The 54,248-nt window shown below is 29.0% G+C and overlaps 5 protein-coding genes and 1 pseudogene across 5 annotated transcripts; 3 read left to right on the top strand and 3 right to left on the bottom strand.

The window, feature by feature from the left end:
- The first annotated feature begins 13,638 nt into the window (after nt 1-13,638).
- On the top strand, nt 13,639-36,018 carry LOC113373463. Its single transcript, XM_026613759.1, has 5 exons — nt 13,639-13,768; nt 30,213-30,327; nt 33,696-33,856; nt 34,175-34,320; nt 34,402-36,018. The coding sequence occupies exons 1-5, from the start codon at nt 13,639-13,641 to the stop codon at nt 35,905-35,907; spliced, it is 2,058 nt and encodes a 685-aa protein (XP_026469544.1). The 3' UTR covers nt 35,908-36,018.
- Nucleotides 36,019-37,469: 1,451 nt separating this feature from the next.
- LOC113373462 (sentrin-specific protease 1-like) lies at nt 37,470-39,201 on the bottom strand. The gene is made up of 5 exons (XM_026613758.1): nt 39,126-39,201; nt 38,540-38,957; nt 38,083-38,479; nt 37,706-38,011; nt 37,470-37,631 (listed from the first exon to the last, which is right to left on the bottom strand). The coding sequence occupies exons 1-5, from the start codon at nt 39,199-39,201 to the stop codon at nt 37,470-37,472; spliced, it is 1,359 nt and encodes a 452-aa protein (XP_026469543.1).
- A 985-nt stretch (nt 39,202-40,186) lies between these two features.
- LOC113372999 (protein phosphatase 1 regulatory subunit 21-like) lies at nt 40,187-42,079 on the top strand. The gene is made up of 7 exons (XM_026613338.1): nt 40,187-40,349; nt 40,550-40,858; nt 40,921-41,106; nt 41,174-41,466; nt 41,535-41,673; nt 41,738-41,845; nt 41,927-42,079. Exons 1-7 carry the CDS (start codon nt 40,287-40,289, stop codon nt 42,014-42,016), a joined length of 1,188 nt encoding a protein of 395 aa, XP_026469123.1. The 5' UTR covers nt 40,187-40,286; the 3' UTR covers nt 42,017-42,079.
- Nucleotides 42,080-42,313: 234 nt separating this feature from the next.
- LOC113372420 (iron-sulfur cluster assembly 2 homolog, mitochondrial-like) lies at nt 42,314-42,998 on the bottom strand. Its single transcript, XM_026612745.1, has 3 exons — nt 42,884-42,998; nt 42,596-42,802; nt 42,314-42,491 (listed from the first exon to the last, which is right to left on the bottom strand). The coding sequence occupies exons 1-3, from the start codon at nt 42,934-42,936 to the stop codon at nt 42,314-42,316; spliced, it is 438 nt and encodes a 145-aa protein (XP_026468530.1). The 5' UTR covers nt 42,937-42,998.
- Nucleotides 42,999-43,046: 48 nt separating this feature from the next.
- Nucleotides 43,047-43,913, top strand: LOC113372419 (annotated as a pseudogene).
- A 4,085-nt stretch (nt 43,914-47,998) lies between these two features.
- On the bottom strand, nt 47,999-53,818 carry LOC113372131 (protein kinase C-like). Its single transcript, XM_026612453.1, has 12 exons — nt 53,799-53,818; nt 52,393-52,463; nt 52,042-52,189; nt 51,840-51,976; nt 51,660-51,771; nt 51,421-51,581; nt 50,358-50,498; nt 50,049-50,276; nt 49,725-49,977; nt 49,526-49,665; nt 49,290-49,450; nt 47,999-48,125 (listed from the first exon to the last, which is right to left on the bottom strand). Exons 2-11 carry the CDS (start codon nt 52,402-52,404, stop codon nt 49,292-49,294), a joined length of 1,491 nt encoding a protein of 496 aa, XP_026468238.1. The 5' UTR covers nt 52,405-52,463; nt 53,799-53,818; the 3' UTR covers nt 47,999-48,125; nt 49,290-49,291.
- Between the last annotated feature and the right edge of the window lie 430 nt (nt 53,819-54,248).

The following is a 54,248-nucleotide window of genomic DNA, read 5'->3' as shown; positions in this document are numbered from 1 at the left end:
TTTAAAAATTTATATTCAGATTTTGCTTTGTAATTCAAAAAACTAAACTGGGTGCATGGCATCGTACCTTAAGCAAATTGCTGGAACTTCCCGTACCGTAACGAAATGATCGAGGAATACTGAATGTTTTCAAATAGATTATTATTAATATTGTAACATTGTCTAATATTTATAAGAATTATATAAATTGAATAGCAAAGTTGAAATTATTTGTTCAAAGTATATTAGAACTTTATTCAGAAATAAAAATGAAATCTGAATTATTTTCGATATACAAAAAAATTTTTTTGAAAAAAAAAGTTGAAACAATTTTTTTTTTCCAAAATCAATTATTTTTTGTTAAGACAAAACAGAAAGTTCTTTGAATCATTAAATCAGACGCTTTGTTCTCTCAAAAACTGCAATTTTTAGCACATTTAGCTCCATATCTTCGAAATGGCTGGACCTGCTTTGCCAAAAACTAATAAACAGTTCTCCCAATCATTTCTAATTGAATGTTTTTTAGATCATTCAAATCGGATACTCCGTTCTCTCAGAAACTCGATTTCTATTTTTTGCACTCTTTACTCCGTATCTCCGAAACGGCTAGACCTGCCTTTGCCAAAAACTAATCAGCTCTTCTCCTTATCAATAAGAATCGAATGTTTCTTGAATCATTCAAATCGGTTGATCCGTGCGCCCGAAAACGTGAATGGAAATTTGTATCCATACATACATAGACACATACATACACACACACATACACACACTCATCCATTTTTTCTGAGGTATGCCAAAATGTTCAGAAACTTTCAAAACGTCAAGAAATGTAAAAATTTTCAATTTCGATTTTCGGCCCATTACAATAACTTACCCTACGGGAAGTTAAAAATTAATGAAAATTGCGTTAACAAAATACCTAAACTTTGAATCTCCAAATATTTAAAAATCAATTGAAATGATATCAGTTTCAGATCAGAAAGATTTTCCAGGAATATTTATATAAGGCATGCGTTGCTGTGGGTGAACCATACAAATAATTTATGTTAGCTGCCTCTTACTACTTATATAACACATACATCCACATTCACAATGGTTATGTTCTATACTAAAATTATTTTAGAAATAATTGGTAAATAACATTTGACGGATCAGCTAGTATATATATATATATATATATATATATTAGGGTGGTTCTTAATATGGAATTTTTTGGTTCTTTGCTTTCAGAGACTCAAATGTTTTCAAAATGATAAAAAAAAAATTCTGGAAGTTTTAGCTCTTAATATTGACATTAACCTACCGTCGGTCGGCGTAGTCTGGCCCGACTTTTTTCGACTTCAATTTTAAAAAAAATACTTCTAGTAATCCTATCGACTTGAAATTTCTTGACTGAATTTGGGAAATGGAATTTCCGTACTTCAGCAAAATTATTGCCTATAAACTATATAATACAGCTTTCAAATTTATACAGAAAATGTATTAAATCAATGTAATAGTCTTTAATGGACATGTTCCGTAACACGTGTCGCTAAATTTTCAATCATTTACCATTTGACCCAATTTATGATCGGTTCATAAATTTCGATCTGAATATGCATATGTCCATTTTACGAGTTATTGATTCAAATTCGCTGCAACTCAATTACCGTAAGCTGAAAGCTTTAAAATTCATCTTGATTATACATGATCTCGGGGAAAATGCACCTCATATCGCTGTAAAATTTGCCATAAATCTGTATTCTGAGCACTTAATACATTATGGAGGGGCTTGTTCATCACGTATTTCATATCATGTAGATGTATGCACATCAATTTATATGTTTAAACGCTTCCATGCTCTAGTTTCCTTGTTCCAGTGGAAAGTGGAAGCCAACTGGAGGTCTATAGAAGTGAAAAAGTTTAGATTTATGTTTATTTTGAACTGCATGTACTGTAAATTTTTACGTATTTTGAACACCGGTTTTTGCTGTAGACAACTTGATATAAATACTTAAAAATTATTTTAAAAATTTCATAAATATTTTTAAACAAATGTTTTGCATCTTGATGGCTATAATTAGCATCATGAACATGTTAAAAAATTCTTTGAAAATATTATTGCTAAAGTTTTTCAAAATTTCAATGTCCAAGTGTATACAACAGTTTTTAGTATATTATTAATTTACTATACTATTAATTAATTACTATATTATTAATTTATTTTTCTGCAGACTACTTGGTTCATATAAACAAAAAAATATTACAAGAATAAATTTTATAGGTGTTTCTATGTTGTTATATAATTAGATCTCGAAATGGGACCAAAAAATCTTTAAAAATGTTAATGCTTAAGTTTTTCAAAATTTCAATGTCGAAGTGTATATATAATTTTTTAGTAAATTTTATCTAGAAAAAAATTTTATTGTTCCGAAGGAAAATTTAAAGCTATTTAAAAAAATGTAAAAAATGTAAAATCCATATACTGCAAATTATGTAAATACCAAAGTCTGCATTTCAACAACAAATTATTCAAAATTTTAATTTCCAAGTTTACTAGATTTTAGTAAATTTTATCCAATTTTTACTAAAGTAAAAAAATTATAATGTCTCGAATAAAAATTAAAGGTATTCGCAAAAATGTAAAAAAATGTTCTAAATCCATATATTGCAATTATGGAAATATTAAAGTCCACAATTTAAATACAAATTATTCAATATTTTAATATCCAAGTGTATATAACAGTTTTTACTACATTTTCGTCAATTTTATCTAGTTTTCAATGATGCAAACAAATTTTAATGTTCAGAATGAAAATTTTAGGTCATAAATGTAACAAAATATCTTCAATCTACGTGTTCGCGCCAATTAAAGCATGCAGTTATATTCCTTATTGATATAAAACAAAAAATCATCAATCCAAAATTATACAAAAAATCAAATCAATCAATACGTTATCAAAAAACATATAGAAATTATTGTAAATACACTTATAACTTGTAATTGACATCAAATAAATATATGCAGTATAATTTTATAATTGGTCCTTCAAAAAAGTAAAATTCAATCAAACAATCATTGAAAAAACACTACGTATACTACTTATCAAAATACTAAATATATCAATTACTAATATACTAAAATAAACGACAGAAAAAACTAAATCTACTGAATCTAAACAAAAACTACAAGCTAAATTATTCAATATGATATGTAAACAGATATTGAAGGTATTAACGACTTCAGCTGCTACATGAGTCAAAATACCAGGGCCGCTCACAAGCACTAGTCCTCGAAGATGGTATTTTTACCCGACCTACCTATAGTATGTAAATCAAAATTTTTATTCCATTTTTTTTTCAAATGTGGCCCCCAGTTTAACCTAATTCCGACATCCCTGATTTGCGGTGCCGACTTGGATGTGATAATGTGCCTTCGCAACGTGTACTCGGGCACTGTCGGCAGAATGTATGAATAATTCATGCACAATGAACGCTATTTAAATAGCCTATGCTTATTACCATGTACCTAGGCACCTCAGGAATAGTAAAGAATTTGTTCATACAAATCGACTGTGAATATCATTTTGATTGATATAAATAAAATTTATTGCAATCTGTCTCCAAATATAAAAACTATTTGGTATTGGTATTTTGCCTTGAGACAAGCTACATGAACTTCCTGATGTGTAAATAATCGACTTAATCGATAAAAAACTAATTAATTTATGATTGATTATAGGTATTGCGAGTGGATTCATCACACATCATTGAAAACGAACGAACACGTTAACTCGGAAAGCAAATTTTCACAAATCAACAATTTTTATAATAGGACCAGTTTCCGTAGAACTTTAATGATTTAGTATGTTCATTAAGACCAAGTACTCTATCGTTATACCAAGTAAATCGTCTAATTTTAATTTTAACAAATGTCAAAAAACTACTCATTCCCTCAAACTTTGATGAATTTTTAAAGTTAAACTGCTTGTTGTAAGACCGTAATATTTCAGTAAGTTCTATAAGATCGTGATATATTTTGCCAAAAAAAAGTTCTATAAAAATCGGCTCTGTAGATTTTCACCTAAAACTAATCAGTCAATTTACGGCAAAAAGAATTTTTCACACTCACACTCACACACACTTTTTCCAAATTTGGTCTCATTTGCTTCAGAATGGAAAGCATAAAATTTGCGAATCGGATTTTTTGATGAAAACAAACTTCTCCTTTGAAAAGTTTATTATGGATAAATCAAGAATTGATAGAAATTCTGTGTTATAAATTTGTGATTTTATTTCATTATCAATTATACATATAATGTTTATAATAAATATGCATGCTGTGAAAAAAGTTTGAACATATTTTTTATAATGATTTTTATGAGCTGGTCTCGTTATTGGCAATCACTGATTTCGGGTTTGCCTTTCGGGAAATTGCTGTAACATACATTTAAATCACTATTAGAAATGTATTTAATATTATTACATCATGCAGAGAAATGTCAACCACAGGGTTGACTTCTACAAGAGGCTCAATTTTATAATTGCTATTACAAAATTCGATGAGTAACTCAACAATCTTCTCAGGAGTATTTGTAATTTTAAATTTCTATGATATATTAATAGAAATATTTTCAAATTCAATCAAAGATTTTTAACATGTCGATGCATCAAATTAAATGTAATTATTATTACTCTGAGACTACTTGCAAAAACCCTGTTATTTGAAATGAAAACAATTATATTATATATTGAAAAGACCCATTTTCATCATCAACAAAGTAATCATCACTTCATAAGTAGACACAAAACCTGCAAAAAAGTACTAATTAATCATTCCTGTAAGGTTATTCTAAAATAAGATGTTAATTTAAATTAACAACAATTGCATTTTATATTAAAAATATATATATATATATAAAAATATTATAATACTGTAAATAAGTAACATCATATTCATTATAAGAAACCAATAAAAAATAAAATTTTAAACTCAAGATATTTACCACAAAATTTATACTAAAATTTATACAAATATTTATGCAATTATTTTTTATTGCAGAAGTATATTATAGAAAGTCAACTACTAAATTATAAAATACTTAAATTATTCCTTTATATAGCTACCTGAAAATCCACATGTTAATTCAAATTCAGAATAATTGGAATGAAAATATATTATATAATGGTATTAAAATACCATGAATAAATATGATATCATGATAAGATAAGAAACCAGTTAAAGGTAAATTTTTAGAATTAATGATATTCGAATGCTTGCCACAACATTTTATTTAAAACTGCTGCTATATACAAAAATACTGCAGTAATTTTTACAATCTGAAAAACACACTTTATATTATAATATATGTAATTTACACAAAAACAAATTGCCGAACCACAAAATATTTATATGCATATATTTAATATTATAGCCACTTATCACAATAATCACTAATTTAGAGTGAAATAAAATTAAATTACTATTTCGATTTGGTTTGTACAGATGTAACTAACTCATTGTATTTTTAATACAATTACCTGTCGAGCTGATTTAGATAATGCATTTCATGCAAATTTTCAATAATATACATGCATAAATAATTTTCGGTAATACATGCATAAATAATTTACAATAATGCACGAACAAATAATTTATTCAATATGATAAATGGAAAATTTACGTAATATACCTGTTTTGATAAACCTTATCAAAGAAATTGTAATTATTACCTGTAAAAGAAATGTTAATTAAAATAAATTGTACGTGAAATTGCATTGCTTGAAATAATTCGAGTAATAACAATGAAACAAAAATATGCGCTGTAAGGGAATGCAATTAATTATTATATATTTTTCAGAATAAAATATAATTAATTTAAAATGTTGCTACACTATATTTGTTTATACATTATTGTAAATTACATTTGTATTACAAAATATTTTAGTTACACTACAATTGTTGAATAAGTATTAATTATTATCACTCACGTGTTATTGAATCCAACAACGAAGTATGCACAAACTGATACTTTTAATCACTGACTTAAAAAAACATTTTACAAATTCGACTGCGTTTTCACACCCCAGCAGAACAACACGACGACCCGGTACATTTTGGTGCCGGGTCGTCGCACCATTCCTTTGCCTGCGAAACGCAGAAACCGAATGACGAGGTTCTTAGAATATTTCCAAGATATTAATAAACATAGATATGCTATATTTTATTGTAAAGATAAGAAACTCAAGCAAATGGTATGAAATGAAATTGTCAGGTACTAAAATATCGATATTACAAATTCAACTTTTCTACAATACATTGTTATACATAGTGTTTATGTATGTACGAAACTGTACTGATTGTTTGAATTTGCCAAAGATTCTCAAAACTAAGAACTTTTATTAAAAATGTCTAAATATAATGAACTTTCAAACACATTCTAAATATAAAAAATATATTTTATAAAATACATTTTACAGCAACGTTTTAACCATAAAATAAAAATTTAATTTGCCACTTTATATTTCATTTTTCTAAATTAACTTCTAGAAATTACAACATATTTAATATTTTCATTATTAGTTATAGTCACATTATTAATTTAGCGTAATATTATGCTTGAAATTAAATTTTTATGGAATTTAAAAACACAAATGTACTATGTATACTAATTATGTATACAAAACAATATTATATTTTTTTTATACAATTATGTGTCAGCATAACTTTCAATATAACATATGATAAAAATATTGATGTATCAATCAATAAAAACACTGAGATCTACAAATTTAGAATTATTAAAATTTATAAAACTTATATATCTATCATTCCGTGGAACCTCCTTAAAATTGAATATAAAACTAGTAGTGCTTGGCATCGTGGCTAAAAGCAAATTGCTGGAACTTCCCGTACCAAAAATTTATTTTTTTATTAAGATTAAAACTTTTAAATAAATTTTCATTTGGAAAAAATATATTTCTTATAATTTTAAATTTTTGACAAAAATTGCCTTTTTTGTAAAAAAAGAGTTTTTGAAAAAAAATGTTTGTTTTGAAATATTTTGGAAATCTTAAAAATCAGTTTTTCATTTTGTCAATACAAGTAAAATGTTTTTAGAATTCTCTTGAAAACTGAATTACAGTTTTTGGCATTTTTTGTCCCGTATCTTTAAAACGTCTAGACCTGCCTTTACCAAAAACTAATCAGCACGTCTCCTTATCAATAGGAATCAAATGTTTTTTGAAGAATTGAAATCGGTTGAACCGTGTTCCCGAAATCGTCGACGAAAACTTGTATCCGCACACACACACGTACATGCATTTTTTAAGGTATGTCAAATTGTTCAGAAACCTCTGAAACGTAAAGATATGCAAAAATTTTTATTTTCGATTTTTTTTGCGATGACTATAACTTACCCTACTGGAAGTTAAAAATAGTGGATCATTTTATTCCTTCTAAGATAAAAAAGGCCAGATAACAAATTGTTAATTACCAAAGAAAAATGTGCAATAATTAATTAAACGGTATATTCACTCAACATAGTTAAAAAGCTATTGGTTTGTATTCATTATGATGTAGTCGATTCGGTTTTTACAGTATAATTAGTAAAAGTCGAATTTGACTTTTATGTCTTACTATACCTATATGCTATATAAAATAATATATTTATAATAACTAATACGAAAATGGATATGGAAAAACAACTAAAAGTAAACACAAATATGTGCAGGTAAATATAAACGCAAATATATGATATTTTTGCTTCTTCCGAGCTAGAAATATTCCATGCAAATTAATTCAAATTCCGGCATACGTCGGTATTTTTCTAATGTGAGTTATTCTAATCGTAAGAAATATATCCCCAGATGGATTTATTTGGCATCTCTTGCTAATGTAAACATTCTCAAGTGCTTTGAGCGATAAGATACTGTATGTATCTTAAATAAGAAAATGTATAAAACAATTGTTGTAAATCATTGATCAATTTTTATTGATTGCTGATTTTTTTCCCTCGAATATATAATATCCAACAATTACAACTAGTGTAAAATTTTCAAACAATCGAATCTTGAATTTTTCCATATTTCAATAGATTATACCTTTAAAAATAACATACCAAAATTTCAAATCGATATCTTAAATAGTTTTTGAGTTACAGCCATTTAAAGAGTATGTATATAGTAAATATAACGATTATTTAATCTTTAAACGCGTTTTTCTCGAAACAGCATTTTCCGAATTTGCTGCAGCGATTACTCAAAAACAAATGATCCGATCACTATCGAATTTTTGTTACATCTTCTATATATAGTTCTCCGTAAAATAAACTATCGATTTTTTGATCGGATCAAAAATCGAATTTTGGCAGTCCAAAAACGACCAAAATTTTGGATAAAATTTGACTTTTTTTTTAAAAAAAACGCAGTCATTTTGTCAATTTTTGATTTTTTTTCTTTATCGTAGTTCATTTTACAGACAATATTCTCTAGTTTAACGAATTTTTTTTTTTTTTATTTCATCCACGTAGAAGGCCGGAATCACTGCAGCAGTGAAGGGCCTTTTTTTGTCGCGCCGTTGTAGATCGACGATAACTTAAGAAACATTTAATATTTTTCTTAAAAAATTTTACTATGTATTCTTAAAACATGTATAAATATACTCCTAAAATTTTGAAATGATTAATAAAGTTGTTTTTCTTTAATATAAATTCTCAAAAATCACCCTTTTTTAGGCGGTTACACTAGTTGTGCCCCTTAAGCCACAATGCCATACCACTAGTTATAATAAATAATACGGAAACGAATATGGAGAAATATCTAAAAATAAACATAAATATGTGCACGTAAATATAAACGCAAATATATGATATTCTTGCTTTTCCCGAACTAGAAATATTCCATGCAAAATATTTCAAATTCCGGCATACGTCGGTATTTTTCCACCGAAATCAATTTTTCACCTCAAGCAAGTTGCATAATCAGGATATTCGCCTGTGTGCCGTTGTGAATATTGTACCGCGATATTCCGGAACAAGCGGCGCCCGGAGCCCGAAGCCCGGAGCCCGGAGGCTGCGTTCGTTCAGTTTTTCTTATAAGTTTGAGTCGTCCTCTCCCATAAAGCTCAGAAACAAGTTAGATCAGGACTGTGAACAAATCCCACGGGATAATACATACTACTTTCTGTGACCAAATAGAATCACTTTATTGCGAGAGGTTGCGAAGTGAAATATGCTATACGGTTTCTTTTCCGGGTCCCAAGATTTATGTATGCGACTCGTGTCAATCTCTGTTTACGAGCTCACCACGCCACTCCTGATAGTAAAAATGCTCTCGATTTGATTAAAATATCTGCAATATATATATGGGGTTTTATCAATACATTTATTATTATTGCATTTTTATTCCGGTATTTTAGTACGATATTGTTATTGGACGATTGGACGATATACTCAAGACACACACTCTTATTTTATGCTTAGGAGAAATCTATTTATGGAAAAGGATAAGGGTAAAATCAATGCTTATTGTTGATCTGGGAAATAACCCAAAATGCAATTCAAATATAGGCTGATAGTCACGAATTTTGAATTTGATTTACAAAAAATTCGATAATACTTGTATCACCACATTGACCTTTTACCCTAGGTAAATAGTAAAATTTACATTCTATTTAGCACACCAAATATTATTTAAAATAATTATTGCTAATTTTTGCCAAATTTCTATAAGCAATATTTCCATTTTATTACGTAAAAATTTAATTTTCTTGCATTTCTAATTTGTTCTAGTTTGAATGGTAAAAATCAAAACAAAGAAAAAAGTTACATTAGAAAATTCAATATATATTTATATATTTTTTATTTATTTATTTTATAAGCCCTGACGAGGGCTATACATTATTATGATATTATAATAAGGCTCAAGTCAATATTATGCAGATTTAGTATATTTTATTTAACTATTAAGTATTTTATTACTTATTTATTTATTATTGAATTTATTTACTATAAACTTATTTATATTTAGTTAATTTTAATTATATTTAAATTTAAGTTTGTCAGAAGTATTTTTTGAAAATTTAATAAGTGTTTAAATTATAATAAAGATTTTAATTATATATGTATATATATATATATATATATATATATATTGAAAGTAAAAAAAATATATATCTTCTTACTTTTTTAAAAAAAAATCTGTGTAAGGCACAAAAATTCATTTATTCATATAAGGTCAGAAATATCATTTGTGTAAAACAACCTTTAGGATAACATAGGCTTTAAATCGTTTTACGATTTTGTTGAATCATAAAATAAATGTACTGTATTATATGTGTTTTTATTTTATTGCAACTGATATATCGAAATAAACGATTTTTGATCGAATTTTACGAGGCTAATATAAACCCTGGCCAAATGATTTAAGATTAATTTAATAATCAATACTTTTTATTCATATTTAATTTATAAAAATATATTTTATTAATAGTGAAATAAATTTACATTATTTTGTGATTTTTTGACAAAAGAAGTAAGTCTATTAAATTAATTATTAAGAACGAAAAATGTTAACTCTCCAAAATTCATCTGTTATAACTCTGCTATGTAGAAAATATATTTTTTATTAATTTCTTATATAGAAACTTATTTAAATATTTACTCACATTTAATCACAAAATTCTTGTAACACACACAAAATTGGCGAGGACTTACATAGTTAAATTTATATTTATGTCCAAATCATAATTTCAATTGCAGATTTTAGACAAAATTAAATAACTTGTAACTATTAGGTACTTATTAGAACCTATTAGGTACTTACTTCAATTTCATTTAAAAATTATTTATTCATTTACAAGTCTAAATACTATCATACACTGATATAAATGTAGAAATTAATCAATATAGTAAGTAGAAAAAACCTAATATTAATAAATTTAGTCTTGAGAATGAAAATAAAATGAGTTATTATACTAACAAGGCTACTATAAAACTTTCAAACAAATAATTCACAGAAAATTGTCGAAAACTTAACTAGATTTATAACATAATTTTTAAAACTAGTTTTAAGTTTGGCGGTTATTTACATCAGTTATTAAATTGGTATCTACTATCTACAGTATGCAAACTACAAACTTTAATTATCCCTTAAAAGCTTATTGATTTCCAATAATTACTTTATTAATAAACATCACAAAATTAATAACTCAATTTATCAACTGATTAATTTCATGACTTCAATGGCGTGAAATCTAATTATAATTTCTATATTAATTTACTTAAAGTCCCTTTAATATGCTGTGAAATGTTGTTGTATGTCCCATATTACGACACTGAGGTATGTTACCTACCCCTTTTCGTATTATTACAAATTAACTGACAAGTACCCTTGTCATTTTACAAGAAGTGTCCGGAACCCTCCGGAGTCGTGATGCATTAGGTTTAAAAAGTCCGGGAATATTTCACATAAGGTTATGATATAGTGATTTAGAAAACATTAAGGGATATATCATATTATTTATTCATTTTTTCCCAGGCTCGATATTTTGTATAACAAGAACGATCCGTCTAACTTTCTGCATTATTTGTATATCATACTCTTATATAAAATAAATTATTACAATTTTTTACAACGGCTTGTTCGTTCTATCCAATATGTTATATACATGAGTTTTGTGATCCTTACATATTTAATTGATAGTTCTTCTGTGGAATCTAATTGAAACAAATGTGCAATATCAGATAAAACTTACTGAAACATCGATCAATCAAGTTGCCTTCGGAACGCTTAAGGAAAATTGGTCAGTGCATCAATCACTATTTATATACCACTTTGTGTTCCTTGCTTAATGCTGATAAATTGTTAAAAGATCCAGATAAGACGAAAGAAATTTAGTTTTATTGCATTATGATTTATTCAGAAAATACTTAAATATAAATGAAATAAAATAAAATAAACTGCATCATATTCTGTAAGGTTCAAATTTGACATGAATTAAGAATCAAAAATGTATATAATTTGTTTTAAAAAACGGTATAGGAGACAGTCATCATAACAGCTAACTTTACTGATAATGATAGTCCAAAAAGAGAAATATGAAGTATGTTTGTTCGAACAAGTTTCCATTATTACATTGAGTAACATTTCTGTAGACCAAATTCCTTTTAAAAAGCGAAAAGTACACGTAAATTTTTTGTACAATTTCTTTTAACACTTTGTAGAAAAATTTTCTATAAATTAAACATTAGTAAATAATTACCTGCTGTTAGTTTTGTTGCTTCTTGTCCTTTTTCGGTAAAATTTAAATAGATAAAGAACTAGTGGTGTATGGCATTGTGCTTTGAGGCAAATTGCTGGAATTTGCCCGTAACAAAATAAAATTTTGATAATCCGAATTATTTTCGATATTCAAATAAAAAACGTTTTTTGGAAATGATAAAAAGAAATAAAAATCAAATTTTTTTTCACAAGCTTTTTTTAAACTAACTAGTGGGGTGTATGGCATCGTGCCTTAAGGCAAATTGCTGGAACTTCCCGTACCGTAACGAAATGTTCGAGGAATATTGAATGTTTTCAAATAGATTATTATAACTACTGTAACATTTTCTAATATTTATAAGAAATATATAAACTGAATTGCAAAGTTAAAATTATTTGTTTAAGTTACTCGTATATTAGTCAGAATAAAAATAAAATCTGAATTATTTTCGATATACAAAGAAACTAAAAAAAAAATCTAAAATCAATTATTTTGTTAAGACAAGCAGAAAGTTCTTTGAATCATTTAAATCGGACGCTTTAGTTCTCTCAAAAACTGCCATTTTTTACATATTTAGCTCCGTATCTTCGAAATGGTTGGGCCTGCTCTTGCCAAAAACTAACTAAACACTTCTCCCAATCATTACTAATTGAATGTTTTTTAGATCATTCAAATCAGATACTCCGTTCTCTTAAAAAGTCGATTTCTATTTTCTGCACTCTTTGCTCCGCATCTCTGAAACGGCTGGACCTGCCTTAGCCAAAAACTAATCAGCTCTTTTCCCTATCAATAGGAATCGAATGTTTTTTGAACCATACAAATCGGTTGATCCGTGCGCCCGAAAACGTTACTGGAAATTTGTATCCATACATACATACACACACACATACACATCCATTTTTTCTGAGGTATGCCAAAACGCTCAGAAACCTTCAAAACGTCGAGAAATGTATAAATTTTCAATTCCGATTTTCGGCCCATTACAATAACTTACCCTACGGAAAGTTAATAATTATGTTGTGTTGTGTAACATATTTCAGATAATAAAAGTAGTTAAAAATCATTTCGGTGTTTTTAACATATTTTCATGTTTGTCACTACCGTACCTGAGAGCAAGGATGGTTCTGCCACTCGGTCTTTTTTTTTGTATGATTTGTTTTTATGACTAATTCATCGTATTTAAAGACAGTATTTTAGTATTTTCACGTGGACAAATGTTCAAATTGCCATTTAATTTTCTCCTATCCCAGCTAATAAGTGAGTTAACAAAATAATGCTGATCGAAAAATTGTGGCACAACCGTACCCAATTCCGCCTACTCATCATCAGAAATATTTCTCTATCTATTCACAATATTATGTTTACTAAGAATGTAATTTTGACACGTAGAAATCGTTCATCTTTCGCAGATTCCGGTGATGGGCCCCATAAGTCTTTGGCGATTACCTCAAGACGGCTCCCCGATGTACTATCGACATTTCCGCGATCGCATCTCCTGGTACGAGGCGGATGCAGTTTGCCAGTTTCATCACGGAAATCTCGTCACAGGCAAGTTGAATTATTTCTAGAAATTTTCTACGAGACGACCGGAGAAGAGGTAATAGATTGTGGGAAAATCAGAAAATCCTTGAAAGAACAGAAGGAATAAAATCTAAATGTTGTGTGGTATAGATGAGGCCAATTTTAGGCATTTTGTATGCTAATAAAGACCATTAGCTATAAATAGGGGATGTCTATTAATCACGTGATCAATTTTTTTCAAGGATTTTAAGACCTGCCTCTGAGACAAATAAGACTAAGAATAAATCATTAGAATAAGATAAAAATCATTAGTTATAAATAAGGAGGTTCTATTAATCACGTGATCGATTTTTCAAGGATTTTTTGAAATCCCTCTGAGCCAAATGAGACAAATTTAAAAATTTGGTACGCTAATATAGACCATTAGCTATAAATAAGGGGTTCCCATTAATCACGTAATCGATTTTTTAAGGATTTTTGGTCATTCCTCTGACAAATAAGACAAATAAGACAAATTTTAGAAATTTTGCACGCTGATAAAGATCATTAGCTATAAATAAGGGGCTTTCATTAATCACGTGATCGATTTTTTAAGGATTTTTGCGCCAATAAAAGCCAATAGTTATAGGGGGCTTTCATTGATCTCGTGATCAATTTTTTAAGGATTTTTAGATCTCCCGCCAACGTAATTTTTTTGTTAAGGCATTAGGTATGATTTCCCACTGGTCATCCCATTTTAGCCCGCCCATAGAGCAAAAAAACAGGTCACAAATTTTTGAAAAATAGCAAAAAAAACAAATTTCATTTCTATTCTATTTCTGGAGACAAATTTTAGAAATTTTGTGCGCTAATAAAAACTATTAGCTAGAAACATTAATCACGTGATCCATTTTTTAAGAATTTTTTGACCTCCCACAGAGACAAATGAGACAAACTTTAGAAATTTTGTATGCTAATAAAAACCAATAGTTATAAATGGGGTGTTTTCATTGATCACGTGATCGATTTTTTAAGAATTTTTAGACCTCCCATTGAGGCAAATGAGACATTTTTTTGAAATTTTGTGCGTTAATAAAGACCAATAGTTATAAATAGTGGGCATTCATTTATCACGTGATCGATTTTTTAAGGATTTTTAAACTTCCGACTGAGACAAATGAAACAAACTTTAGAAATTTTGTACGCTAATAAAGACCATTAGCTAAAAATAAGGGGCTTTCATTAATCACGTGATCGATTTTTTAAGTATTTTTAGACCTCCCTTTGAGGCAAATGAAACAAAATTTAGAAATTTTGTACGCTGATAAAGACTATTACCTATAAATAGTGGGCGTCCATTAATCACGTGATCGATTTTTTAAAGAATTTTTTGACCTCCCAAGGGGCTTTCATTAATCACGTGATCGATTTTTTAAGAATTTTTAGACCTCCCTCTGAGACAAATGAAACAATTAAGAAGCTTCCATTAATGACGTGATCGATTTTTTAAGAAATTTTAGAATTCCTCTGAGCCAAATAAGATAAATTTAGAAATTGTGTACTTTAGCTATAAATTAGCTATAAATAAAAGGATTAATCACGTGATAGATTTTTTTAAAAAAATTGGAAATCCCTCTGAGCCAAATGAGACAAATTTAGAAATTTTGTACGCTAATAAAAACCATTAGTTATAAATAGGGAGCTTTCATTGATCACGTGATCGATTTTTTAAGGATTTTTGGACCTCCCTTTGAGACTAATGAGACACATTTTTGAAATTTTGTAAGCTAATAAAAACCAATCGCTATAAATAACTGGCTTCCATTAATCACGTGATCGATTTTTGAAGGATTTTTTGATCTCCCTAGGAGACAACGCACTTTGACATTTTGTCTCTATGCTGTTAAGCAGTACTTTTTTTCAAAAAAAGTAATTTTTTGTCAAATTCCTAGATTCTCAAAAATCAAATTTTTTCGAAGTAAAATTTTTTCAAAAATGTTAATCGTTTTTAAAAAAATAATAATACACCTAAGTCTGTTTTTACCCGGTAAATTGGTTCCAGAAAAAGCCGTGTAAAAAAAACCGTGTAAAAAAAGACATTGATCTTATACAAAAATGGGTGATTTGTTCGTAATCTCTAAAACTTATTAAAATTAGTAAAAAACAAGAATTTTTAAGAACAAGAATTAAATTAGTGCTATTCACATTTGCTTTGACCAGTAAAAATTGTTTGTACGCGCTAAAGGGGAATTCACTTAAATCTATAAGCTAGTGTTCGCAAACTATCGATACTATCGATGGTTTCAGACTTTTTTCTTTCATAAATACTTTTTTGTGATATGAACATACTTCGCAAAAATTAAATTCGACAAAAAAATTTAAGTACATCAAATTTCAATACGTGCTAAAAAAAAATTAAAAATATTCAATTTTCAAACCGTGTTATATCAAAACCGTGTACAAAAAGACCGTGTAAAAACAGACTTAGGTGTATTTGGTACGGGAAGTTCCAGCAATTTACCTTAAGGCTAGATGCCATGCGCCCCACTAGTTTTTGGATGTTTTCACAAAATTCTTATACAAATACTTAAAAATGTGAAATCTTACACGCCGTTTATATTCCATGATTAATCTTTTTCTTGTTAGTCAGGAAATGGAGTTTAATTATCTACGAAAGAATTTCACAAATTACTGAGAGTTTTAATTGCATTTGTTTCCTATCTTTGCGTTGACTATAAAATTTCTTTATTCTGTAAACTCCAGAAGCTTTCTAGTGATTTATAATTTAATTATTTATTGGATCTTCGGCATTCTAGATTTTAATTGAAAAATGTAGTGGATGAAAAAAATTGAATTGGTACATGTTCATCATTGAATAAACTTTATTTCAATTAACGAAAAAAATTATGATATTATTATATGCGATATTTAGTATATCATATGTACAAATCAATATGATTAAATTCTAATTATATTTAATCTTGAGACTTGCGTTCAATTTACATTAACAATTTTATTATTACAATGAAGCAAATATGCAGATAGGTAGATTCTAATTAAGTTCCTCACACATTCCACATATGTGTTTGAATAATTTAATCAAAACTGCCGAATTCATTGCCTAAACTTTTCCTATTATTACTCCGCAAGGAAGATATTCTCATCTCTCGGAATTCCTATTATTGCAACTAACCTCAAAAACTTTTCTGTCGAGATTCAATAAAATTTAAGTTATCTCTTGCACGTTCTTAGCGGAAACTATTATTCGACAATGGATTGTGAATTGGACTTAGGGGAAACCGGGGCATAGTAAAAGACTCTTAAATTTTTATTTAGAAGAAATGGTATATGATAGGGTGAGGCACACAGGTTTAATTTGACTGTGAATAATTATATTGTGAAAGTTAAACCAATAATATCACAATAACTAACACGTATCAAACAAACAACTATCTGACTATGTTTAGTAAAACTCCCAGATAATTCATCATTATAGAAATGAGTTATTTTTGTTGTTTTGATGTGATCGAAACACTGTATTTTAAAATAAATCGAATAAGAGAAATAGAAAAGTGATGAATGTTAAATTAATTTAGCCAAAACGATTAAACTTTATCAAAAACAATTTTTTTTTATTTTATTTTCATTCTGCAATCTATAAAAATAATTATATTTAGCAGAGAATGCTGACAAGTGTTTACAATTGGTTACAAATTAGTAGATACGCCCAGTGGTGTATCTACTATAGTTAATATATAGAAAAGAAAAAACTAAAGACAAATATAGAGAAAAACAAATTTAACGTAGATATTTGGAAAAATTGTATTTAAAACGTCAAGAAAATATGAAATATGCGAATGAGTTTTCTGGCGAAAATATAAAATTCTTTTTTGGAAAGTTAAACAAAAGTTGTATGTTGAGACAATAGTAATTATAATCACGTGGTCTATTCTTATTAATCACGTGATTTTTAAGGATTTTTTTAATCTTTAACTGAATTAATCTTCTTATCTTACCTTACCTTCTTACCCTAAAAACATTAAATTTTTCGGATTTTTACTGAAAAATTTTGGATTTTTTAAAATTTTTAGGTTTTTGTTTAAATTCAGGTAAAACATAAATACATGTGATATCTTACTAGATCAAGTCCCACGTATTAGACGCCCCCTTACTAAAAACAATTGACGCAAATATTGCAAACCTATTCAATGTTACGACAACCAAATAAAATCATTCCAAAATTACCATATCCGACTTATACATATTCATTGCATAGTGAAATCTGTGTAAAATACAAAGTCAATAACTGTCGAAACTTCGCGCGATTGCTTAATTAAGTTAAACTATCCCGGTCTTTTGCTTTTAATCGTTTTCCACTGAATCGAATTGTTACAGAAGAACATAAAGTAACAGTCGAAATAATTTCCAACCAACTACCCACTACTGATTCGGCCTAGGAATTGCAACTTTGCAACCGGTAACAATAATGGCGTACGTTTCGGAGAACCGCAGCAACCTCATTCAGTACATAGGAAACTGCACAACTTGTTTTGAAGTTTTAACTCAATATAACGTCTACTATTGCTGGAACTATGTTCTACTCAGACATAAGTGGATGAATATGCTAGGAACAAGTACTGTCAAGTGCGAGTAAAACTGGGATATTCAGGTTTCATATTCGTGTAGTTACGAGTACCTTGGACTTCTGCCAAACGACTAGTTTCGGGGAGAATGCGATGCATTTTTTATGATCTTCACAATAGTAGAAAAAACTAGAGATATGTTTGTGAATTAACATGAAATTTACACTAAGGGGGGTCCGTACTTATTATTTATTAAAATTTATACGACAGATATTTAAGTGTCTTTTTTTAATCTGCCACTCACAAATTTCTACAGTGGTCATATTTTACCATAGTCATATAAAAGCAAAAGTCTAAGTGTTAAGAGCAGTGATATTTTACCAGGCTTTCGAATGATGCTAATATAAAAGTTGTCCAAAGAGCCGCACTGGTAAAAAATGGAAAATGAAAACTCATTTTCACCTTTTCACGCACTAACAAATAATTTTTTCACATTATTTGTTTTGAACAACATAGACAAGATCAGTACAAATAGAATGACGTTAACAGTTTTTCGATATCTCTCATATTTCCGACAAAAAGTGAGTTTGAATAAAGGGGCAACTTTCACATGTTTTCACTGATATCTTGGCCAAATGATGAGCTACGGATTTGAAATTTGGTATAAATATATTATAAAATGGCATCAAAATTATTTAAATACCAGGGTGGGGCCAATTCTGTATGGAAACACACCCATACTCTATAGGATGTAATCTAAAAACCTCAACTATGCCGTTTTTTAGAATTCGTGGAAAAGTAAGTGCATGATTTTTCGTACAAGTTTTAGCCAAAAATCCTGTACTAATTTTAAACATTCAAAATTTGTTCGAAGCTATCAGTTAGACATTCTGCTGATTAGTTTTTAGTAAAAATAAATGCTTGTGACTGAATTAATCCAAAATAAATAAATCATTTAAATCCACATTCATCACTTTTCTATTTCCCTTGTTTCATTTATTTTAAAATACAGTGTTTCAACCATTGATTACACTAATTATTGGATTTTTGTCAAATATATTGTACATTATTCATTAAAAATTCATTCCCGATTAACTTCCAAACAATTGTATTTATATCCAAAATAATTCCATTGTTCGTTTAGTTTTGATAAAACGCCATACTAATTATGATTAATTACTGTTGTATCAAATTTACAACGAAACGGTCATTTAATTGTTCGAAACATAATGAAACCGTTAATAAAATTTATGATAAAATCATATTGTAAAATATTTAAAAATTAAGATAATGTATAATATTAAATTATTTCATTATATGCGTGTCAAAATATTGCTTTCAGGCTTTTAATTTTACTTCAAGCATTGCTATAAGTATTGATCAATAAATAATAAAATATTATTATTAATTTTTGCAATAGTTTATTGAAATAGATGTAAGTGGATTCTCACCTTGAGGCAAGTTGCACAAATTGCTAAAGATTTATAAATAATATATTTAATCAATAAGACTTCAGATTTAGCAACTTTTGAAATTGTAACGATAAAATTTGGACATTTTAGGGTACATTATTCCAAACCTTTAATACTTTTTTAAAATTTAACCACTTGTGGTTCCATTCTATTTTAGAACTTAAACTCATATGATAACAAAATTATTACTAAAATCGTAAAAACAAAATTATCAACTCTTAATTACAAAGATGGCATTATCCATCTTTACCAAAATCTAGTCACCATGATTCCCTTACTAAATATAATTTACCTTACTAAAAGTTTTTTAATTTTTCAAAACCGGTTCACAATTTTTGGCCGAAACTTGAATGAAAAATTCTGCACATTTCTACTAATTTTAAAAAGTCGGCTTGGCCGAATCTCGCAAAAAACTAATCAAGGTTTCTTCAAGAAACCTCTAGAAACTTTTTTAAGTTTTTATCGAGTTATATCAAATGGCTTTTCAATTGTTGAAATCAGTGGAGCTGTTTTTCAAAACACGGCGAGAAAAGTCAAATTTCGGCTTATCTACATACACACACAAGCTTTCCAAATCAGGACTCAAACAATTAAGAACACTTTTAGAATAAAAACATAAAATTAGCCAGTCGGATTTACATGTACTTCTCTTTCGAGAAATTAATAATTAGGTAATTTAATCAGCTAACAGATTTTATATTTTATAGGGTATGCCATCTAACATTTTTCATTTTCATTTTTTTTTCAAAGCTCAGCCGAGACTTTTTTTCTTCATTTTTGAATGAAATTATTATAATCATTATTAAATGAATTAATTTCATTATTAACTAAAAGGATTGTACTCCAAATAAAAAAAGAAATTTCAAAAAATATTCAGTAGTTTGTAAAAAAAAATAATTATTTGGCGGACCCTATATTAGTTATAATTACCAATAAACAAGTATATATTATTACTGAAAAAGCAAAATTACTGAATAACAAGGAATATTATGCCTAGTTCCAAAGTGCTAATTACTTTTACCAAAATTATTTTGCAACACTAACACACGACCCACTGTCCATTAAAACCGTTCACCATAAAGCCGATTAAACTCGAAATTGTTTTCCTCATTTGTATATTTTGATAAAACGCCATACTAATTATGATTAATTAGTGTTGTGTCTGCTTCACAACAAAACGGCCTGTGTATGATTTAATTGTCCGAAAAGCAGAGGCCGCCTAATAAATGAACTCATGGTCAAACGGAATTAGCGAAATTGGGGTAAATGGCCCAAATTAGTTGTTACATGAATGATAATTCCAATCGATATTATATCAAATGAAATAGTACACATAGTGCAAAGCTTTGAGTACTATAAAATACAATTCGTGTACGAGCATACTCGTAATTTGTAATGCTTTGCGGAATTCTGGATTGGAAGCTTCAACGTAGATTGAATGTGGGTACTATATTTAGAATTTATGGGATATGTGGAAATCTATCATTCTGACAAATTTATAGATGGTTGCATGGTCTTGATAAAAATCACAGATTTTGAGGAAATATCTTCATGCATATTTAAAAAAAACTAGCGGTGTATAGCATCGTGCCTTAAGGCAAATTGCTGAAACTTCCCGTACCGTAATGAAATATTCGAGGAATAATAAATGTTTTCAAATAGATTATTATAAATACTGTAACTTATATATATCTACAGAACAGTGAATAAACAAAATTTAATCAATCAAATTTAAAATGAAGAACATTGCCTAATATTTATATGAATTATATAAACTGAATTAGAAAGTTAAAATCATTTATTTGAAGTATGTAAGTGAACTTCAGAACTTTAGCTAGAAAAAAATCGAATTATTTTCGATATTGAAAAAAATTGGAAATTCAAAAAGAAAATTGAGTTTTTTATCACAAAAGCAATCGTTTCGTCAACACAAGCAGAAAGTTCTTTGAATAATTGGAATCGGATGCCTTAGTTCTCTGAAAAACTGCATTTTTTGTATCACCGAAAAGGCTGGACCTGCTTTTTCCAAAAATTAATCACCACTTTTCCCAATCATTACGAATTGAATGCTTTTTTGATCATTAATTGATTAATAGGTAGTTGTGCTTATTAGTTTTTGGTGAATGCAGGTCTAGCCGTTTCGGAGATACGAAGCAAAGAGTGCAGAAAATAGAAATCGAGTTTTTGAGAGAACGGAGCATCCAATTTGAATGATCTAAAAAACATTCAATTTGTAATGATGGGGAGAAGTGGTAATTAGCTTTTGGCAACGGCAGGTCCAGCCGTTTCGGAGATAACCTGCTAAATGTGCAAAAAATGGCAGTTTTTAAGAGAACTAAGCGTCCGATTTGAATGATTCAAAGAACTTTCTACTTATTTTAACAATTTTTTTATTTCAAAAAAATTTCTTTGTGTATATCAAAAATAATTCAGATTTTATTTTCAATTCTGACTAAAGTTTTATATCTCACATATACTAAAGAATTATTATATGCTTTTAAAAAGAATAATAGTTATTGATTTTGAATTAGAGGTTGAAAAAATACTACAATGCAAAGAGATAAAATATATTTTATCAAAAACTATATAACTCTTTGAATTGTAGTATTTATAGTATTTTTTCAACTAATTCAAAATTAATAATTATTGACAATATTCTTTCTGAAAGCATCTAATAATTCTTTATGAAGTTCTGAAAAAAAAAGTAACAATAACATTAACCACATATTAAAAAGCAAAGATTATTTTGCAAAAATTTTATTTTAAGATATTTCGATATTAGTTGATTATTGACACATTTATGTTTATTAAATAACATAATTATTTAAATAATTTAATTTTGATAATTATATGTACTTAATTAGGATGCAACTCTTTTCCTCACCACCCATGGGGTAGAGTTGCCAGGCGCGTTTTTTTTAATGTGGTGTCGCCACAGAAATAGATACTTCTATTCATATTTACGTTTCTAACATTTCAGATGGAAATGGATATAGTGTAAATACTACTAAGTATCGATTTGTGCAGCCCTAATCCACTTAAACTAACTTACAAACTAATTATACCTAACTGACCCGAATATATCGCGAAAAAAAGAACCTCTGCAAAATGACCTAATGTACCCAAAAGTTTCGGTTTTTAAAAATGAAAGAACCTCTCGTGGTAAAGAAAAAAATCAATATAAAATGTGTACTTTAGTATTTTAGCGGTGATTGTAAATTTATAAAAAAAGAGCATTTACATGATGTACCCCCCAGATCCACCATGTAAACACTTGGTAAAAAACTTCATAGGTTCCCAGCCTATGAAGTTTAAGGACAAATGATAATTAATTAATTAATGTAAAGAAGAGCGCGAAAAATATAAGAAAAGTTCTTTCATGACGCCACCCTTTTGAGCTCTGAATAAAAGTACGCGAACAACCCCAAAAAAGGTACGACCGAAGATTTTAATGTGAAAACGTCCCTTAACCTGATATTAACTAAATATTACTATAATAATAGAAAGTCTTATCTCACAGTTAATTTTCCTTTCGATTATGTCATATCACCCAATTCAGTTGTAGGCGGTAGTTCAGGTAGTAGTGGTGCTAGTTGGTTTTGAGTTGATATTTTCTGCTAAATCTCGTGCAAAACCTAAAAAGAGGTAAACATAGAATTTCATTACAATTATTCGTATGGGTTGCAGAAGTAATTGTTGGTACCCACTTGCACATATCATTTAATTAGGTAGTGGTCTCTTGGTGGTTCGTGTATATCTTGGTAAAACATATAGACATACAATACAATGTCTTCTTTGAAAGATGTCTGAAATGAAAAAAAGAACACAAATGCCCCTAAAAATAGGGACAAACAAATAAACGGGGCCCCGGTTATATTAATAAAAGAATATATGATCATAATTAATAAGAAGATCAATTTAACAATAATAGGATAAAAACCTTTAAATATGCATATCCTCCTAGCACTTATTTGGAAGTCCTTGTGCTTTGTGGTGCGAAAAGCAATCAATTGTGTAACCCTGAAATGAAAATAAAAAAGATTTATACATATTACTTAGCAGTATGCCAATATTTTTTATGTCTTGATACATCAATTAGTCTGACAAATTTTCTCCTACGGGTTGTGGAAGTAGTTCTTGGTACTCACTTGGTAAGCAATTTGCTTGGAAAGACATCTGAAATCAGATAAAAAAAAACACAAGTGCCCCTAAAAATAGGGGCAAACATACAAACGGGGCCCCGGTAACAAAAATAAAAATATTATATACTTATATCTAACCAAGGTCTAATTACTTAATATTAACTTATGAATAAGAGAAAACCTGTAGGTATCCATATTGAGGTGAACTGAAAGGGTTAAGGATACTCTTGTTAGAGTGTAAAGATTGCTATTTGGTATGTTTAGCATCTCACTCACCTATATGTAGGGTTTACCTTAGCGCCCTAATTCGACTCAACAAAACCTGCAGTTAGCAGTGGAGATTTTAACTAACTACACAATTAAAACAGAATCTACTTACCAACTTATTGATTGCTACCGAGTTATGTTTACAGATCCGAGAACTTGACCGCACTTATGTATAGTGATGCATTAAGCCTGAATTCGAATGTACTAACGATGGGTTAATGATAAAGCTAGAAATTATTAAAAATGTATAGAACGGTGTAATTACGCAGGGGAAAGCTTAAAATCGGAAAACTCGATCGGATTTTTCTAGATCGTGTTCTTTTTCCCTGGCACAACATCACAACCATCACTAATGCACTAACTTGTGTCCTCCGTATTGGATTGACCACCTGAGAGGACTGATACTAAAAAACGATCGCGACTCCGGACCTCATACGATAGGAGCCTTATAGGCAGGTGGGGATTTAGTTTAGGAGTTTAGAAACTCCTTGGAAATGATGTATGTAGTCTTTATCGCGAATCTGGACCACATACGACAGGAACCATATGGGCGGGCGGCGGATGTAGTTTGCACTAAAGGTTGTGCAACTCTTTGGAAACATTGTATGCTGTCGTTACAAAGACGCAATCACTTTTTAAGTATCAGTCCTATGAGGTAGTCAATCGAGTCGGAGGTACACAATTAGTGTATAGTGGTGCGTGTGTTGTTCCATGGGCGAAGAACACACAATCCAGAAAAAGTGAGGGTTCTCCGATTGTATGCGATCCCCTTTGTCATTACGCCGTATCATACACATCTATAATTTCAAGCTTTTTGATTAACCAAAACAATAGTATATCAGAATTTAGACTTAAGACATGACTACAAAAATACAGTCATATCTTGACACCTACGACGAACACAACTAGGTAACATTAAATAAGTTAATAAGTATAGATTCTGTTTCATTCGTGTAGTTAGTTACGCACTCTACAGATAATTACCGGTTTTTATTAAAAGTCAGATTGGGGCGCCAAGGTAAACCCTGTATATTGGTAAAGGCAATGCTAAGATGTACCAAGTAGCAGTCATTGCACCCCAAAAAGGGTACCTTCAACCTTTTCAATCCACCACAATCTCCTAGCAGTCCTGGTGAGAAATTAATTCTGCAACCCTGAAATTAAAAGTGACTTGAAAGAAATGAAATAGACAATGACTTATAAATACTATGTGGTAGCCTACTCGTATTTATTCCAGTGCTCTGGTACATCATATAGGTACACATGTTTTCCTGTTCGTTGTAGTACTCAACTCCCTGGTATCTTTAGTCGTTTTACACTAAAATAAGCCATTTACACTAAAATAAATTTCAATTTTGTTATTTTTTTACATAATTTAAGGTTTTGTATCATCTTACCTTGTTTTTTAACTTCAAACAGTACGTCTTCAACATTTCTCCGTTTAGAAGACTTATTGTGCAATCACAAAAAAATTAAATTATTTAATTAAAATATGTTTATTGCATTACAGTAGAAAAATCAGTCAGTAAAACAAGTAATTTATTTAACAAAGTTTTTAGATTTTTAGACGAGTTATTTACATCCATGCTACTAATAAAATAATTCCAAAAAATTAAACATTGTACAAATAATACTAATTATAAATTAAAGTGTATGGGGTTGCGTTGCTTCTGGGAAAAACATCGCAAGGACCCATACACCGAATGAAAAAAATAATTTATTAACGAAACGCGAATTACTAGAACCTGCCGTGGGGGGTAGGCGACAGGAACACATTTAAACGCGGAAATCATTTTAAACGATATTAAAATTACAAATAAGTCCTCGCACAAACAAAAAAAAATAAAATGTGGACGCAAATAACTCAAAATTATAATTTAACAAAATTATAAAAAATAATTAAAAATTGTCAATGTGATTGAATAAAAAAAAATCATGCACAATGAATCCCTAAAGCAATCCGCCACTGCGCAAAATACTGTATGAAATCTGAAACAAAACAAATGTAGTCAATCGTAAATATTTGAAACATAAGATTTATATTAAAATTTAATATTATTTAATTATATTTAAATTTATTAATCTAAAGATTGCATTAAATTATTTATGTTAACTCAAATAGCTAAAATTAAATATTTTCACAACAATAAACACTAAGGCGACACTTCAGCACAAATATATTGGATTAGAAAATGTAACGCAAATCGTTTAATATTAAAGAGACGAATTTTTACTTCACTTTATAATATTTACATTCTTATAATTATAATTCAACAAAAAATCAAGTCATATCGAATCAACCAAAACAAAAGTTCCATGACACGTATTTGAAACTGAATGCACGAAATGATTACATAATACATAAATATTTTTTAAAAGACTTACCACTGACTGTAGTGTAGTGTTCACCGAGAGGTCCAAATACAGAATGATTTTAGTTGTTATTGCGAACCTCTTTTATTGGGGTCAGAAAGGGACAAAACTATGAACTGTTACCAGATGATACTGAAATTCAAAAATTCAAAAATTGTTATCTAATTGAATAGTTTCGGGTACGGAACCATAGAGGGTGCAATACGAAAAGTTTATTGTACCTAACAATCAGTCATAATTCAACCTTCGTGGCGAGATGGTCGAAATTATTACTGCTAATATTTGCATCTAGTTCTGTTTGATTCATATATTTGATATTTATTATTTGTATTTGCGTCTTATTAATTTGTGCGTTTTTATATATAATTGTAAAATAAAACTAGTGGTGTATGGCATCGTGCCTTAAGGCAAATTGCTAAAACTTTCCGTACAGTTATGGAATATTTGAGTAATAATAAATGATTTCAAATAGATTATTATAAATCCTGTAACTTTTTTACAGAACATTTTACAGAACAGTGAATAAACAAAATTTAATCAATCAAATTTAAAATGAAGAACATTGCCTAATATTTATAAGAATCATATAAACTGAATTGGAAAGTTTAAATCATTTATTTGAAGTACTTAAGGGCTAGAAAAAAATCGAATTATTTTTGATATTAAAAATAAATTGGAAGTTCAAAAAAAAATTAAGTTTTATATCACAAAAGCAATTGTTTCGTCAACACAAGCAGAAGGTTCTTTGAATCATTCAAATTGGTTGCTTAGTCGAATGCAACTTTTTGCACATTTAGCTCGGAGTCTCCCAAACCTGGACCTGCCTTTGCGAAAAACTAATCACCACATTTCCCCGTCAATATGAACCGAATATTTTTTGTATCATTATAGTCGGATGCTCCGTTCTCGCAAAAACTCAATTTCAATTTTCTGCATTATTTGCACCGTATCTCCGAAATGGCTGGACCTGCCTTTGCCAAAAACTAATCAGCACATTGTTGTTTATCAATTTATTATATAATTTAATCCTCGTCTATAACTTTATTTCTATCTCTAATTAAGATCATGTTCTATATCTCGGCAAACAAACAGTGCGCATCTTTATATTATCCGATGGAAATCTTTCAAGAATAATAAATACGATATCTCAAGTAAAGATTCAACAATTTTACTTAATAAAGGAATAAAGGAATGGAACTCTTAATTATACGGATGACCTTTGGCTTGTTTAAAATTCAGAGATGATTATTTTCATCGCAGGTTGCATCAAGGATCGAGTTGGAGATTTTTCATTTAAACTTTTCTTGTTGTCAGAATTAATTATTGAGTGAATAATATTAAAGCTGATTTAATTATATACTTATAATAATATAATTAGTAATTCATTTCTTAGAAAATTATGAATATTATAATAATTTTATAAACGTTATAAATAAATTTCAAGCTTAGAATTTTTACAAGCATTTCGTGAATCTATTTTGATTTCATGTTTTTTGACAAAAACCAAAAAAATGTCCCGTATTTTCTATTTATTGCTAAAGAATGGAAGATGGAATTCAAAGTAGTTTTATTCCAAACTTTTATATCAGAGTGTATATAACCGTTGACATGAAATCGTTGTAAATTTTATCTAGTTTCTCCCTATCTAACTGAAAAAACTCTCAATTGCAATATTTAAAAATAAATGAAAATCATGAGAAAAAAATTATAAAAATGCTAAAAAATTTACTTGTTTTTACCTGACAAATAAATTGATCGAGAGAAAACAGACAGTTTATAGCATTTTATAGTTTTTTTATATATTTTTTTTATTTCTATTTAAATTCGTATATACAATTCTCTGAGTATATTATACGATAGATAGATGGCACTTGCCTTTGAAATTATAATCCACTCAGTCTACAAAATTTATTACTCAAATAAAGACTTCACTTCATTCCTAAGATAATAAAGCATCCGCACAAGATCCATTAACTTTATGAAGTTGAATAAAAAATAATAAGAACTCTGTTAAATTAGGTTATACACCCACTAAAAACCCAAGAGGAGGCGTGAGAGAAGATTTTCAAGAAATAAAGGAGAAAAATTTATATGCGGCATTTTAATATATAAATTTTAAACATAACGCAAAATCTTCGAAGGTTTTATAACGTAATCTTATCCAAATGCCTTTCGGCAAAGTTTATGTAAAATCGATAATGTGATTTATGGGAAAATCTGATTTAGACGCGTTTTTCATGCGCAAAATGGGATAGAAAAATATTTCCATAGAAAAATATTTCACAGGAAATTATGAATTTGAATAAAAAAAATAAATAAATATATATAACATAGGTATCTGATAATTTATTAATATTTCTGTATATTCATTATTTTATGTACTAACCATAAATATTTTGTAAACAAATTATTTTAATTAACTAGTTGGGTGTGTGGCATCGTGCCTTAAGGCAAACTGCTGGAACTTCTCGTACCGTAACGAAATGTTCGAGGAATACTGAATGTTTTCAAATAGATTATTATTAATATTGTAACATTGTCTAATATTTATAAGAATTATATAAACTGAATTGCAAAGTTGAAATTATTTGTTTGAAGTACATTAGAACTATAGTCAGAATTAAAAATAAAATCTGAATTATTTTCGATATACAAAAAATTAAAAAAAAAAGAAAAATAAGTTGAAACTAAAAATATTTTTTTCCAAAATCAATTATTTTGTTAAGACAAGCAGAAAGTTCTTTGAATCAATTAAATCGGTCGCTTAATTCTCTCAAAAACTGCCATTTTTCTTAGATGCATGTTTCTTAGATCATTCAAATCGGATGCTCCGTTCTCTCAAAAACTCGATTTCTATTTTCTGCACTTTTTGCTCCGTATCTCCGAAACGGCTGGACCTGCCTTTGTCAAAAACTAATCAGCTCTTTCCCTTATCAATAAGAATCGAATGTTTCTTGAATCATTCAAATCGGTTGATCCGTGCGCCCGAAAACGTAATTGGAAATTTTTATCTATACATACACACACACACACTCCCACATCCATTTTGCCTGAGGTATGCCAAAACGTTCAGAAACCTTCAAAACGTCGAGAAATGTAAAAAATTTTAAGTTCGATTTTCGGCCCATTACAATAACTTACCCTACGAGAAGTTAATAAAGTAAATTAAAAAATATCTATTTGCTCACAAATGTTCCATGTATATTCAGGTTACTGTGAAATAATTTAGAGCTGTGTGTATGGAAATAATTAAATTATGCTCGTTCATGAATTTATAATACCAGAACATACAAAGAATATCTCATTTACAGCTGTTTTATTTGAATTTCGTTAACAATTCAGGATATTCATATGCTATGAACATATATCCGTACAACCCCGAAATGTAATGTTGAATGTGCAGTTATATAATTATGCACATATATATATATATATATATATATATAAGTGCCAAAGAGCTTTCCTCTTTGATATTTATTGCAATTAGCAACTACTGTGCTTTCAAGTGTGCACGATAAATGTCTAAATATGCATGTGACATACATGTTTCATGGCCTTTTAACCACTCTTGCAATTGCAATATGCACATATATATGCATTTATTACCCAGTAACATTTAGTCATAATTTTAATAGATTTGCTTTTATTATTATAGTGGACAGCTCGATGCAATATGATGCTTTACGAGCTTTTTTGAAGCACGAAAATATATTGAGCAACGTATGGATCGGCTTAGTGAGGAGTCATAAGAATGGAGCTTTTACATGGGCGTAAGTAATAATTGAAATAAAATAGTTGTGAGTAGTACCTTGCCTTGATGCAAGTAGCATTAAATTTCTGATATGTATACGTAATGAACTTAATCAATAAGATTTGAAATTTGGTTATTCAGGTAAAATGTTCTACTGTTTATTTCGAAAATAAAGTTTTCACTTTCACTAAAAATTATTTAGTGCGATTTCTAATTAATATCTTTTAAATTTACTTACTTTGTCTGTAATCATATAAATATAATTAAGTTGTTTAGCACATTTTATTTCATGAATTTCGAGTTTTAAAAATGAATTTAATCAAAATGTCCTAACGGCATAGATTCCTATTAAAATCGCTTAGGTGCGGGGCGCCATTTTAAATTTTATTGAATTTTTTAAATTCAACCGCTTATTGTAAGCCTATAATATTTTAGTATGTTATTTCAGACTATAAAATCTATCTTTTTATAAAGTTTTTGAAAATCGTCAAATAATTTTTTTCAAATTTTGATTACTAAACAGCCCGGCCGATCTTTATCAACGCGATTTCCAACCAAATTGAATTGATTTTTTAAAATCATTTCAAGACTGTACTTAAACATTTTACATTTTTGTACTAATTACACAGTCCTTAGTTGAACGGCTAGCAAATGTTTGAAATTGGTCAAGCCGTTTTTTGAAAAAACGTTGACGAAAAATCAAAAACACACACATATTTTTTTTCAATTCAGAATGACTTGAAACTCGAGAAAACATAAATATTTTCATTCTAACATAAACAAATTTCTTCTAGGGGATGTTAATAATATATAAAATTCAAAAAATAAAATAAAACAATCAACACAAGTATTCTAAAGTAAGGTCAACAAAATGTTAAATATTTACATAATTTTACAAAACTCAAAAATGGTATATTTATTAGCTTATCAAGATATTATGATTTTATTTTTCTGAACTAAGAACCTCTTTACTTTCTCAAAAAATCATTTATACAAAAAAAAAACTATTCATAAAGTTTCAGGAATACAGAATAACCGCTTCTTTAAGAACTTATTAAAACCAAAATATTTTTAATTAACTCTCGTTTCAAAATTAAAATATAAATTCACCAAAAATATAATTGAAGACTTGTTTTTTATGTATTCACATCCTTATACATCGGTAGCATAAGGTATTATCAATTATAATTTTATGTTTATAAAAATTGATTTTTTGCGAGTGTTTATTGAAACAATTTTGGTTTGGTTCAAAGCTCTTGAAAATTTGGGGCATTCTATATATACAAAACATAGAAAAATATTTATAAATAAAAATTTAAAAAAATATTTTTCTGAGAAAATATTGGGCTTTAATTCTGAAAGGTAAATGTATATGCTACGCCCGTACAAGATTCCTTTATTATTTAGTCGTCAGTATTATCATTGGCTTGGTAGTACTCCGACCATCTCCGACACGAAGGTGTATGTATACAGTCCTTTGTTTAGCAACACAAAAGAATTGCGGAATTCCGTAAAAAGAATAAAAAGCGAGCGTTTGTCGCACAATGTCGCCGGTGCACTTTTATCTCTAAAAATAAATTCGAGTGTTTTGTCACATCAAACCCGTGCGCGCGTTCATTTAATTTCCTAAAATTAATCCGTGGCAGCGTGTTCGACAATTAATTAAAAGCGCTGAGTTCCATTCAAACCGACATGGTCGGGGGGGGGGGGGGGGGTCACACGACGACGGGAAAAATTAATTACTGAATCGACAAGTCCCGCTGTCGACATTTCAATTCCATTATTTTTAGAGCAAGCTACCGCATTTCATAGTAGGACCCGAGAAGCAAGCGAATTCTACAATTTCGTACACGTCGCATAATAAGCACAAGCGAGACTATCAAAGGAAAAGACATAATAAGGTCCTTTGTAAATCGGCTTATGTATTTATACTGTAATCCGGCCCTAAAAAATGGTCACAGTAAAGGATGCTTATGTTACAGAGCCATAATATGGGGCCGGAGCCCATTCTGAGTTCTTCGCGTACGAACTATAATGTATAATGCGCAGTATAACATAATGTTTCTGTTTTTCTCATATGAGCTTAATAAAACAATGTTCTTATATCCTTATGTATATATATATATATATATATATATATATATATATGTACATATATACATATACATATACTATTCAATAACGCGTTTCCTAGTTCATCGTGCTGAGACTTTCTTGATGGTGCAAAAGATTCCTGTATCAATTCCACATAATATGAAAATTTCTATTTAATTGAACAAAATTCACCAAATGTATATAATTTACATATCGGGAAATTCATACAACTTGCCCTAAGGGAAAATATCGCATACACCTAGCCAAATTTGGTCGCATTCGAATTCGAAGTCTGAATGGTCTCATTCGATTCAGATTCATGTATCAATTTCACATAATATAAAAAATTCAGTTTAATTGAATAAAATTCACTAAATGTATATAATTTACAAATCGGGAAACTCATACAAATTGCCCTAAGGCAAAATGTCGCATACATCTAGCCAAATTTGGTTGCATTCGAATTAGAATGATGATGAATGGTCTCATTCGATTCAGATTCATGTATCAATTTCACATAATATGAAAATGTCTATTTAATTGAATAAAATTTACCAAATGTATATAATTTACATATCGGGAAATTCACACAAATTGCCCTAAGGCAAAATGCCACTTACACCTAGTAAAATTTGGTATAAGTGTAAGTGATTCGATTCAGAATGATGATGAAATGTCACGTGAGGGAGGGAGGTGTACAGTGAGATATCACGTGTATTTATTTTTTACCTGATTTTTTTTAAGTCCAAACATTTTTTTCTCGTAACTAAAAATACACGTGATTTTTAGTGGGGAAGTCGGATAATTTTGAATATCACCACGTATCACCAAGGGAGGGGAGGGGTCCAAAAATCCTTAAAAAATCGATCACATGATCAATGGACCTTAATAATTTCCCAAATTTTCGCGGCGTAAGAAGTATATTTAAATAAAATAAAGGAAACTTATTCTAAGTATTTACAAAAAATGTTAGAAGTAGACAACCTTTGATAAAATTAAATTGTTTTTTATATAAAATTTAAGCTTGTTCATACGCTCAAAAAATCATAATTAAATTAAAGTAAAATGAAGTGATGTAATTACTGTTATGATTTCAACGAAATAGGAGGTGAATCAAGAAAAGATTTAAAATTTAAGAAAAAAATCAGTGGCGGTATATAAATAAAAAAAATCACTTAAAGCTATAATAAATGACTAGAATTAAATACTAAAAAATTCATAAATACTAAATTTTTGTAATTCAATTTAACTCTTACGATATGATTATTAATGATAAATAAAATTATGATTTAGAGGCACTTACCGAACACTTTCTGGAGACGGTTACTGGGCTGAAGCTCTGCCTAAGACATCGGCGCCTCTTTGTGCTACTGCAGACCCCGCAAGGGACTACCGATGGCATGCACGCCACTGCGGCGGTGCCGAAGTCGCTTCTTTCGTATGCGAACTCAAAGGTACAGAATTCCAGGACGATTATTGAAAAAGATCTAGAAACACAAATTATTATATAGTAATATTAATCATACAAACATGAAACACAAATATACGGTTGTCAAATATCTCCCTTCCGCCTTTTTGTATTATAAACCAAGAGCAAAAAAGCGGAAGGGAGATATTTGACAACCTAAGATGACAAATGCCTATACCACATCTGTGTTAACTAATCGTAGTTATGCAACACATTATTTTCAAAATTTGATATTCGACGATTTTGATATGATGATAAGATATTTTTTGCATAAATTAAATGCGTAATGTTTTTTTATTGGTAGTTCCCGATTGGACAAAAGAATGCACTGTCTCAACTATGACCGGTATACAGTACGCTTACCTTCCGGAAGAAGTCGCTGTCCAACTTGAAGTAAAATGCCCACTTGATGAAGATGGATTAAGAAAAGTTCGCTGTCAAGGCAGACAGGTAATAAATATTTTTTTAAAAAAAAATTATTAGTTTTAATTTGGTTCAGATTCAATATTATATTTTTATCATTTTTATTAGGACCGCAAGGCTATGGAGAAGCAGCTAGCATGTGTTCCAGAAGCCGGAGATATCTTAGACAATATGATTCCTCAGTCATCTGGATCCGGTAAAGTAACTACCAAGGCTCCAGCCGTCCCCAAAACTTGGCGTTATACTTCTATCGCAAGTCTCGAAGACGGACCTCAAACCAGACATCGCAGAGAAGCAGATGTAGCTACTCCTTCAGAAGCAGATGCCACTTGGAGCAGTACATATCGTAGCACATCTGTAGATGAGGAAATCGAAGCCTTAGAAGAAACAGCACGACGAGACGGCGTTTTAGTAGAAGACTCCGATGTCGACATGATGATGGCAGATGAACGCACCATAGAAAATTTCGTCGTGGACAGCACACCAACCTCCGAAGCTACGGATACAGAAATTGATGTTATTGAAACTGTTAACAGCATTAGCGAATCCGCAACTCCAAATACTGTATCCACAGAACCAGAGAAAGATCAAGTTATAACCACCTCCGAAGCACAGATTAGTAGTCAATCAAACGCCCCTTTGCAACCCGATCAACGAGGCATCAAACCCCCAATGGTACATGCAAGATCAGATTCGAAATCTATGGATTGGGTCAGCACTGAAGCAGATGATCATACGGCCGAAATGAAATTACTGGGACATTTGCCAAAGGGTCACGTCGTAGTAGATAATAAACAACCACATACCACGCCCATAGATGAAAGTGCAAGTGCAAGCAGTGCAGTTAACTTAGAAATGGCTTCTGAAACTACTGAAAATGCAGGTTCTAGCACAACGACTTCGCAAAATATATTACCGATAGATACTGATATTGTTTTGTTAAAAGAAAGTTCGTACAGTATTGTTAAAAATGGCACGGTCATAGATGTTCTGGAATTGAATGATACTATTTCGGAGGAAGAAAAAACCACGAGCGATAATGTTGTGATAGCACCAATTGTAAGCGATAAGGAAATTGAAGACAACATGATTTTAAACGATGATGAAGAAAAACCTCTCAATGTGCAGAAACAAGATAAGAAAAAAATATCTGAGCATAAAGTTGTCGAACTCACATTCACCGAACCGAGCGTATTTTCATCAAGTTTCGTAATTACAACCAAGAACTTCAAAGAACCAACAAATGCACCATCGATGCAAACAAAAACTCAAACGCAAGAAATTGACCCTAAATTCGAAATACTGAATTCCAATGATTCCAAGGTAAATACAGACAGTGAATTGCTGTTCGAAAATAAATCTGCGCCGTTCATTACAACTGATGCATCAAAGGAAGCGACGACTTCCGAGGCATCTAAAAAAACTGAAGATTTAAGTCCTACTCCTAATGATACCGAAAAGGAAACAGTTGAATTTCAGGAAGCAGATATAGAACCATCAGAAGAAATGGATTCAGAACCAGAACAGCTTCACCGACCTAATAGAAGGCGCTTGCTAACACAACCCAAAGCAAGGGGTGGATATCCATTTCACATCAGACGAGTGTTAGGGTAACTCAATAAATAATAATCTTTTAAGTGGATTTATATAAAGACATTTGTAATTGATGGTAGTGTTATTGTATGTTTACTTCATATATGCCCAATCACTTTGGCAATTAAAAAATATCGGAGCGCACAGATATTCTTACAAGAATATCGCATGTAAAATTTTAAATTCGAATGAAATTTGGTTTTAGATTTTAGAATGAGCTTCTAAGTAGCGTTATAAACAATTGATTTTTAAATAGAATTAGTTGTTTCGTTGAATTTTACATTCTCTTCCAATTTTATTAAAGTTGCAAATTTACGTGTATAAAAATAATGATATTAAATTCGATTATATCAGGAACGAAACCAGAAAGCATTAATTATTAGGGCGAGTAAAAATTTTGTATATTTCTAGGATTGCCAATGTTAAAATAGAAATTATAAGTAGATATCAAATGTAGAATTAAATATAGTATATGTAGAACTAGATTTTCAAGCTAGATAATTTGATGTTAAATATATATTTAAATTTTTTGACTGTTAGAAATCTTTTATGAATGATTAGACTTGCGCTTCGTATTCTATTATTATTTCATAATGTTGATATAATAATAATGGTACAGTTTTACTTATTTTATAGGAACCTAGTGAGTGGTATTTGAGTAACAAAATAATTCCATCAATCGCATTCAAAAATATTGAAAAAAACTGCACAACACAAAAAATGATATTAAAACGCACCGTCCTTTAACCAGATAAATTTTATTATATTATATAAAATATTAAAATTTAAGTACTTAATATTTAAACATTTTGGTATTTATAAATTTACATATACACATTAATGAGTATGTGTGAATTTATTCAAAAATTGTTTTGCACAGAAAATACTATATATTTTATGAAATATTATAAAAACTAAGCAAAACTTTTGTATTTGATGGTTACCTATATTTGAATTGAGCAGGCTCAAAGCTAAGTTATAAATTATTCAAATTTTATCACATAGTGAATTCTCAACTTAAACCAAAGATAATTTTCAGTAATCAACATTCCTTAGTATTTAATGAAATATTTTTATTAAAGAATATTTTGCAGATTACTTATAAGCAAAAGGTTTTACTTTTGTTTATTCAGGTTTATTCCAATGTAAATATCAATTTATTTGTAGAATACAAATATCGTCGTCTTAAATATATCTTCAAAAATTGTTTATAAAAAATATTGTTTGCAAAATATTGTATTATTATTTGATAATAAAATTTAATCATTTATTGAACTTCTATCACTTTATATTGAAAATCCCTAACTAATAAAAGTAATAAAATAATAAATATTTATCAAAAAAATATAAAAATATATTTAAACATTTGTACAATTAACATCATATTTCATATAAACTTGCTAGCAAATCAAGGCTTAATAAAAACTTAAATATTAAAAACAACTTCATGAGATTAAATAATAACAATACTTTGCTAGAGATTCATAAATATTAAAATATTTTTATACATATGAAGTAAGTAAATAATATTCTACTAATAATTATATTATATTATTCAAACAAAAGTTTAAAGCTAATAAACATTAAGTTAGTAATTTTCCATTGACTATTTCCAAACACATTTTTCTCCTAAAATATTTCATATCATTTTGACTAAAATTAATTTTTGCTCCTCTACATATGTACTCCGCAAACATACATGAAAATACTCCACAGTCACAACCATTCATTTGTTGAGGTATATCCTAAAACCAATTATATGACAATAAATTTAAAATCTTTAAGCAGTAAAATATATAATTGTAAAAATTCACAATACCTTTACTGTCTCCTTTGTCCAGGTACTTGTATCTAGTGTTACTTTCTTCTTATCCAATGACTCCTCTTTCAAATAATTTTCTGCCATATCGAGAACACCTTTATTGGAACCGCCCATACTATCATAATACTTTATAGTTTTATGTTTAAAATCAATAATTAACATACACCAATGAACACCACTAACGTGAACTGGAATTGGCATTAAATCAAATGAAAATATATCCACTTTCCTTGTCCATCTACGAACGGAACTGTAACCACGAGTTCGAAGATTGACTAAGAAAAAACTGTCCATGGCATGAACCTATAATATATAAGTATATTTAATATAGAGAATATTATAAAAAATAATAAAAATAAGAACATTAAAATTGCCTTAAGATTTCCTGGTTCAGCTCCTCGTTGTGTTAGTAATTTCATATAGAAATTTATGACATTATCATTTAACCAATTTAAGCCACTCAGTGAATAAAGACAAGCGCCAGTAATGTTGTAACCAAATTTTTGAATAATCTGCTCTTGAGATGGAGAGCGCATGGCTTTATTGATTTTAGCATCTTCCTCTGGAGTGAATTCGGGTAATACTGTTTCGACCTCAAGTGGTTTCTCCTCCACTAAATCTATAACTTCTTTTATTTGCAGCTGTTTCAATAATCTCTCATTGATAATTTCATCAAATACTTTATTTTTGTCACTAAGAACTTGAGCTCGCAATTTTTCATCATTAATTTTCAATTTCTTTTGAAGTCCACTTTGGTCAAATCGTTTGTTTCTAGAAGAATAAAATAAAAAATAGAATATTCGCATTAATTGAAAAAGTAAATAAACTCACAAGTTATGTATCCATTCAGTATGCTTGGTGACTGGTGACACATTTTTCCTTCTAATAGTAATATTCTTTAAAGCCCCATTAGTATCGCCTTCTCTTGATAGTTCCAGAATCGATTTCCTAGACTTTTCATTTTTAAGGATACTCTTTCGATTGTCTTCAGCTTTTTCATCTTTAGTTAAATCCACCATTGAAGGTGTCTTGAATGAGTTTTCATCTTTAGTTAAATCCACAAACAAAGGTTTCTTGAATAAGTTATTTTTATTTTGTTCAAGTGTGACACAAGCCACAGGCGCGTGACTTTTAATAAGATTACAGTAATTAATTTTTTCACGTAATTTGTTTACGTCATACAAAGCTGAACTTTTATTCAAATCTAGATTTCGATTTTTGTCAGTTAGAGGATGCTGAGCATACTTAGCTGCCAAATTTTCTTTTTTACATAATTTAATTTATGATTTTTATGTTTTTGTATATGATTTAAAAATTCAGTATCCTTTGGTTTCAATACACATTGTTTTGGTTTATCCATCTGCATAAATGTTTCAATATATTTAGTAAGTATAACAGAAATAATATTTATAATTACAGAAACTTACAATTACATGTGTTCCATTAGATTTGAGCGGAGTAGCAGATAATGGCATTTGGTAACTGTTATTCATACTTGAAGTACATTCATTATCATCTATGACTACACATACATTAATTAGGGGTTATTATTTAGAAATTACAACAAGTATGTTATTATTATTTGAATATTTACCAATATTTTCTTCATCATTGTTATATTTCATACGTTTATTTTGATGCATGGAATCAGCAACGTAGTAGCTGTCTAAATGACTGAACAAAACAGAAGATTGTCAATAAAGTTTTCAGTCCGAATCCGAATTGATCAAATAATTTTGTTTTGTACATACCATCGTTTATTATTCTCAGTTGTCAACTGCGGCTCTATAACTTCTTCTTCGGGTCCCGAAAAATAATAAAAAACCCGCCTAAGTATTGACAACATTTCACCAACGTCGATAAAACTAACAATTCATTAAAATTAAAGGGGGCATGTTAAAAATCAACTATGAAACAATTATAACTAACTTAATTTGCACTAAATAAACTTATTAATCAAATTATCAATATGCAAAGAACAATTGTTGCACAAAATGATAGTTTTTGTATAAAGAATTAGAAAAGTCAAGAATCAGCAGTACCACCAGAAGTGACAAAATAAAATTCAAAATCAAACATTCAGCATACAGAAAAAGTTTAAAAAGAGCTCTATTTAGCTATATATATTGAAATATAAATTTTTAAATAAAGAAACTTATTACGTTATTTTTTTTAATTATGTTAATGTACCATGTCTCAAAAACTCTACTGTTGGATTAAAGATTTACTATGGATTTACTAACCTTAACTAATTTTATGCAGTACATGTTTTTGTAATTATTTTTCATATAATTAAGTTATTGTTAATACTTATAATATTTGTGAAGTCTGTAACTATAATAATTAAGTTAGTTTGTTAATGCAAAAAATTATCTTGTGCCCAGTTCAAATATTAATTTCTTATGTTACTTTACCTGCATTTTCTGAATCTAACTTCAACTCGACCTGTCACTGTCACTGTCAAATAAGAATATCGAATGTCAAACTTTAATGATAATTCACACACCGCTATTCCGCCTAGTGATAAATTTATTTATTTTGCAAATTACAGATGTATTTGTTAAACATTTGATCTGCTATGGACGGGGGTAGTATAGATTTACAGACAAAATATGACAAACTTGCTTCAGAATATTCCAAGGTAATTTGCACATAAAAATTGTACTAGATAATTTCAATATCCTGTCTATTTAAACGATATAAATAATATAATCATGAGAACTGGAATATAATCACAAATCTTGCTATTAAACAAATATTTTTGCTCATAATGTGATAATGTAAAATCAAACTGTAAAATAATTATTAAAATTTAAATTAATCATTATGTTTTTATGTTAGTTGCGAGCACAGGCTACTGTACTACGACGTGCAGTACTGGAAGAACAGAGCAAAAATAGTAATCTAAAAGAAACATTAAGAAGTAAAGAAATATCCCTTCGGAGAACTGAGCAAGAAGTAGATAGCTTGTGCTTTAGAAATGAGCAACTGTTGAGAAGAGTATCAACGTTACAAGATGATTTAGATAGTGAAATAAAAAATAAAAAACATAAACGTCGCACTGATTCAAATAAACAATCAGTAGATAAAAGTGTAATTGATGAAGATCTAGAAAAAAAAATTGTGGAGATTTCAGAATTGACATCACAAGTAAACCTTGAATATTCCATTGTAAAATTAGATTCTTATATTCATGTAAATTTATATTACAGATTTCAGATAAAGATTCTGAAATTCTCTTATTAAATGAAAGAGTTGAAATATTAGAAACCCGTTTAGCAAGGCAATTGCAAGAAAGTGCCAACACAGAAAGTAAACTACGTAAACAATTGATTTCACATAGATGTAAAAGTGGTGATGCTGAAATTGTGTCCGAAAGTTCTGAAGCTGCAAGTCTAGTAATTCTGTGGACTGATTTATAAAGTATAAAATATTAACTTATATAATAATAAATCTATATTGTAGGTTGGGAGTGAGGACAGTTTATCTGTGGATGAACATGCAATAAATAGCAATGATGAAAAATTAGTAAATACCACACATGTTAAAAGCAATTTAAATACTTCTAATAAAAGTGCTGAATCAAGTAGAATAACAGAATTAGAAAGAGAAGTTCAACACTGGAAAACGGAATATGAGCTTCAAAAGATGATGACCACATCATATCCAAGTAATACTTTAGTACAGCAATCAAATGGTAATAGTAATGCAATAGAAAGAGAGTCAGAAACCATCACAAAAACTGAAATTCTTGGAAGGTATTTAATAATATAACTGACTTTGTTCTTTAAATTTAAAAGATGCTATTTTTATTAATCTTTGTTAGAATAAAAACACCTACTGCAGCTAATGAAGAAGCTTGTGCCAGAGAAGCAAAACTTAGGAATTATTTCACAGACAGATTAAATTCATTAGCTGAATCTAAATCATTAGTAGCTAGTCAAGTAAATAGTTTAACAATAGAGGTATTGAAGATTGAAATTATTTATAACAAATGCTCATACTTTTAACACCACATGTACATTTTAGATTTCAGCTTTACGAAATCATTTAGAAATTAAAGACAATGAAATTCAAAATATTTACCATGCATCCAATGCTTTGGAAAATAAGTGCAAAGAGCTGGAAGAAGAATTGGTAATAATTTAAATTGATATTAAATAGAATTTTCAAAGAGAATTTTCAAATTCTATCACATCATATTAAATTAATTTTTAGTCAACAACAAGAATGAATTATGAAGAGCAATTAAGAATAGTTACAGAGCATGCTGCAGATTTGTATGATAAATTAGGTCCTACAAGATAGAACACTGGATGTTTTATTTGCTGCCTGTTTGAATCTACATATATAATTAAGAAATGTAACCAATTATTGAATTCCTATTTTTATTATATTGTTTAAAAAACTGTTATTTAAATAAAGTATATTGTTTGCATTTATATGAAGGTAATATATGTAATATAAGTATAAATCAATAAATTTATGATTTTATGTATATCTAGAGTTGATAATTAAATCATAAACTTTTGAATGTTTTTATTTATTTTTGTAATAACAATATAATTTTAACAAATATATATTAAATTAAGTTCATACGTAGATTTAATCTAACCTTAATGCAAATGAAGATCCACAGGAGCATCCTTGTTCAGCCCTAGGGTTCGATAAAATTTTAAAGCCTGTTCTTATTAGCTCAGCATGGTAGTCTACTGTTGCGCCTTTTAGAAATTCTAAGGAATCTTTGTCTACTACAACTCGACTGTTTCCAGTACCAAATATTCTAAAAAAATAAAGCTTGATATTATCTATAGCTGGCAAAAAGGCTTCATTTTGTGCAAGCCAATTATTTGAAAGAATAATTTGAATTAACATAACTAAACCTACTTATCGTCTTCTGCAATTTTGGTGTCAAGATCAAATTTGTACTGGAATCCTGAGCACCCTCCACCCTCGACGACAACTCTCAAAAATTGATCATTTTCACAAATTTCTTTCAAACGCTTGACGCAAGATTCAGTAAGTAATAAATCTTGTTTTACATCTGTTGTATAAAGTCGTGATGCAAATACAGAAATTGCATTCTGTTCTAACCTATCACATAAAAATATATAATTATATTATGATGTGTTAGATCTATTATTATATATGTATCTTAGCACTAGGATTTATTACTTAATATTAGAACGAATTTGTTTTCTCAAAAGCGCGTTCAATAACGTTACCATATCTAGTTTTTGTCAGGATTCAAATTTAGTGCAAAATTTTGACGTTTGATCGTATGCAAATTTGAGGTTATGCACCCCAGTCCAGTGCAACTATTTTCGAACGGGTTGTCTACATTATTTTGTTTCAGTACGGGTTGACCAATCGCTCATCAACGACGATAAATAAAACACTATTAACTGCAAAACGCAAGTTGACGAATATTTTTTAATTTAAACTTATAAATAGCATCCACTGAAATCATTTTGAATAAATATTTCACGATGTCTATCAACGACTGTGAAGAGAAACGAGAAATCATCGAAAGGAAGTTGGAAATTCCGGATTTCGCGTTGAAGCATCCCCTTCAGCACACATGGACTTTGTGGTATTTTGAAAACGACCGGCAAAAGACATGGGAAGAAAATCAACGAGAAATAGTCAGTTTTGCTACAATTGAAGACTTCTGGAGTGTTTATAGCCATATAAAGATGGCTAGCGAATTGCGTCAAGGATGCGATTATTCCTTGTTCAAAAGCGGCATCAGGCCAATGTGGGAAGATGACGCCAATAAGCATGGAGGTAAGTGGGCCATCACCATGGACAAAAAGCAGCGAACAAATGATTTGGATAGATTCTGGTTGGACACCCTTCTCTGCTTAATCGGTGAAGCTTTTGAAAATTCCGACGATGTCTGTGGGGCTGTGGTGAACGTACGAGCCAAATGGGACAAAATCGGCGTCTGGACGAAGGATGCCAGCCATTGTTCATCTGTTATGGAAATCGGCTGGAAGCTGAAAGAACGATTGCGCATTGCACCCAAGATTCAGATTGGTTATCACACCCACAAGGATGCCATGGCCAAATCTGGATCTTCAACAAAAAGCTCTTATGTTGTTTAAAAACTGCCAATGCATGTTAGATTCTTTAAAGAATTCTCTTATTAGTTGCCACTCTGGAAAGGGCAAGACTTTTGTTTGTTATTCAGATAATTATATTTTCCGCTTGCTTGATGGCAGAATGAATGAATGTTTTCTTTTCTAAATTTTGAATACAGTTATTTGTTTATATATAAATAATTAATAAGTAATTTTTCTACTTAATGACTGATACTTGTGTATGATTAAATTAATTGTGAATAAAGGTAACAGTAAAATATTTATTCGTAATTCATATTTACAAAATATCAATCACTATTAGAAATATAATATAGAAATAAATATTATAAAGTCCAAAAACAATACAAATAATTTAAGAAACAATTGAATTTTGCAACTTTTGTAATATAAATCATTTATATTCACATCACTTAAAAATAGAGACTGCCTATTTAAAAGAAAGAAAGAATTTAATTCATTTAGGTATTTACTACTTATAAATATATATATATATATATATATATATAAAGAAAACATGTTTATTTTATATTTGTCATATATTTATTAATAATTTAGTTTTGCTACATCAACACTGCATAGATAGCACTGGACACATCTACAAATAATATGAATAGTGTTATCCAACAGTTATTTTGTTAGTTACTTTATAATGAAATACATAAAATAATTTGATTGAAAATAAATCTTGCATTTTGATTGACTTAATAACACAACAATAGCTAACAATATCATTAGTGATGGAGATTCGATTGAATTTCGTATGAAGTTATATCGTATTGGAAGTCTCATTAAAAAACAGAATGTATTTTTAATATTAATAATTTTTAGTACAATTTCTTGTATGCAGTAAGAGCTTCAAAAAAAAAATGAACAGCACATTTATTTATATGCATGTACATATATATTAATATACATATATATATATATATACATGTTCATATATATATTTTTATATATATTTACTTTGCTTTATTAAACATTGAACACATATACCATAAAAAATTAGAGCAAATAATAAATATTTTTCCAAGTGAACACCAATTATTGAACAAAATTTATATGCAAATTATTTTACAAAGATATAAGGTAAATAATTCAATTACAAAATATCTTGGTGTCCATTTGACTTAAATAATTATCTTTGACAATAACAATTTACTTACAAACATTTACACTGTTATGCTATATTTTTGCTCAATTGCATTTTCAGAACTTTCTATTAATGAAAGATCTTTTTGATTACTGCAGTTCGTAAAAAATATTCATTATATATCGATATAATATTGAGAATCTCTTTCTTTAATAATAATGAAAAATTTTAATGCACATTTACTTTCTACTTAAATCCCAGTTGAAATAAAAATATGTTTTGTATCAAATTAATTTTTATAGACTATGGGAATGAAAACGGTTGTAAAAATATTCTAACCGGTTTTAATTTTTTATAGGCCGATCATCCAGATAGTTATTAAGAATAAAACATAGATGGCTTGCAATAAACACAGTAACTGATTATTTTTTTAACTTAAATGTTATAATTTCAAAAATCTATACTACATCAGTTTATCAATTAATCCATTTGTACAAATTTTTATTGCACTTATAGAAGCTGCAAATGTGTTCATAAATCGTGTTACTGCAGTAAACAAACAACAAACATGTTTGTTTAAAAAAAATCACATGCAGTATACAAATACCAATTGCAACAAGAATTAAGTTAAAAGTAAGTATGCATTTACTACAGTGACTTTGTCAATAATGAGATTCACAAATTTATCTATATTAATATTTCTGTAACATAAGAATTTGACTAGATTTGCACTTGTGACTGAGATTTTATGAAACTTTGGTAAACAAATGCTCTTAAACTAAATACATTACAAACATTTGAAATATAATAATGCCTGCATATTTATATTTCTCATGCTATGTACCCAAGCTAAATTTATCCCGAGTATTAACAACTTTGATGCATGAATTAGAAAAAGCTTTCAAATTATTTTAATTATAAACATGTCATCACAATAAAGATATTTTACACAATGAGAATTGTATTCTTTTTGTGGTGTGCAAAGATCAAAGTATTCTTATCTGCGTTGGGAACATCACTATGATAAATTATAGACTAATAATGATACGTTTTACTAGACCATGAAGTTAAATATATAATACATAAATAAGCTTAAATTAATACATTTATTAAGAAAAAACACTACTATATTTTTTTCTTTTTAAGAAAAAATATGGGATTTTTTATCATCATAAATCTCTCGTATAACAATAGATGTAATATAAACTTGCCACATTTAATAAAACTTAAATAATTATATATCATTGGCACATTCTTGCTTCAATCAGTATTTATAATAAAATTAATGAGGAATAAAAGCTCAAGATCGAATAAAAAATATGACAAATTTATATTATACATCTACCACCAGTAACAAAAAATATACAAACCATACCAGTAGTTTGTAGAACTTTCATTAAATAAAGATTTAGATTTTCGTTTAAAATAACGCTTATACATATGGCAATAATCTTATAGAATAATAAAAAATAGAATACGAATACAGTTAATACATTTTAGTTATACTATTATTTCTTCTATAGCTTAACGCTACAAATGCTAAAGTTTTGTTTTAATATATACAATGGTAGCAAACCAAAAGCAATAGTTTACTATAGTGTACTTTATACTATTATTATATTATTTTGTTTTTAAATAGTACAAAGTTAATTTTGTACATATCGGCTATGCTTACAGCAGCGTGAAGTTTTTTTATACCTATATTATATATCAACACTTTTTAAATATTACAACATAAATATATCTTTAAACTATTCAATTAATGCAACTTTATGCAATAATACAAAGTGGACTATAATTATGCATCCATCTAAAAATTGATTCAATATGAATAATAATAAAACTCAAAGATTCTTTCCAGTAATATAATTTCGAAGTTTTTTTCAAATCAATTTAAATAAAAATATAGATTGAGATTATGAAAACGATTTCAATAATTACTATTAAACTGAAGAATCAATTTTGTATTTTATATTGCCACTATTATATATCACTTCCAGAAGTAAATTATAAAAGGGTATAATCAATTTTTAATTGCAGAAGAACTATTGATGAGATTAACCAATATATATATATATATATATATATATATATAATATATATATATATATATATATATATATATAGGTATATATTATATATATAATATATAATATATATAATATATATATATATATATATATATATATATATATATATATATATATTGGTATAATATATATATATATATATATATATATATATATATATACATAAGATGGCTTATGTTTTTTTATATGCATGATACTCCTTTATAGTTCATATATTGTAATATGATTACTGACAATGTGATATTTTAATTTGATATCATCCTAACTTAACAAGTAAACGTCACAGTCACTACGTTCGAAAGTGAAAATTTACTTTTATTAATAAATAATCGAATAAATTTTAGGCAACTAATATGCTAATCAAATAAATGCAACAACATGGAGCGAGGAATAAATTAAATAAGCAACGCAAAATTATGAAAATGATTGAATAGTAAATACTTAGTATTTAGGATTTAATTCAGAATTTTTCACATTCAAGTCCTTATTCAAAATTGTACTAATTTAAACATTGAATATAATATATCAAGCAATTAAATGATATTAAGCTATGTTTCTATAGGCAACGATTTTATCGGCCGAAAAGAGATACATATTATGTATCAAATATGATTTAAATCAATTTAATATGACAAAAGCATTGGCAAGTCGAGGTATATGTTTTACTTGGAGCAAATTTCTTTGTTTTTGCAAATCATATCATTTCGTCATTTGGACACTTATTATTATGTACGGAACAATTTCTTCGTAAGAAACGGGAAGTCATTAACTAAGAATATATTGCGCTTTTCATGTCCGCCTGACTTCTCAAAAGTAATCGATCATTTTTAAAAACATACATTCAACATGTATTGGAAATTAAACACACAGTGAAAAATGATAAATATGCCAATAATTGAGAATAAACTCTAATAAAAAATATTTTTTATATAAATGAGTAGTGTGATAAAATTTCAAAATAGATCCTTAAGTTTCATATTAAACCCAATACAGCATTTGAATGTATGTTTAAAATTATCAATAAATAAACAAATAGTATGACTAGATACTGCAACTTTCTAAGAATATTAAAACATTATACGGGCTGCTCCAAAGGTGTTTAATAAGATAATGATTAAGTCTCTCGATATGAACTGTAATAAAAATAATCCAACGTGAATAATGATTATAATTAAGATTTTAAGTATGTGTGTTTAGATCTTAAATAAATTTATGTGTTGGAGTTGTAGTCCAGTCATTTGGTCGTTTTGCCGGTACAGTACTCCGGGAATTCTGAAAATTAGTAATCTTATAGATTTCGAGGTGCTCTTTACGAAAATTAACTTTGTCACCTCAAATTTGAACGGCAAGTTGCCGCCATATTGAAAAAATGGCGTCAAAAAACAGCTTTTTTAAAATATCTCCTTTCTGGCTCATTCTACGATAAAAGTATCTATGTACGAATTAAACTAGAGAAAATTTCCTACAATTCCTTAGAAAACCGTTTTTTTTGTAAAATTGATAGTTTGAGAGTACGGCCGCCTCAAAGTCTTTGCTGCTCTCGCCGTAGTATCAAATCTCTCCATATATGACAGCACTTCAAACTTGACCACATTCTCTCTAATAATTAATATTTTCAATGTTAAATTAAGCGAATAAGATCTAGAAATAAAATAATTCAAATATTTTTCTGTTTTTTTGCTGATTTTTTAACGCTTCAAGCTACTTGAAGCTATAAGGTGCTACTCAAGCTATAAGTATACTTATAGCTACTTTGCCATTGAAGTGTTAAAGAATTAGCAAAAAAAAAAAACCAAAAATATTTGAATTATTTTATTTCTAGATCTTATTCGCTTAATTTAACATTGAAAATATTAATTATTAGAGAGAATGTGGTCAAGTTTGAAGTGCTGTCATATATGGACAGATTTGATACTACGGCGAGAGCAGCAAAGACTTTGAGGCGGCCGTACTCTCAAACTATCAATTTTACAAAAAAAACGGTTTTCTAAGGAATTGTAGGAAATTTTCTCTAGTTTAATTCGTACATATATACTTTTATCGTAGAATGAGCCAGAAAGGAGATATTTTAAAAAAGCTGTTTTTTGACGCCATTTTTCCAATATGGCGGCAACTTGCCGTTCAAATTTGAGGTGGCAAAGTTAATTTTCGTAAAGAGCACCTCGAAATCTATAAAATTACCAATTTTCAGAATTCCCGGGGTACTGTACCGACAACAGCCTTTTTTTGCACCAAATGACTGGACTATTGGGGATCTGTTATCATTTGTTTATATTTGATTTTTATTATTAACATACCTCTAGCCTGGTCGTTCAGTTGCAAAGTGGCGATTGACAAATGAAAAACCGCGGAACTCTTCTTGATTAATGCAGCGTAACACATCTTGTGGAACTGGAGTCAAAACTGGTTCTTCACGAGTGAAGTCTGTGTCAAAATTTAATGCATCGCGTGGACTCTTCTGCAAATAAATTTAATCGAATCATTAATAGATGGATATCCTCTATTAGATAATAATGATAAATAAGTTCCTTACAATTTTAGGTTTAAATGGAGGGCGCACTCGACGTTGCTCCAAAGCTTCCCAATCTAAATCTTTGAAGAAAACGTGATTTCTAATTTGAGTCTCATCCCCCATGCATCCTAAGCGCTTAGCTGCATTCTTAGTCATAAAGCCTGAAAATATCGCATGGTAAAACCATAATCAAAATGATTATAATGAAAATTCATGTTACCTTTCAGAATAGAAACGGCTTCCTTGCTCAGCCACACGGGATAAAGAACATCGTCGTGCAATATCGATTCGAATAAATCGTCTTCGTTATCGGCTTCGAATGGTGGTTGACCAGCCATCATTTCATACATGAGAACACCTAAGGCCCACCAGTCAACAGAACCACCGTACTCGAGCTCTTGCAAGATCTCGGGAGCTATGTAGTCTGGCGTGCCACAAAATGTGCTGGTGAGTGCTCCATTTAATATCCCTTCCTAAAATATAAGGAATATTATATTATAGAATAGTTAAACGATTTTATTAACCTTTGTACTTGATATCCTACCTTGCACATGCCAAAATCTGCCAATTTACAATGCCCCTCTTGATCTAAGAGTATGTTGTCGAGTTTGAGGTCTCTGTATATAACTCCGTGCCTATGTAAAAATTGCAATGCTAACGTGACCTCGGCTGCGTAAAATCTAGCACGCGGTTCATCGAATTTTCTTGCCCTTTGGATTTGAAACATCAGATCTCCTCCATTTACATACTCCATCACAAAGAACAATCGCTCCTAATTTATAAAACACACAGTTGGTAAGGACAAATTTATATTAAAACGTAATTATATGATTATAAAGAGTGAAATCTGTACCTTTGTTTGAAAGCACGAATGTAGAGCAGTTAGAAATGGATGGCGAGCTGCAAGTGCTAAAATTCGTTTTTCGGTCATGGTGCATTCGACGTCGTCGTCTTGTAAAATCGCGTCCTTTTTCAGTACCTTTACAGCATATACCTGTAAAAAATAAAAATGCAATAAATTAATTCGGATAATTAGTGGTGCATTGCATCGTGCCTTAAGGCAAATTGCTGAAACTTACCCTTGCCGAAAACTAAATTATTAAAAAAAACCTTGACAAAACTAGATTTTCGAGAAATTTTGAATTTTTGACTTTTTTGAAAAATTTGATTTACTTTGAACATTTTTTTTTTTGAAGCAATCGCACTGCATAGCTGATTTGGAGTCGAAATATAAAAGCGCGTGAGCGCCGCGTAGTCGTCTAACGTGTAAATATTGGTACGGAACCCATATAAATGTACACACAATTTGTACTTATTATTATAATCTTTATAAAATATCTGATAATACGATGTACATATGTCTAATGTTCATTTTTGACTCCCAAATAGCATTATTTTTTATTTTTTTATTGGATGTTCGGAGACGCTGGACCCGCCTTTTTAAAAATTTCACCAGTTGTTCATTTCGTCAATACAAGTAAAATGTTTTTTAAATTATTTAAATCGGACGCTCAGTTATCTCAAAAACTGAAATACCATTTTTGGCATTTTTTGCCCCATATTTTCGAAACGAATAGTCCTGCATTTGTCAAAAACTAATCAGCACGTCTCTTTATCAGTAAGAATCGAATGTTTTTTTAATTATTCAAATCGGTTTATTCGTTTTCGCAAAATCGTCGACAAAGTTTGTACCCGCCACACACACACACACGCACATATACATCCATATTTTCTAAGGTATGCCAAAATGTTCAGAAACCTCTGAAACGTAAGGATATATAAAAAATTTCATTTTCGATTTTTTTGCAATTACTATAACTTACCCTACGGGATGTTGAAAAATCAGTTAATATTACAAATAATATAATATCAATACCGGCATAATACCAATAAAATAATTTTTGTATTTTGTTTACCTCATCAGTTCCTTTCTTTTCAGCTAGCATAACTTTGCCAAACGATCCTTTTCCCAGAACTTTCAAAAATACAAAATCATTGAGGCCTACGCGAGCGTCGATATCGCTTTCCAAATATTCTCCACCGCCTGCACCACTTCTATGAGATCCTGATCCCACTCCTGAAAATTGAGGAAAGAATTACTTATTAGTATCAGTATAATAATTTTGTACATATAATTAATATATATTATTATTACCTTCTGGCAAGAGTGGCATTGTACTATCTTCCCGAGAAAGACTACTTTCGCTATCACTAGATCTATCAGTAGACGCGGAACCTTCACCACTACACGGTGCTTGATTTAAATACTGCTTAATAAAAACAACAGGGCATGAGTTAAATGATAAATATAAATAACGAGATTCATTATCCTTACCCTTGTGGATCTTCTAGGTCCTTGTTTATCTGGAGAGATTCCCATATTATTTAAAATCTCAGCCATTTTCTTTGTATTGACGCCACAATTCGAAGCAACATTTCGTTGGCAACGTTTGTGTATGTTCATACTGCAAACTGTAAAAATAAATTTTATTAAATTTAGGTATTGTTTGTAATTGTTTTAATAGATGAAAAAGTACCTTCGCATTGTAGGCCCTGTTTGACTATGCCGTAAAGTAAAGAACCACAATGGTCACAAAATGTGAAACGTTTGTAATTATGCACCACGAATCGGTGGGGTATGTTCACATTAAATCTTTGGCCACCGGGGTGTTCATCCACTTTGGGCTAAAAAGTTCATCAAATTATACAAACTTGAATTTAAAATACACGACAAGCCAAGAAGTGCTTTTTCAAGGGCAATATTACGTTATCCTCTTAAGCACTTTTTAACATTAACTCATTTTTTCATAAAAACATTTAGTTTTTTTGTATCACAATCGGTGGATGTTAATAATTCATTAAAATATAATAAATTATAAATATATTACTTCTTCTTTCATCCCAGGGCACTTTGTTACAACCGAATCGTGACATCTTTTGTGGACAACACATGTGCAGACTGAAAAATAAGGAATCGATTAATGTATCGAACTTTTGCGTCGGTATAATAATTAAATTAACAATGACATCGAGAACTATGTTATTCTAAAACTGCAAACTAATCAAATATGCACACATTCTTCTAATTGATTTGAAAATAATACGTTGTACTCGAATAACTAAACAAAATTTTTAAATATTTTTTTGAAATTAGTAATAGTTGAATAATAAATAAAATTAAAATTTTAAAACGCGCAATATAACACTTGTAAATGAATAACTGATAAACTAAATACTTTAACATTAAATCTATATTTTTATATTGAATAACATCTAGTGAACATAAAATCTCAATACATCAAAAAATCAATTCTACAAATTATTAAAAAAAAGCAAAAGTTGCCGATTAACAAAATATAAAGCACATGCATTTTAAACAAAAACACAAGATAACACAATCACATAACATAAACGTGCTATATGTACGTTCGATGTGAATAAAACGAAAACTAAAAATTATTTTTAATACAGAACTCACAATATAAAAAACCATATTTTGTTATATAAAATAAACACATTTTAGTTACCAATACAATTCAAGTAAATCCGATATTTAGACAAAAGATTCAAATATACGCAACTGTTATAAGAAGAATATGAACTTCGACCCTAGTGGACTTATCTCATCATGACTTAATAGTAGGAAGATTTTAATAGTAATAATGAAATTCCATTAAATAACATCAGTAAAAGTTAATAAATTTACAGTAAATATCATATAATAAATTAAAAGTGATAAAAATTTGTGTAAAATAAAATTATTAAATCAAAATATAACAAAACGTAGGTACATCGAGAATATCGATCATAAAACCAGGAATTTATAAGTATTTTATTAAATACACTAGTTAAGAATATAAATAATATTCAGTTACTCAAAACGTGTTAGAAAAAAATGTTTATTTTTTTATTACATTTATTTAATATTATTAGTGTGTTAAACATTACACATTTAGATGCAAAACTTTTCTAAATACGCAATCCACATCGATAATAGGATTATTTAGCGGTCACAAACTAGTGAACTACAGCATGAACTTGAAATTGAAGAAATAAACATAATATGATGAAGAATGCATTAAATTATAAAAATACCATGAAGATGTTGCCTCTTGATATGAAAGTTCTTAATACAAAATTTCAAATTAGTATGACAAACGAGCTTGATAAATTGTAAGTACATCCATTCTCAGTAACAAAACATCGATAAACAATGAATGAGAGATAATAAAGCGTAAAAAGCCTACGCGATCAAAAATATGTCTTTAAATTCTTTTTTTAATTTTGAGCTCACCTTGACATTGATAGCCCTGCTTTCCCAATCCCCTGAAAACGACGAAACGATCTCAGTAGTGCAATAATACCAAACCCAAAAACACACAACCCATTATAAAATGAATATTTTATGTAAAGTTAACCATTTGTAATTTGTAACTACACTAATTATGACCAGCCTCCGTACCGAAAGATACTACCGATAGAAAGTTCTTTAAGACAAAAATCTTGCCATGGAATTAAGTGACTGGAACATACATAATTAATAATTGTGGAATGAATCAGTATAGGTAAGAATTTATTAAAATTCATTAGTCCCAAAATGTCATAAAGTAGTTATTTTATACATCCATATATCCGAATGGACGGATATATAACGGACGGACAGTGTAAGCATTTTTGCTAATTTGAAATTATTATTATATTTTTTAATATGTATGTTTTCGCCACAATTACTTCAATTCTGAAA

This window comes from Ctenocephalides felis, unplaced genomic scaffold (assembly GCF_003426905.1).
Source record: "Ctenocephalides felis isolate EL2017-DRISC unplaced genomic scaffold, ASM342690v1 CF-g0.4_SCAFFOLD_01604, whole genome shotgun sequence".
In the NCBI taxonomy this organism is placed as follows: Eukaryota; Metazoa; Arthropoda; class Insecta; order Siphonaptera; family Pulicidae; genus Ctenocephalides; species Ctenocephalides felis.
The sequence above is the reverse complement of the archived record's forward strand: the minus strand, read 5'-3'. Positions and strand labels throughout refer to the sequence as shown.

Coding starts and splice junctions, on each gene's coding strand:
- LOC113373463 (XM_026613759.1), top strand. CDS start 13,639: ATGGGCCCCATAAGTCTTTGGCGATTACCTCAAGACGGCTCCCCGATG. Junction 30,328..33,695: donor AATGGAGCTTTTACATGGGC/GTAAGTAATAAT, acceptor ATTATGATTTAG/AGGCACTTACCGAACACTTT. Junction 34,321..34,401: donor TTCGCTGTCAAGGCAGACAG/GTAATAAATATT, acceptor CATTTTTATTAG/GACCGCAAGGCTATGGAGAA.
- LOC113373462 (XM_026613758.1), bottom strand. CDS start 39,201: ATGAATAACAGTTACCAAATGCCATTATCTGCTACTCCGCTCAAATCT. Junction 38,480..38,539: donor ACTGAATGGATACATAACTT/GTGAGTTTATTT, acceptor TTATTCTTCTAG/AAACAAACGATTTGACCAAA. Junction 37,632..37,705: donor GGACAAAGGAGACAGTAAAG/GTATTGTGAATT, acceptor AATTGGTTTTAG/GATATACCTCAACAAATGAA.
- LOC113372999 (XM_026613338.1), top strand. CDS start 40,287: ATGGACGGGGGTAGTATAGATTTACAGACAAAATATGACAAACTTGCT. Junction 41,107..41,173: donor GTTCTGAAGCTGCAAGTCTA/GTAATTCTGTGG, acceptor TCTATATTGTAG/GTTGGGAGTGAGGACAGTTT. Junction 41,846..41,926: donor AAGAGCTGGAAGAAGAATTG/GTAATAATTTAA, acceptor ATTAATTTTTAG/TCAACAACAAGAATGAATTA.
- LOC113372420 (XM_026612745.1), bottom strand. CDS start 42,936: ATGGTAACGTTATTGAACGCGCTTTTGAGAAAACAAATTCGTTCTAAT. Junction 42,803..42,883: donor CAAATTCGTTCTAATATTAA/GTAATAAATCCT, acceptor TTTATGTGATAG/GTTAGAACAGAATGCAATTT. Junction 42,492..42,595: donor AAAATTGCAGAAGACGATAA/GTAGGTTTAGTT, acceptor TTATTTTTTTAG/AATATTTGGTACTGGAAACA.
- LOC113372131 (XM_026612453.1), bottom strand. Junction 50,499..51,420: donor AAAAGAAAGGAACTGATGAG/GTAAACAAAATA, acceptor TATTTTTTACAG/GTATATGCTGTAAAGGTACT. Junction 49,451..49,525: donor CTCCATTTAAACCTAAAATT/GTAAGGAACTTA, acceptor ATTTATTTGCAG/AAGAGTCCACGCGATGCATT.